At 44.9% G+C, this 53732-nt stretch overlaps 6 protein-coding genes and 1 pseudogene across 6 annotated transcripts; 3 read left to right on the top strand and 4 right to left on the bottom strand.

The window, feature by feature from the left end:
• Positions 1 to 851: 851 nt before the first annotated feature.
• Positions 852 to 1984, bottom strand: LOC121550826 (hemoglobin subunit alpha-4). Its single transcript, XM_041863194.2, has 3 exons — positions 1835 to 1984; positions 1290 to 1497; positions 852 to 1199 (listed from the first exon to the last, which is right to left on the bottom strand). The coding sequence occupies exons 1-3, from the start codon at positions 1927 to 1929 to the stop codon at positions 1071 to 1073; spliced, it is 432 nt and encodes a 143-aa protein (XP_041719128.1). The 5' UTR covers positions 1930 to 1984; the 3' UTR covers positions 852 to 1070.
• A 1217-nt stretch (positions 1985 to 3201) lies between these two features.
• LOC121550824 (hemoglobin subunit beta-4) lies at positions 3202 to 4238 on the top strand. Its single transcript, XM_041863192.2, has 3 exons — positions 3202 to 3366; positions 3629 to 3851; positions 3991 to 4238. The coding sequence occupies exons 1-3, from the start codon at positions 3275 to 3277 to the stop codon at positions 4120 to 4122; spliced, it is 447 nt and encodes a 148-aa protein (XP_041719126.2). The 5' UTR covers positions 3202 to 3274; the 3' UTR covers positions 4123 to 4238.
• A 3575-nt stretch (positions 4239 to 7813) lies between these two features.
• LOC121550827 (hemoglobin subunit alpha) lies at positions 7814 to 8713 on the bottom strand. Its single transcript, XM_041863195.2, has 3 exons — positions 8549 to 8713; positions 8117 to 8324; positions 7814 to 8005 (listed from the first exon to the last, which is right to left on the bottom strand). The coding sequence occupies exons 1-3, from the start codon at positions 8641 to 8643 to the stop codon at positions 7877 to 7879; spliced, it is 432 nt and encodes a 143-aa protein (XP_041719129.1). The 5' UTR covers positions 8644 to 8713; the 3' UTR covers positions 7814 to 7876.
• Positions 8714 to 9958: 1245 nt separating this feature from the next.
• LOC121550825 (hemoglobin subunit beta-1) lies at positions 9959 to 10898 on the top strand. The gene is made up of 3 exons (XM_041863193.2): positions 9959 to 10113; positions 10354 to 10576; positions 10712 to 10898. The coding sequence occupies exons 1-3, from the start codon at positions 10022 to 10024 to the stop codon at positions 10838 to 10840; spliced, it is 444 nt and encodes a 147-aa protein (XP_041719127.1). The 5' UTR covers positions 9959 to 10021; the 3' UTR covers positions 10841 to 10898.
• Positions 10899 to 20877: 9979 nt separating this feature from the next.
• LOC121551754 lies at positions 20878 to 22842 on the bottom strand. The gene is made up of 5 exons (XM_041864487.2): positions 22137 to 22842; positions 21978 to 22037; positions 21608 to 21861; positions 21397 to 21484; positions 20878 to 21086 (listed from the first exon to the last, which is right to left on the bottom strand). The coding sequence occupies exons 1-5, from the start codon at positions 22840 to 22842 to the stop codon at positions 20923 to 20925; spliced, it is 1272 nt and encodes a 423-aa protein (XP_041720421.2). The 3' UTR covers positions 20878 to 20922.
• A 19-nt stretch (positions 22843 to 22861) lies between these two features.
• Positions 22862 to 26591, bottom strand: LOC123482665. Its single transcript, XM_045211139.1, has 4 exons — positions 26497 to 26591; positions 26276 to 26312; positions 24797 to 25104; positions 22862 to 24314 (listed from the first exon to the last, which is right to left on the bottom strand). The coding sequence occupies exons 1-4, from the start codon at positions 26589 to 26591 to the stop codon at positions 22862 to 22864; spliced, it is 1893 nt and encodes a 630-aa protein (XP_045067074.1).
• A 1552-nt stretch (positions 26592 to 28143) lies between these two features.
• Positions 28144 to 30906, top strand: LOC121551317 (annotated as a pseudogene).
• Positions 30907 to 53732: the final 22826 nt, after the last annotated feature.

The raw sequence follows: 53732 nt of genomic DNA, 5'->3' as shown, positions 1-53732 counted from the left end.
TATTATTATTATTATTATTATTATTATTATTATTATGGCTAACTGGCCGAACTAATCACATTTTAGAGCAGATGGAGTGCCAAGAGTGTGGAAAGCTGTCATCAAGGCAAAGGGTGGCTATTTGAAGAATCTCAAATATAACATATATTTTCATTTGTTTAACACTTTTTTGGTTACTACATGATTCCATATGTGTTATTTAATAGTTTTGATGTCTTTACTATTATTCCACAGTGTAGAAAATACATTTCAGAATGGGGGGGCATGTCCCCCCCTGTCCTCAGTGTAAGTTGCGCCCCTGCTCCTGATTATAACGGTTGGATGACTTCGGGAGTTTCACCTAACCACAGCTCTATGAACTAAGTGGCGCATTCAATTGACTACAATTTTTTTTACCCAATTGCAGCAGTGCAAAAGATTCGGGGCTGACCCAAAAACATTCGGGGCTAACGCCCCGAAAGCCAGGTCCTGTTGACATCCATGCTTTGGATTGGAAAATATGTACACAGTTTATTGAGGTAGGCCTATTGAGAAATAACTCTGAATACCTGTTGGAATACCATATGTTGCAGTCAACTGGAGGGAAAGTTCCCAAGATTTCCCCATTTAATTTAGAACGCATCCCGTTAAAGTTACGTAAATGGCCTTGTGTAGTTATTTGGCCAGTTACAGCAGGGAAATCAATCATGCTATCCTGCTATATGACAATGAAGAGTAATGTCTGGCCACAACATATTGGTCTCAGGCACATTCATTTAGGACATTTTAATGTCAAGGTGTATGCAAAGGTGGAGTAAAAATATAATTAATTGTGAAGTGCATAATTTTTATGAAATGCCCTTGAAACAATGTGAAATAGGCTGTTAACTTTATTTTATACTTGACGTGACAAATCCATTATACAAGAGAATCCAAATGTAGCCGACAAAATATATCACAAGACAATGGGAGACAATTAAAATGACAAACAACAAACACCTTTGTATGAGTTTCAATTTGGTTTATTGTCAGTGTGTCAATATTGGATGGACATTATGCCTCGGATGACAGCTTGACAGCTGAACTCCCGTTTAGCGGTACTTCTCCGCCAGGGCCAGAGCCAGTTGCTGCAGGAACTTGTCCACGGACAGATGGATCTCGGGGGTGAATTCCGCAGGGAAGTAGGCGGCAACGACCACAATCAGGTTGTGAGCCAGGATCTGCAAATGAAAAGGGAAATATATTATTTCACATTCACACAGGTAAAATCTCCGATTTTGTGTGTGTCCTTTCCAGTCTTATTCTCTTACCTTGAAGTTGGTGGGGTCCACCCTCAGCTTGGTGGCGTGCAGTTCACTGAGCTTGGACAAGAAATCAACGAGATTGTCCATGTTGCCAACACATTCATCGATCTGATTCATGATGGTGATGCCGTGCTTCTTCACTGGAGCGGAATAGGGGGCCACGGAAGCCCAGTGGGAGAAGTAGGCCTTGGTCTGGGGGTAGACAACCACCATCCTGTCGTGGACATTAGAAATCAGGTGAGCCAAAATGAATCTTCAATAATCATTCACACGGTCGGGGCTCCCGCCCTTTCTTCGCCGGCATACACTCTTAGAAAAAAGGGTTCCAAAAGGGTTCTACCTGGAACCAAAAGGGTTCTCTACCTCGAACCAAAAAGGGTTCTTCAAATTGTTATCCTTTAGGGACAGCTGAACAACCATTTTAGGTTCCAGATATCTCCTTTAGGCTAAGCATTTATAGCTTCCAAATTGACTGAGGAATTCTGTGTTAACAATTTGAACAGCCTACATGTCCCTAGTCTATATTTTATCATACATCGTTATGTAATTACCTGGAAAGAGCCTGTTCTCCAATCTCATCGGATTTAGGGAGGATCTTGCCCCAGATGGCCTTCACGTTGGCTTTGTCCTTGGCTGAGAGACTCATAGCTGCGTCTTGTCCGTTTATCCACCTAAATGAGGATGCTAAGAAAAGAAGCTTGTGAGCGTGGAAAACTCAGAGGCTTTTTTTATTGACGCACAAGAAAAGGCACACCCTGATATAATCTTAGCTCCACCTCTGATTGGGCATTTGTCCAAGACATGATTCATGTTTGTTATACTTTATAATTATGCAACCGAGCCAATTCGTGTAATGCCCAAAATATGACCTTTGCACATAATACTTTGGTTTGTAAAAATGCTGCCATAACAGTGCATGCATTTATTTCATATATATTGAATAACAAAGGGTTTTTGAAACACTTAAAACCTCAATATTTTCTTTAGAATTAAAGTTTAGTCGTAAGTATTAAGACTCGTCTAATATTGCAGCACTCATTTGTGAGCGAGTATAGGCTATGTGATTCTGTAGCCTATGGAAAAATAAATGGAAAGGTTTTGTTCTGGTAGCAAAGCGTTGCCTAGGCCTATCACAAAACATTTAACAATATGTAGGCTACATGCATTTTATTTCAGAGGAATTAAACAAAAAGCTTTACACTTTCATTGAATGAAATAGGCTAATATTCAAATTGTGTCTCCAGATAGAACTTATCATGCAATTCCCCTGATGAAGGCTAGCCTATACAACAACGGCTTTTCCCCAACTGACATTTCGATTCATCATTAAAAAATACCAGAAATATGGAACTATCAAATGGGTGGGGCCATCTGAATATGAAGATAACACACATTTTTTGTCATGCTCTTTCTTCAGTAGTTTACACCCAATCTAGGTTTTTATATTTTTTAAATGAGACCCTAAATAAACACTTACATTAATAATTAGCATTTTACAAAGATAATATTACAATTCAATGTAAATATTACAACGATAAATTAAAAGAGAATTTAGGGCTAAAGGAACCTAAATCCTTTATTGGTCTATACATTTTACTTTTTGAAATTATGTTCGATTGCATCATTAAGTATGCATGTGTTTATGAAGGCTAATCATTACATTTACATTTACATTGTAGTCATTTAGCAGACGCTCTTATCCAGAGCGACTTACAGTTAGTGAGTGCATACATTTTCATACTGACCTGTTTATTCGATCCGTAATATTTTGAATTTGGCAACGCCTAAATGACCAAGCATTATCTTTAAAGGTGGGATGAAGTTGCTGATATGTGCCCCCCCCCCCAGACATTCATCCAATCATTTTCTGTGTTCTTTTCAGGGCGGAGATACTGAACATCAATAAATTGGACATCACAGGAGAGAAAAAGCTCAGGGATCCCTTGTAACATTTTGCAAGTACCAACGGAAATCAACAAACAAACGTCAACATGGTCGACTGGACAGATGCTGAGCGCAGTGCCATCGTAGGCCTGTGGGGAAAGATCAGCGTGGATGAGATCGGACCCCAGGCCCTGGCCAGGTACATTCTTGTAATGTTTATGTAGATATCATTAAATAATAACACGATAATAGGCTACCTAGGCTATTTAGCACTAATTGTGTAGTAGGAAATCGCGGTGTTCACCTTTGGTGCGATACAGTATAAAAAAACTAAACATGTATGCATTCACTAACTGTAAGTCGCTCTGGATAAGAGCGTCTGCTAAATGACCTAAATGCGATACAGACCTTATTGATTGTGAAGTATAATTGTAATTGCAGCCTGTTTTATTTATTTTTAGACTTCTGATCGTGTCTCCATGGACTCAGAGGCACTTCAGCACCTTCGGCAACCTGTCCACACCCGCTGCCATCATGGGTAACCCCGCTGTTGCCAAACACGGAAAGACCGTGATGCACGGACTGGACAGAGCTGTGCAGAACCTGGATGACATCAAAAACACCTATACTGCACTGAGTGTGATGCACTCGGAGAAACTGCACGTGGATCCCGACAACTTCAGGGTGAGTATTAAACTTTAGCAAACTAAAACAAAATACAAAAATACATAGTATTTTGCATTAAATAGCGTTATGAGCCGATGTAAAGCTTATTCCAATATTTCATTCTCCATGTGGTTCTTGTACGGTCCCCTCTCCACAGCTCCTCGCCGACTGCATCACCGTGTGCGTGGCCGCCAAGCTCGGTCCCGCCGGTTTCAGTGCTGATACTCAGGAAGCCTTCCAGAAGTTCCTGGCTGTCGTTGTGTCCGCTCTCGGCAGACAGTACCACTAGAGCGTCACTCGACAGTATCAATATGGAAGAGAGATTACACTCCAACTCCAGTCTGTTAGGCTGGAAGCTGTGCCATAGCTACACATATTGAAAATAATAAAATCAATTTAAAAGCATTTATGTTTTTGAAGTGTTGTTTTTCGATGGAAAATGCTCACCTGCAATTTTACTGATGGCAAATGGTTTCTAGTTAGGCCTTCAGAGGTTTCAAATAAGCGATGCACATGTATAGGCCTAGCCTACACATCATCAAATTTGAAAAATAAATTATTTCCTAAAGCGTGGACAGATGATCAAATGTTTTACATTTAGCAGATGCTCTTATCCAGAGAGACTTACAGGTGCAATTAAAGTTAAGTGCCTTGCTCAAGGGCACATACGACCTTTCGGTTACTGGGCCAACACTCTTAACCGCTAGGCTACCTGCCGACCATCACATAATGTTTGCTAATTGATAACTACAGTATATTTAGATATTTATTTTATTTGCTTTAGATATGTAAATATGTATTTCCTTAGAATGACTGCAATCCACTGTCAACAAATGCTTTAAAAAATGTTGGACCTAAAAACCCATTCAAGTCAATCTTTTTAGCAACATTTTAAATGTCATACCCCATTAATGTAAAATTATTTTAAACACATTGAGTAGCCTAACACAATTCATTTAAAATATGATTTGGGAGTGTTGCCCTCACCGTCACCGGATTTATCCACATCAATGTGACAGATCGCGCCATCTTGCAAAATGAGGGCAACTGATGCATGGCTTTATTCAAACAAATCCGGTGACGGTGAGTAAAATACAAAATAGTGCTGCAAGAATTATTGTGGCTTCCGGAGTGGCGCAGCGGTCTAAGGTACTGCATCGCAGTGCTAGAGGTCACTACAGATCCGGGTTCGATGTTTCGGGGGACGCATGGCTCTCGACCTTCGCCTCTCTCGAGTCAGTACTGAGTTGCAGCGATGGGACAAGACTGTAACTACCAACTGGATATCACGAAATTGGGGAGAATAAAGGGGTAAAAAGTTTTTTAAAGATTTGATCCAGATACCCGACAGGGCCCTCATCCCGTTCATTCACAGTAGAAAGAGACGGAGATATCGCAGAGGAGATCGGGGTGCCTGGTAAGGAGCCGGCGACGAGTGGCTAATCTGCCTTTGCCATCGGTACTATTGGCCAAGCACAATCGCTTGTTAATAAAGTGGACGAACTACAAGCATGTATATCCTACCAACGGGACATTAAAAACGGTCATATCTTATGTTTCACCATGTCATGGCTGAACAACGACCGTAATAACATACAGCTGGCGGGTTATACACTGTATCGGCAGGATAGAACAGCAGCCTCTGGTAAGACAAGGGGTGGTGGTCTGTATATTTGTAAACAACAGCTGGTGCACGATATCTAAGGAAGTCTCGAGGTTTTGCTCGCCTGAAGTAGAGTATCATGATAAGCTGTAGACCACACTATCTACCAAGAGAGTTTTCATCTATATTCTACCACTACATACGGATGCTGGCACTAAGAACGCACTCAATGAGCTGTATATGGCCATAAGCAAACAGGAAAACGCTCATCCAGAGGCGGCACTCCTAGTGGCCGGGGACTTTAATGCTGGGAAACTTACATCCGTTTTACCTCATTTCTACCAGTATGTTAAATGTGCAACCAGAGGGGGAAAAAACTCTAGACCACCTTTACTCCACACACAGAGATGCGTACAAAGCTCTCCCACGCCCCCCATTTGGCAAATCTGACCATTATTCTATCATCCTGATTCCTGCTTACAAGCAAAAACTAAAGTAGGAAGCACCAGTGACTCGGTCAATAAAAAAAGTGGTCAGATGAAGCAGATGCTAAGCTACAGGAGTGTTTTGCTAGCACAGACTGGAATATGTTCCGGGATTCTTCCGATGGCACTGAGGAGTACACCACATCAGTCACTGGCTTCATCAATAAGTGCATGGATTACACGCAACATCTGCACTGAGCTAAAGGGTAGAGCTGCCGCTTTCAAGGAGCGGGACTCTAACCCGGAAGCTTATAAGAAATCCCGCTATGCCCTCCGACGAACCATCAAACAGGCAAAGCATCAATACAGGACTAAGCTGGAATCGTACTACACCGGCTCCGACGCTCGTCGGATGTGGCAGGGCTTGCAAACTATTACAGACTACAAAGGGAAGCACAACTGCGAGCTTCCCAGTGACACAAGCCTACCAGACGAGCTAAATTACTTCTATGCTCGCTTCGAGGCAAGTAAAGAGGGCACGACAAAACCTATTCCCCCTAAGGAGACTGAAAAGATTTGGCATGGGTCCTCAGATCCTCAAAAGGTACTACAGCTGCACCATTGAGAGCATCCTGACTGGTTGCATCACTGCCTGGTATGGCAACTGCTCTGGCTCCGACCGCAAGGCACTACAGAGGGTAGTGCATACGGCCCAGTACATCACTGGGGCCAAGATTCTTGCCATCCAGGACCTCTATACGAGGCGGTGTCAGAGGAAGGCCCTAAAAATTGGCAAAGACTCCAGCCATGCTAGTCATAGACTGTTCTCTCTGCTACTGCACGGCAAGCTGTACCGGAGTGCCAAGTCTAGGTCCAAGAGGCTCCTAAACAGCTTCTACCCCCAAGCCATAACACTCCTGAACATCTAATCAAATAGCTACCCAGACTCCTGGAGGATCCTTTAGGGGTTCTTCAAATTGAAACCCCCCCCGCCCCCCTCCCCTATTATTAATAATAATACGCATTACATTAACAACACTAACACAATATTTTAGTTGTCAGTGTTTATTATGATTTTAGTGGCAAAGCAGAATACAATATTTCAAATATAAGGTAAACTCCCAGCAGAGCCCCAAGTCCAATGGATATATCCTCTGACGTGTTGATGGCATCATCATAAAACAATATGAATTTAGATCATACAAGGGACAACCCTTACCTTGAGGAGATCTTTAAATGTTTCGTTACGTGCCTGCACCTGCGGTCCTTTCCAATCCAAATATTTCAGTTGGGCAGTTAGGTTCCTGCAAGAACCCCCACCTACTAAGGAGGTTCCTCGATTAACTCCACCTCCTATGGGGTTCTTGGAAGAACCTTTTGGGGGCAATTTTCAGTGCCAAGAACCTTAAGGTTCTTCGAAGAACTTTGAGGATCTTAGAAGAACCCTTGTTGAACCCCTATTGTTATTTTACTGCTGCGCTTTAATTATTTTTGTAGGTATTCTTTCTTAAAACTACATTGTTGGTTAAGGGCTTGTAAGTAAGCATTTCACTGTAAGGTCTCCACCTGTTGTAAAAAAATACCCTAAATACCGTGCATCAAAGAGAAACTACAAAATGCCGGTGTCAAAAATACATTTAATTACTCAAATTGTATTTAGTTAATCGAAAAACAGAAATACATTTGCAAACTTAAATTAGCTAGGCTATTAAACAACCAGTTACCCTTAGTTAACACGCTATAAACAGTATCAATAGCCCAGACAATTGGCATAGACAATTGGCTAGCGCATGGTGGGCCTAAAGCCCTATTTTTAAAATAATGTATTCGTTCCTTTGTCATTCAATTTTGTATAATGTGGTAATCTAATGTATTTAGCCTGTTGTAGTGCTAACATTCAAATATGACCTTGATGGTGAAATGTGGTGGAATAAGGACACAAACAGAGGACGTAACTTGATGAATTGCCCGTTTATTTTATTGTGATAACAACAGAGCAGGAACTGAACTCCAATTTATCTGTATTTGTCAGCCAGGGCAGCGGACAAGGCTGCAAGGAATTTATCCACAGCAATGTGCACTTCGGGAGTGAAATCCACAGGGAAGTGAACAGCCAGGGTCACAAGGATGTTGTGGGACAGAATCTGAAAAGTATATATTTAAAGTTAATATTGAATGATTAAGCCATAGCAACAGACTTAGAGTTGATGTCGAAAGTGATCAATATACAGACAATAGGTTATCTGGGAGCGAACCTTGAAGTTTCCAGGGTCAACGCGCATATTGAAAGCGTGCAAATCGCTGAGAGCACTCAGTCCTCCGACGAGATCGTCCATCTTTCCGACAGCATTACCAATTGCACCCATGATGGTGCTTCCATGCTTCTTGACTGGGGCAGAGCCGGGGCTCAGGTCAGCCCAGTGGGAGAAGTAGGTCTTAGTCTGGGGGTAAGCAGTCAGCATCCTGCAAAGGAAGGTACAGAATAGTTTGTACCATAGGCGTTTTTATTCGATTTTCAACTTCTAAGCATTACGCGTATCATATTTCTCCCATCGTCTGTGTCTACAATGTAATCAAAGTAGTTGACTTATTGTATGTTAAAATGTTTCGTCCGGGTAGGCACATAGGCCGCTGTCAACAGGTTAAACACAACCATTCTCATAATTCTTTTTTTGAAGAAGGCTTACCTTCCCAAAGCCTCAGCGCCGACGATATCTGCCTCTCCACTAATCTTGCCCCAGAAGGCCTTGACCAAAGATTTGTCCTTTGCTGTCAGACTCATTTTGCTCCTTTTTGATTTCCCTGTATTAAATGTACAAGAAATGAACCTAACAAGATGACTGCCTATACAACTAAGTCCCTTTATATTATCGTAGAGCAGCAGACACGCCCAGCTACTAGGGTACACTCCCCCTCCACTGCAACCATCTTCGTCAAAATCCAACGTTATCTTAGCTTTTATCAAATTTTAAGTTAGAAGTTCTATATTAGTCTCTTCCATAAGATGTCAGAGGGCTATGTTTGTAATAATATACATCATTAACGTTTTTGTTGAATTTTTAGCCTATGTTTTCTTCTTCTGACTGTACTGTGAAGCAATGTGTGGAAATAAATTGTACAAGAGATGTCAACAATTGTACAATTTGTTTGATTGATAAAGATAATAATAAAACATAATAATAATTATTATTATTATTTATTTCGTTGCATAAAACGAAAGATTTATGTATAATCTATCATATATTTCCAATAGGCTAATTCTAAAGTTGCAGCTGCTTTTGCCAAAATAGGAAAATATTTATTGATTGTTAATTGGCTATTTAAAATTACGATGCACCTTAGTAAATTCAATTGTAGAAGTAATTTCCACCTTCAAAGACCTGCAGTCAATTGGAAAATATTTATTCAAGGTGACATACTTGACATTTGTTCAATTAAAGTTTGATATGATCCCGAATTAAAAGGTTGATTGGACTTCGAATGATGATCGGGAAAAAAGTCAGAGATCATGCGAGGACATGGGTACACACCTATCTGCAAATAATACAGGACATTCCTGCTTATCACATTTAATGTCTTGAAATTAATCACTTAAAATGGGCGGACCGGTCTGAATACCCCGATAAAAAAGGAAGGCATAATATTGTAGTAGATAAGAAACTGTGCCAAATTTTAAACCAAATTCATAAAACAATTAAATAAAGTGACTGCATCCCTTTAAAAACATGTATTTGAATAGCTTTGTACACTGCAATGAAGACATTTTGAATAGTTTTGCCATAATCTTTATTTTATTCTTGCATCAGCTGGATCAAGAAAACTGTTTAGCTAGTGATCATACGAATTTTGAAACGTTGGTTATCTAGATATTTACATATGATTTCTGATTTTAGGATCTAACTTTCATAATTTATTCTGTAACAACTAATAAATTATCCTTTACTGTCGTTTTTAACAGATAAATGATTGATTGGATTTTGTTCAAGAGCTGAAGCGCTCATTAAACACTTGGCCAATACTGATCTTTGCCAGAGCCAATCACATGCGCCGCCTCCAGTGGGCGGAGAGCGCTCATAAATATAAGTTGCATACAAAGTGTCTCCCTACACAAGACATTAATTTGTTTTATCTTGTTGCAAAACCGGAGAACAAACACTAACATGGTTGACTGGACAGACGCCGAGAAGAGCACCATCAGTGCTGTGTGGGGCAAAGTAGATATCAATGAACTCGGACCACTGACTCTGGGAAGGTAGGCCATGGCTTCAGCCTCATTCAAATACATAGTAAAATGTATCTTATAATGATGATGATTATGCGTAATTATAACACTATTATATGTGTTCTATTATCTTATCATTACTATTCATATTGATAATAGTTGATTGGCCTATTTTTAAGTTTGAATTGAGCATGTTAGATTATTAATTAGGTATATATTTGAATAGCATTTGATAATAATGCACATATGTCTGTGTTCTTGCAATGACAGAGTTCTGATCGTCTACCCCTGGACTCAGCGTTATTTCGGCTCTTTCGGAGATGTTTCCACTCCCGCTGCAATCATGGGCAACCCCAAAGTTGCTGCTCACGGCAAGGTCGTGTGTGGAGCTCTGGATAAAGCTGTGAAGAACATGGGCAACATCTTGGCCACATACAAGTCACTGAGCGAGACCCATGCCAACAAACTCTTCGTCGACCCTGACAATTTCAGGGTAGGCCTCTTGTCTTGCGCAATATGTTTTAGGCACCGATATTCACTTATAACATTCAGAATAATACGTCTAATTCCAAATGTAAAACAAAAACGGCAGTCTTATTTAACAGCTTCCTTGTTTTTTTGTCCACAGGTGTTGGCTGACGTCCTCACAATTGTCATTGCCGCCAAGTTCGGAGCCGCTTTCACTCCTGAAATCCAGGCAACCTGGCAGAAGTTCATGAAAGTGGTTGTCGCAGCCATGGGCAGTCGGTACTTCTAAATACAAGTGATTATGTTCTGACATCCCTGCCTGAGTGAAAATAAAGACATCGAAACAAGCTGTTGTATTTGTACAAACAAAATGAGGGTTAGGATTGGGGGGGGGGGGTGAAGTTCCACCACAAAATCCATAACATCAATATTTAGAGCATTGACCGATGGGGAAAGGATAGTTTAGGGTCATGGAATATTGTGTGAATAAAGGGCGGGTGGGTAGCGGGCAGGTTGAATAAAGAGAAAACAATACATTTTAAAAATCCATAAATGTATAATTCTTGAGCAATTTTTAACTATAGGCTACATTAAAGGTTTTTCTTTCATTATTTTAGGTTATTTGGCATTAGTGCGTAAAAGGCTCTGCATGGTCAATTTGTACAGTGGCGGTAAAGCATTTACTGCCTTGCAGCCTCCGCAGACGTCAATGCTTTCATACTTCTTGGCTTAGCGGAGCAGAGCTGCTGTGAAGGAAGTTATCAAGGAAGTGAGTTTGTGTTTATACTGGACCTCACGCCCCCACCTACCGTCAACCAATCATGTCAATGCGGAGCTATAAGGATCCCTCTGCATTGTGAGTCGAGAGAGAAGAAAATGGTTGAGCAGAGGAGCGGTCCCGCGAGAGCACAGGCCAGTCAAAAGCGCAAATTAAACTTGAGAGATCAAAAATAAACATTTATTAAACACTACATATAGAACTGTAAGCAAAGAAACGTGATTCAAACGTGTAAAAAATTTTTTTTGAGGGCATTAAATTGTCCACCAGCAATAGTCCCTTGTCATTCGCTCTCAATTTCTCAAATTGCTCTCTCAAGTTGTGGCACCTTTGGGTTTGGATTTCAGGCTGATTGGAGGGGGGCTTACAGGTGGGTGCTTGTCTAGAAACCTTAAATTTGTCACTTTTACTGCAGTGATGGAGAAACTAACAAATTCCTGCCATTGGCCAGTCTAATGTTGTGATTGGCTATTATGAACCTTCTGTTTGTGATGCACTGCAGACAGTGTTGCTGTGTTTTCAGTTTTCCAGAAAAATTGGTCTACTTTGGGTTTCTGGGCCATGGCATTTATCTTAATTTTAAACAATATATATATTTCACTGTGACCTGCTGCTGCTGACTATCAGGCTGTTACTGAGTGAGTGAGTGAATGGTGGAGGGCATAGGCCCACCAACTTGGCAGCCAGAATGAGTTTCTCCCCACAAAAGGGCTTTAATACAGACAGAAATACTCCTCAGCACCCCCTCCACTCCCCCTCAGATGATCCCACAGCCAATCAGTCTCATCCGATTAGATGTTATCAGCAAGCCAGAGCAATCTGTGGAAAGAGCACAAGTAGAACAAAGATAAGTGCAAACAGAATAAATGTGTCGTTCAACATAAGATTCCACCTAAAAAATGACATGAGCCCTATCCCAATTAATCTCTGCTCAACTCCTTGTCTATTTTTCTTGTCTATTAATGTATTGCATTATGCCATGTTTCATGTTCTGTGTGGACCCCAGGAAAAGTAGCTGCGGCTTTCGCAACAGCTAATAAAATACCAAACTCCTCACTTCCTCTCGCATCCTTCTCAAAACACATTGGAGGAGGTCTTAGGCGAGGAACCTTGGGTCGTCTCCTCCAATGGGGTTTTAGAAGGAGGCGCGATGGTCAGTCCTTGAATTTGAGTGGTTACATTTCTTCAGCCCCGTCCTTCAGCTTTTTACAAAACAGGGGCGAGGAGAACGCTTTGTTATTGTTTCAACTGCTGAATACTGCTTTCAGAAACACATAAATGAGCATACAAGTATGTTTAAGCATACTTGACTGTTGGGAGTGCGGTGCCATATTTTTAGCTCCCAGGTGCAGCAGAGCTGACACACTAAAGATGAAGTTGCGGGAAATATCTCGACCACCCTCTGGCTGTTCTCTAGACAGCAGTAGCACGAGAAGGTGTCCCAGGCACAGTTTGTTGCCACATCACCTCCCTCAGAACCAGTGAAGATCTCCAGATTTTTACAGTCGGGTATCAGCATAATTTATAGAGGGCAGAACAATACAGGAGATCTGATTAGATTTAGTATGGAGTCGAAGTCCCAAATTAAAATTCTTGTACAATCCATAGACATTGGTAAAATGGTAAACAAAAGTATGGCACTGGAGTTTGAGGAAGGTGGAGTGATACATACACTACATGACCAAAAGTATGTGGACACCTGCTCGTCGAACATCTCATTCCAAAATCATGGGCATTAATGGAGTTGGTCCCCCCTTTGCTGCTATAACAGCCTCCACTCTTCTGGGAAGTCTTTCCACTAGATGTTGTAACATCGCTGCGGGACTTGCTTCCATTCAGCTACAAGAGCATTAGTGAGGTCGGGCACTGATGTTGGGCAATTAGGCCTGGCTCGCAGTCGGCGTTCCAATTTATCCCAAAGGTGTTCGATGGGGTCAGGGCTCTGTGCAGGCCAGTCAAGTTCTTCAACACCAATCTCGACAAACCATTTCTGTATGGACCTCGCTTTGTGCACGGGGGCATTGTCATGCTGAAACAGGAAAGGGCGTTCCCCAAACTGTTGCCACAAAGTTGGAAGCACAGAATCATCTAGAATGTCATTGTATGCTGTAGCATTAAGATTTCCCTTCACTGGAACTAAGGGGCCTAGCCCAAACCATGAAAAACAGCCCCAGACCATTATTCCTCCACCACCAAACTTTACATTTGGCACCATGCATTGGGGCAGCTGGCGTTCTCCTGGCGTCCGTAAAACCCAGATTTGTCCAGAAAACGCGTTTCCACTGCTCCAGAGTCCAATGGTGGCGAGCTTTACACCACTCCAGCCGACGCTTGGCATTGCGCATGGTGATCTTAGGCTTGTGTGCGGCTGCTCGGCCATGGAAACCCATTTCATGAAGCTCCTGATGAACAGTTCTTGTGCTGACGTTGCTTCCTGAGGCAGTTTGGAACTCGGTAGTGAGTATAGCAACCGAGGACAGACGATTTTTACGCGCTACACATTTCAGCACTCGGCGGTCCCGTTCTGTGAGCTTGTGTGGCCTACCACTTCACGGCTGAGCCTTTGTTGCTCCTAGACGTTTCCACTTCACAATAACAACACTTACAGTTGACCGGGGCAGCTCTGGTAGGGCAGAAATTTGACGCACTGACTTGTTGGAAAGGTGGCATCCTATGACGGTGCCACGTTGAAAATGTATGAGCTCTTCAGTAAGGCCATTCTATTGCCAATGTTTGTCTATGGAGATTGCATGGATGTGTGTTCGATTCTATACACCTGTCAGCAACAAGTGTGGCTGAAATAGCCACATTCTGTAATTTGAAGGGGTATCCACATACTTTTATATATAGTGTATGTGCCGAGTTGTGTAAGGCATAAGATGAGTTGGTGACTCACTGGTTCAAACTTGAGGTCCTCTGCCTCATTGTTATAGTGGTCCAGGGCGATGAAGTAGAAGCCTGACTCCACCTGATCAAATGTGTTCTCTCTACACACACTGACCTGTCTCCTGAGAACTGGATTGAGAGAGAGAGGAAAATAAGATGCCAGGAAAGTTCAATTGGAGTTTAAATGTTTTAACATCTTAATCAGGTAGCAGTCCATTTTAAGACTGCTGTATCAAACAAACCATACAACTCTATGTACAATGACTACTTTTAACAATTTGTAATAATAATAATAAATAATAATATGCCATTTAGCAGACGCTTTTATCCAAAGCGACTTACAGTAATGCGTGCATAAATATTTTTTGTGTATGGGTGGTCCCGGGGATCGAACCCACTACCTTGGCGTTACAAGCGCCGTGCTCTACCAGCTGAGCTACAGAGGATCATTGGTTTGTTTGACATACATTTTAAAGTTCAGCATCACCCCCTTACCGCAGAATTGCCTTGTACCAATACACGCCACTTGTCAGTAAGCTTGGCTCAGTATTGAACAGTATGCCGCGTTAGGTGATGCCCAACCAACGTCGTGGAGCGCTATCCTCCTATAGGTTAACTTCATCCCTTACCTACAGTACTCATATTGTTTAGCAATGACTATCACATACATTCAGTATAGAACCATCTTTCTAACCAATTGACAGCAGCTTTGGTTAAACCACATTGCTAAACATTAGTTAGCTAGCTAACGTTTGTTAGCTTCCTAGCTAGCTGACGTTCACCTAGCTTGCCTCATCAATAGCCTGTTTTAATATCAGAATACCAAATAACTGCCTACTTAAATTTCAATATTCAAATCATAGTTGATTAGCTAGCTAGTTGATCTCAAGGCAGCTGGGACCATAGTCACCAAGAAAACAATTGGTAACACACTACGCCGTGAAGGACTGAAATCCTGCAGCGCCCGCATGGTCCCCCTGCTCAAGAAAGCACATATACAGGCCCGTCTGAAGTTTGCCAATGAACATCTGAATGATTCAGAGGAGAACTGGGTGAAAGTGTTGTGGTCAGATGAGACCAAAATGGAGCTCTTTGGCATCAACTCAACTCGCCTTGTTTGGAGGAGGAGGAATGCTGCCTATGACCCCAAGAATACCATCCCCACTGTCAAACATGGAGGTGGAAACATTATGCTTTGGGGGTGTTTTTCTGCTAAGGGGACAGGACAACTTCACCACATCAAAGGGACGATGGACGGGGCCATGTACCGTCAAATCTTGGGTGACAACCTCCTTCCCTCAGCCAGGGCATTGAAAATGGGTCGTGGATGGGTATTCCAGCATGACAATAACCCAAAACACACGGCCAAGGCAACAAAGGAGTGGCTCAAGAAGAAGCAATTTAAGGTCCTGGTGTGGCCTAGCCAGTCTCCAGACCTTAATCCCATAGAAAATATGTGGAGGGAGCTGAAGGTTCGAGTTGCCAAACGTTAGCCTCGAAACCTTAATGACTTGGAGAAGATCTGCAAAGAGGAGTGGGACAAAATCCCTGCTGAGATGTGTGCAAACCTGTGCAAACAGAAACGGACTTGATTGCCAACAAGGGTTTTGCCACCAAGTACTAAGTCATGTTTTGCAGAGGGGTCAAATACTTATTTCCCTCATTAAAATGCAAATACATTTATAACATTTTTGACATGCGTTTTTCTGGATTATTTTGTTGTTATTCTGTCTCTCACTGTTCAAATAAACCTACCATTAAAATTATAAACGGATCATTTGTTTGTCAGTGGGCAAACGTACAAAATCAGAAGGGATCAAATACTTTTTTCCCTCACTGTATATATATATATATATATACAGTTGAAGTCGGAAGTTTACATACACTTAGGTTGGAGTCATTAAAACTCATTTTTCAACCATTCCACAAATTTCTTGTTAACAAACTATAGTTTTGGCAAGTCGGTTAGGACATCTGCATTGTGCATGAAACAAGTAATTTTTCCAACAATTGTTTACACACAGATTATTTCACTTATAATTCACTGTATCACAATTCCAGTGGGTCAGAAGTTTACATACACTAAGTTGACTGTGCCTTTAAACAGCTTGGAAAAGTCCAGAAAATGATGTCATGGCTTTAGAAGCTTCTGTTAGGCTAATTGATATCATTTGAGTCAATTGGAGGTGTACCTGTGAATGTATTTCAAGGCCTACCTTCAAACTCAGTGCCTCTTTGCTTGACATCATGGGAAAATGAAAATAAATCAGCCAAGACCTAAGAAAAAAAATTGTAGACCTCCACAAGTCTGGTTCATCATTGGGAGCAATTTCCAAACCCCTGACGGTACCACGTTCATCTGTACAAACAATAGTACGCAAAAATAAACACCACGGGACCACGCATCCGTCATACCGCTCAGGAAGGAGACGCTTTCTGTCTCCTAGAGATGAACTTACTTTGGTGCGAAAAGTGCAAATCAATCCCAGAACAACAGCAAAGGACCTTGTGAAGATGCTGGAGGAAACAGGCACAAAAGTGTCTATATCCACAGTAAAACGAGTCCTATATCGACATAACCTGAAAGGCCACTCAGCGTGGAAGAAGCCACTGCTCCAAAACCGCCATAAAAAAGCCAGACTATGGTTTGCAACTGCACATGGGGACAAAGATCGTACTTTTTGGAGAAATGTCCTCTGGTCTGATGAAACAAAAATAGAACTGTTTGGCCATAATGACCATCGTTATGTTTGGAGGAAAAAGGGGGATGCTTGCAAGCCAAAGAACAGCATCCCATCCGTGAAGCACAGGGGTGGCAGCATCATGCTGTGGGGGTGCTTTGCTGCAGGAGGGACTGGTGCACTTCCTCGCTGCCCTTCTTGACACCAGGCCATCCTCCAAAAGACATCGCCTCACTGTGCGTGCAGATGCATTCACACCTGCCTGCTGCCATTCCTGAGCAAGCTCTGCACTGGTGGTACCCCGATCCCGCAGCTGAATCAACTTTAGGAGACGGTCCTGGCGCTTGCTGGACTTTCTTGGGCGCCCTGAACCCTTCTTCACAACAATTGAACCTCTCTCCTTGAAGTTCTTGATGATCCGATAAATGGTTGATTTAGGTGCAATCTTACTAGCAGCAATCTCCTTGCCTGTGAAGCCCTTTTTGTGCAAAGCAATGATGACGGCACGTGTTTCCTTGCAGGTAACCATGGTTAACAGAGGACAAACACTCGGTCCTCCCGAGTGGCGCAGTGGTCTAAGGCACTGCATCGCAGTGTTAGCTGTGCCACTAGAGATCCTGGTTCGAATCCAGGCTCTGTCGTAGCCGGCCGCTTCCGGGAGACCCATGGGGCGGCGCATAATTGGCCCTGCGTCGTCCAAGGTAGGGGAGGGAATGGCCGGCAGGGATGTAGCTCAGTTGGTAGAGCATGGTGTTTGCAACGCCAGGGTTGTGGGTTCAATTCCCACTAACTGTAAGTGAATGACTAAAATGTAAATGTAAGAATAATGATTTCAAGGACCACCCTCCTTTTAAAGCTTCCAGTCTGTTATTCTAATTCAATCAGCATGACAGAGTGATCTCCAGCCTTGTCCTCGTCAACACTCTCACCTGTGTTAACGAGAGAATCACTGACATGATGTCAGCTGGTCCTTTTGTGGCAGGGCTGAAATGCAGTGGAAATGTTTTTTGGGGATTAAGTTCATTTTCATGGTAAAGAGGGACTTTGCAATTAATTGCAATTCATCTGATCACTCTTCATAACATTCTGGAGTATATGCAAATTGCCATTGTCGTATCGAGTGAGTGGTGGCAATTATTGCTGATGAACAAAAGGAGTCTGATCATACTGAACGTTGATCATAAGGTTTATTCAGACCACAAGCTTCAGCATGAGTGACAGGTGACATGACACCCGGAGAGTGACGCCTCAGAATGGCTGCTCGTTCTGCCCTCTCCTTCGTTTTCCCCCCTATTTATAACAATGATGCTCCCTCTTCTGGCCAATCACCAGTCTCCCCTGGGGCGTCACCCTAAAACATTCCCTTTTGATACTAACATAAACAACATTCATTGTTCCTCCAAAACAGTCATAATGTTAATACACCACACCATCATAAAAACTGAGGCAGCAGACTTTGTGAAAATTAATATTTGTGTCATTCTCTAAACTCTTGACCACGACTGTACTTCCAAAGTTGTGGCAAAATGGCTTAAGGACAACAAAGTCAAGGTATTGGAGTGGCCGTCACAAAGCCCTGACCTCAATCGTATAGAACATTTGTGGGCAGAACAGAAAAAGCGTGTGCGAGCAAGGAGGCCTACAAACCTGACTCAGGAGGAATGGGCCAAAATTCACCCAACGTATTGTGGGAAGCTTGTGGAAGGCTACCCGAAACGTTTGACCCAAGTTAAACAATTTAAAGACAATACTAATTGAGTGTATGTAAACTTCTGACCCACTGGGAATGTGATGAAAGAAATAAAAGCTGAAATAAATCATTCTCTCTACTATTATTCTGACATTTCACATTCTTAAAATAAAGTGGTGATCCTAACTGACCTAAAACAGGGAATTTTTACTAGGATTAAATGTAAGGAATTGTGAAAAACTGAGTTTAAATGTATTTGGCTAAGGTGTATGTAAACTTCCGACTTCAACTGTATATACAGTTGGGAGAACAAATATTTGATACACTGCCGATTTTGCAGGTTTCCCTATTTACAAAGCATGTAGAGGTCTGTAATTTTTATCATAGGTACACTTCAACTGTGAGAGACTGAATCTAAAACAAAAATCCAGGAAATCACATTGTATGATTTTTAAGTAATTAATTTGCATTTTATTGCATGACATAAGTATTTGATCACCTACCAACCAGTAAGAATTCTGGCTCTCACAGACCTGTTAGTTTGTCTTTAAGAAGCCCTCCTGTTCTCCACTCATTAACTGTATTAACTGCACCTGTTTGAACTCGTTACCTGTATAAAAGACACCTGTCCACACACTCAATCAAACAGACTCCAACCTCTCCACAATGGCCAAGACCAGAGAGCTGTGTAAGGACATCAGGGATAAAATTGTAGACCTGCACAAGGCTGGGATGGGCTACAGGACAATAGGCAAGCAGCTTGGTGAGAAGGCAACAACTGTTGGCGCAATTATTAGAAAATGGAAGAAGTTCAAGATGACGGTCAATCACCCTCGGTCTGGGGCTCCATGCAAGATCTCACCTCGTGGGGCATCAATGATCATGAGGAAGGTGAGGGATCAGCCCAGAACTACACGGCAGGACCTGGTCAATGACCTGAAGAGAGCTGGGACCACAGTCTCAAAGATAACCATTAGTAACACACTACGCCGGCATGGATTAAAATCCTGCAGCGCACGCAAGGTCCCCCTGCTCAAGCCAGCGCATGTCCAGGCCCGTCTGAAGTTTGCCAATGACCATCTGGATGATCCAGAGGAGGAATGGGAGAAGGTCATGTGGTCTGATGAGACAAAAATATAGCTTGCCGTGTTTGGAGGAAGAAGAAGGATGAGTACAACCCCAAGAACACCATCCCAACCGTGAAGCATGGAGGTGGAAACATCATTCTTTGGGGATGCTTTTCTGCAAAGAGGACAGGACGACTGCACCGTATTGAGGGGAGGATGGATGGGGCCATGTATCGCGAGATCTTGGCCAACAACCTCCTTCCCTCAGTAAGAGCATTGAAGATGGGTCGTGGCTGGGTCTTCCAGCATGACAACGACCCGAAACACACAGCCAGGGCAACTAAGGAGTGGCTCCGTAAGAAGCATCTCAAGGTCCTGGAGTGGCCTAGCCAGTCTCCAGACCTGAACACAATAGAAAATCTTTGAAGGGAGCTGAAAGTCCGTATTGCCCAGCGACAGCCCCGAAACCTGAAGGATCTGGAGAAGGTCTGTATGGAGGAGTGGGCCAAAATCCCTGCTGCAGTGTGTGCAAACCTGGTCAAGACCTACAGGAAACGTATGATCTCTGTAATTGCAAACAAAGGTTTCTGTACCAAATATTAAGTTCTGCTTTTCTGATGTATCAAATACTTATGTCATGCAATAAATTGCAAATGAATTACATAAAAATCATACAATGTGATTTTCTGGATTTTTGTTTTAGATTCCGTCTCTCACAGTTGAAGTGTACCTATGATAAAAATTACAGACCTCTACATGCTTTGTAAGTAGGAAAACCTGCAAAATCGGCAGTGTATCAAATACTTGTTCTCCCCACTGTATATATATATATATGCAATGTAATTTAAACACATTTTCACCAAGGTCAATACAATCAAAGCTGCTTTGAAATGCCTTCTCAGTTTGCAAGTTTATTGTACGTATATTACAAATATTGAAATGTTCTTAACACAGCAAATGGAACATACAAATCTGGTGTGAAATGTTCAGTTGGGCCAACCCCGTATCACTTCAGTGTTTGCAGATATGAAGGTTTAGAGCGGTGGCCAGTAACCGAAAGGTTGCTGGTTCACATCCACGAGCTGACTAAGTGAAAAATGACACCTCTGCCAATGTGCCCTTGAGCAAGGCATTTACCCCTAGTAGCTCTGGATAAGAGTGTCTGCTAAATGACTAAAATGCCATGTCAAGAGAGTCTATTAAATATGACTGCAGACACACAAATCAATGCTGCTAATATGTTTATTAGATGGTGATGGCTAAATCTTTCTAATTCTTCTTGCAAAAATCACAGCCCTTGAACGGTTTCGAGATGGCTCTGGAAATGGCCCGGAACACCCTGACCAACAGGGGATGTTTACGGGACTCCTGTGCAGGTGCTGGTGGCAGGTCGTCCTCAGGTTGGGGAATGAATGGGACAGCATGATCATCATCTGTGATAAGAGAACATTGCAGGATCAGAATTGAACATATCAAATGTACTTTCCTTCTCTCCAACCACAGCACAAACAAATGGTAATACATCAGAATGACAGAATCTACGATTTTGACCTTGGGAAATGTGAAAGTCGCTACAATGTTTGCCTGACAGCTCGTCAAACTCAGTGGCCTTGATCAGAGAAAGCATTATGGATGGATTAATACATCTCAGCATTAAACTCAGTAAAGCTGCATTCATTCTGACCACAGGCCACATCTTGGCAATGCATCAAAATCAAATGATCATCATTGTGTGTCGCTTACCCAGCGCAACTCGAGAGGTGCTGAAACGCTGCGAAGGCAGCTCCTTTTGAGCGGGGTGGCTCTCTGGTTCCACTCTGCTCTTGAACACCTGTTGCCGAGTAAATTCATCCTTCCATTAGACGCCCCACAATGTCTCACTCTGACCCCATTAGCTTCGAATTCTATTTTAGCCGTAATGACGGGGAAAAACCCCAAACATGGAGCTCCATACCTTGATCTTGACCGTTGGCAACTTTGGGCAGTAACTGAACCTCCGGCCCTGGCTCTTCTTCTTCACTCTGGCAGAGGGGACGTGACGAGTCTCTGTATCAGCAACAGCTGTAGAAGTGCACTTCACAGGCAATGCGGTGTCAGGGCGGTTGGCATGGAGCTCAGCAAGAACGTCACTGGAGGCCTGGCTAGTGCCTGACCTGTGGGTACTTGTGGCCTGGAAGAGACTTCTCTTTGATTTGGGCAGAAGAATATCTGGGGGCAGAAGAGATAAAATAGTTATGTTGTGTATATTTTACAATAATACACAATCTTGAAAATCCAATGAACACAATTGCAATAAAACTATTAAGCTCATGAGTGAATCCTACATGACACGAGAGTTGGCGTGGTCACAGTTGTAAATGAGAACTTGTCCTCATCTGGTTTACCTGGTTAAATAAAGGTGAAAATAAAATAAAAAATAAAAAATAATTCAATTTAGTGCATATTACAAAATAAAATAAATGAAAAGTGGTCATTTTACTTACCACGCACAGAGGTCGCGGCTGACACATCATCGGTCAGCGTGTCCATCGCCTGGCCGGTCACCGCCATACAAACCTGAGAGGTTTTAGATGAGACATCCTGGTAGATGTCATGGACCGACATCACATGAAGATGATCCTCTTCACCCACATCAGGCTCATCATCTTCTAGCCTGTTCAGAATGGAGTCAAACATCTCCATGGCAACCTGCCACTCTTCGGTCATCTGCTCACCCACAGATGAGTGCTCTGAGGCAGCTACTCCGGCCTTGATCACATTCAGAACCTTGCTGAGGATCTTCTTGGCGCTGTGTCTGACTGACTCCTGGCTGACTGCAACTGTTGGGTCTTTGAGGTCATTGTTGGTAGACACTTCCATGTCCTGGATTTTGTCAGCAGTTAAATGGGTATCCTGGTGGTCCCGCTCATTGGTGAGGTGGCAACCAGTGTACAAACTCTTCAGCTCGTTCACAGCTGTGCTGTAAAGTTTCTGGGAGGATAACCGGACCTGTTCCCAGAACTTGATCCTACCTGCCCTACTAACCTCAATTGCCTCGTTTAAGTCCACTAGAAGGGACTCAAGAATGCTAGTTGAGGCCTCAGCAATGTTCCTTGAGGAGACGTGGGCTGACAGGATGTCCATGGTCAAAGAAGCATCTCTTATGACCTGAGTCACTACCCCTTGGGCCTTGGCAGAGTATTCTGCCATTAGGTTGTCGGTCTGAAGGTCAGCAGGATGCTGCTTTTTCCCCCTGTGTGGTCACATCCTGTGCAGTGAGTGGACGGCTTAGAATAATTGTTTCCTGAATCCTCTCTGATGGTGGGAATGGACAATCAATGAGCAGGGAGTGGTAGATGGCAGTGGAGGATATGTCTGGGTGTTCTCTCACAGCCTCCGGCTCCATGATTGCTGAGGGGCCCTGGAGCATCTCACCAATTTCCAGATCGCTGATGCTCTCGACACTCAACACTAGACGTGCTAGAAGGTTTCTAGACATCTGGCATGGAACAAAGGACTCGTCTGAGTTGCTGTCAAGCTCTGTGTTTATCACTTGCAGGGCAGTTCTGACTGACACTGCTGACCGGACACAGAGCATCCTCAGGTCGGAGTGGGAGCGAGACAGAGGTGAGTGGTTCGAGGGACCACTGCTGCCCTGTGAGTATCTGGATCCCCCCTCCAGCTCAAACTCAGACATGGATGCCTTGAGTTTGGCTGCAGCTTTCCGGACCATGTCCCTTGCCACACCATCAATGTCGAGGCCTTCAATCCCTGTCCGGGAGCCAGCGCTCTGGGACCTGGAAAATGCCTGGTTCTCTAGATAACCAAGGGCATCCAGGGTATCATCGACCACCAAATCCACCAAATCATTGGACATGGCAGTGATTCTGTCATGACCTAGCTGGATATTCTGTTCTGTCAGGGACCAATCCCACAGGGATCTACCGTACATTTCAGCCATTTTCAGCTCGACGGCCCTGTTGATCTTTGCCCGAGACAGGTTCAGCAGGTGGTCGCTTCCTGACATCCTGGTCTCCGTTCTCTGGACCACCAGACTCTGCACCTCGGCCGACACCGCTGACAGGAAGTAGGACACCCGCACCTCATGTCCTGTCTGAGCGTCGCTCTTCACCCTCTGGATGCTGCTGATGGTTGCAACAATGACCTGACCTGCCAGTCGTCCTAGCTCTCTCTCAATCTCCTTAGCGGACTTTCCAGACAGCCAAGTGAGCGCCATCTGTCCCATAGTATGGCCATTCATTGTGGTTGTGATTGTCCGCAGCAACTGCTCAGCAAACTGACTGCTTGGTGAGCTGATGCTGGTGGAAGGAGCTTCGGCTCCCTGACTGGCCCCTCCTATCAGCATGAGCTGGGCTAGTCTGGCGTTGATCTGCTTGAAGATGATCTCCACAATGGCCATGATCAGCCTGGTGTCCGCAGACAGAATAATAGGCCTCATCTTCTTTGGTCTCCTCTGGATGGATGGCAGTATGACCTCACTCAGGGACCTGCGGGCGTCTCTGTGAACCTGACTGAAGATAAAGTTGTGAGACAGTCCGAACACAGACCTCAGGGGGTCTGAGTGGGGTCTGTCCCAATCCTCTCTATCTCCGTTCTCAGATGCTGAGGAATATCTTCTTGGGTTGTCATCTTCTTCCTCATTTCCCAAAGACTCCTCTGACCTGAAGAGCACCCCACAACAAAGATATGGTAACAACGACAATAACAAACCTTTCTGGACACAAACACTGCTTTAAAACATTATTTAAAAGAATCAACTAAAGTCATACAGATGCAGGATCTTAATTTGATCACCCTGTTGCAGGAGAACTTTCCTGCAATGTAGGAAATGTAAAACGTATAGTGTATTTGAGGTTTTAAAAGGCTTCTGAAGTCCACTTTGAAATTTCAGACTAGATTTTTTTCCCTTACGAATAATGTATCAATCCCTTCAAAAATGTCCATTAATTATAATCCAGATATTAATTCACATTTCCTAATGCTGCAGGATTATTTTCCTGCTGTAGCAAACGTAAGTTCCTACATCTGTATTCAGTGGAAATAAATCATTTTAGAGAAGTCATTATTTATACACATGTATGAAGTTAAGGAATTAACTGTTCCAACCATTATGGGGAGGAATAAGCTACAGGGGGGTACATACGAAAGGAGGGAGGGGAAGGGAGTTGGGTTCCGTGTCCTGGCACCAGTTCTAGGGCTGGTGACCTCGCTTGGCCCATGACTTGGCCCAAGGTTGAATCTGACGCTGCGGCATACGGAGGCCGCTTCCAGATCTGCTTCATTGATTACGACTGAAGACCAGGAGGAGGAAGTTGATGAAGATGATGATGGTGACCAGGGCAAATGCCTGTACATGATGAGATCAAGGGCAGGGACCACCACTGTTGAAGAGTCCTCCTTCACCCATGACACGATGTTCTTGCACTTAGCATGAGCCTCAACTATGGTGGACTGTAATGTAAAAGAACAGCCGGGAAAGATTGTTCTAAAATTGAACATTCAATTAAATCCACCGTCTGTCTACATTGTGATGTCTTTATTATCTAACCTGAATGCCAAAACTTATTAAATAAAGTTATTCTATTCAACTTCCTCCGACCTTGTTGTTGAGATATAAAGCCTGCTCACCAGGTTCCCATTGTCTAGACTCAAAGTGCTGACTCGCCAGCTCCTGGTACATTTACTGTAGTATTGTAATAGAATATCTATGCCAGGGATCGGCAACTTTTATGGGCGTGGGGGCCAAAAAAATCTGAACTCATCATGAGGGGCCGCAGTGGCTCGCGGGTCTTCATTCCCACATCCATACCCACACATGTAGTCTGAGTCGGCCCTTGCGTTTTGGGGGCCCCAAGCAACATTTTGTTGGGGCCTGCCCCCCACTCTGCCAGCAAATGATTTTAGCCGATCCCCTCTTGACAGTGGAGAGACAAAATTGAAGTTTTAGGGTTAATTTCCTGCAATTCTGCACATTTTGCCATGTGGCGTAGAACATTTTTTGCCGTTTTAAAGCAAGTTTGCTGCAATTCTACACATTTTACCCTGGGGCAGAGAGAACATTTTGAAATTGTAGAACTACTTTCATGTAATTCTACTCATTTGATATCTGAGTGAGCGTGACTAACAAAATCAATGCCCCCTCCCCATTGCCCCCTCCCCATTCGACCATGATTACTACAAATTTAGATAGCTGGCCGCTAGACTAACTTACCCCCCAAAAAATGTTTTAGCTGACATGGGCTAATTGAGTGACTGTCAGTGACTGACATAGCAAGAGAAAAACTGCTGATGCAAAACCAAAATTGAAAACGGCACCTTGTGTATTCTACTATTCTAACTCTCAACAATAAGTTGAGACCCTGACTGAGTTCCATTCATTTTTTTTATTGATCCGCGGGCTTACAAAAGGGGATCCACGGCCACCAGTTGCCCATCCCTGATCTAGACTGCATCCCAAATGGCACCCTATTCCCTATATAGTGCCCTGCTTTTGACCAGGGCCCATAGAGTTCTGATCAAAGGTAGGGCATATATTTGGAAAATGGCACCATTTGGGATGCACCCATAGTCTATTTTACCGTCTCCCTGATGTTAGAAAATTCCAGCGCTAACTCTAACTCACCCTTTCATGCATATTCTCAGTCGAAATAATCCATTGCCTGCAAAAGGGATAAATAGATGAGTACTGTTAATTATTAAAACTATCTAACCCTTGACCTCTACGGGACTAGCCTATATACATGTACACCACAAACACACCCTCTGATTGGTTCTTTGGTCAGTTGCAGAACACACAGTATAGAGAATAGGAGGTAAGTATGGGGAAGACAAAGAGCTACCTACTTCTCATTCATCTCCTCCCCTGAGAATTCGAGTTCTGAGGAGGAGCTTCTCGGGCCAAGGACAGGTTGTAATGAGAAGTCTGCTGTGGCTCCCATGTGTTAGATGGGCCGGCTAAGTCCTGATCAGCCTCCTGCATCTCACTCTCTGCTTCAGTCTCCTGTGACTGAGATGGGCCGGCTGACTCTGGATCAGCCTCCTGCATCTCTCTCTCTGCTTCAGTCTCCTCTGACTGAGATGGTCCGGCTGACTCTGGATCAGCCTCCTGCATCTCTCTCTCTGCTTCAGTCTCCTGTGACTGAGATGGGCCGGCTGACTCTGGATCAGCCTCCTGCATCTCTCTCTCTGCTTCAGTCTCCTCTGACTGAGATGGTCCGGCTGACTCTGGATCAGCCTCCTGCATCTCTCTCTCTGCTTCAGTCTCCTGTGACTGAGATGGGCCGGCTGACTCTGGATCAGCCTCCTGCACTCTCTCTCTGCTTCAGTCTCCTCTGACTGAGATGGTCCGGCTGACTCTGGATCAGCCTCCTGCATCTCTCTCTGAGATTTTACATATCACCTTTCTCAACTCTCATTAATTAGCCTACATTATTTATCACTATATATCACCTTGGCGATCACCTTTACCCAATTACTCACTATTTCTGAATTTGGCAGATGGCAAGACTTATCTTGCCTTTCAAAATGTTTAATATAAAAAATATACATCTCTATTTAAAAAAATCTGAAAAACAAAGCCTACCTCCACTTCTTTCTTCTCCATATTATCTCCAGTTGTATCACATATTAATGCTTTAAAAAAATTATGATACAATTACATTGCAATAAAATGCGGGATAATACATTTTCAACCACCAACGACACCAACTTGATGACTGAATGAAGAGTCAAATGTTATCTGATCTGTTTCGAACGTGATCACGTATGACGTAATAGATATACATCGCAGACGTAATTGTGCGGTAACTGCAACAGTCAGCAGGTAGCGGCAAAATCAACAATGAAAACAACAGATACCAGACTAGACCACTGAGCGTTACACACCATTACAGTCAAATCAATTCTGCCTCATAAAAAAAGTTGCTTCGCCTCGGGCCTCAGAACAGCCTTGTCGTGAGTTGTCACACAATAATTATCGGATTCTCAGGCATTATTGCTTAAATGACAACAACAGATACCAGACTAGACACTATTCCAGTCAAATCAATTCTGCCTCATAAAAAATAAAAAATAAAAATCGGCCACCACAAGCAGACTTCATCCAAAATATGTAAAGGAAAATTGTTTCAAATTGTGTTTGTAAAATGTAAGGCTCTGATATATACTTACACCTACGCCTGTTTCTTTGATAAAAAACAAACAAACAAGCATGTACACCCACTTAAAAAACCCACCCACCCTTTGCAACAGATACCATTTTGGTTAATAATAATAATAATTAGTCTGCTGATATCAACCTTTGGTGTTGCTATGCTATATAATTATGCACTTCCCAATGTCTAGACTCGAATATTTGACAGCACATGTCGATATCACCATTAACTGTTGTGTGGCGCTAGAATGCACAAAAGAACATGGGTGATTAAAAGCAGGCAACATGTCAATCAATTTTTGACCTCATCCAAGCCCCACCCATTCACTGGGCAGCCTTTATAAACTAGCTCTCATCATCATCTCAGCCTTACTGATTTTGTCTCTGTCTTGAACGGTTGTGTCCAGGTTCTTCTGTCAGTCTCAACATCGTAACTTTAAAGGTATGCTGCTTGAATGGTGGTGTTACAACTCCCTTCATTTTGCATTATATCATAGCATTGTGTTTTACGAATCTCACGTTGCGGTTCTATTCATTTCATGTTTTTAGGAAGTTGGTGGATCCGTGTCGGTTGTGTTTTCCCTTTCGCATTGACTAGCTAGCTAACATGCCACGTAACGGCGTGGTGTTTTGCCCGTTTATACCTAACTAACGTTAGCTAGTTAATTGATATACATTGAGTGACTCTTTTAAAGTTAAGTCTCATCCTAATAGTAAACCAATGACTTGGAGTAGTTATAGCATGCTTAACGATAGTTAATTAGTTGAATGTAACGCGGTAACTCCGGTGCTGTGCATTTCAGTTTCACCGGACGTGACTGGCTTACGGGGTGACAACTGCTAATTCACATGGCTAACTAGTTAAGCCTTGCGGGTTACCATAAGCCAATTATTTGTCCCTCTCGTGTTACTATAAGCTCACTTGTAGGTGGCAAGTACTTGACAATTCTACTTTAATCTACTTGGAATTTATTTCGATTAAAGACCGTGGAAAGCCGGGCCATGTGGCATCTGATCTGTACCAAATATGGCCGCTTGCTTTCAACAATGGGATGTACTCAAGTTCATGGCGCTAACGTCCTTAGCTCGCTTTGAAAAGTATATTAATGCCGGTGTAACACTCGGATCTGTATTTAATCGGGACGTAGCCAGTTAACTAGTTACTTTTCGTGGTTTGCTGTCATTCAAACGGTGGGAGAATTTAACAATCAGCCCATCGCGATGTAAAAATGCTAACTAATGTATTGCCAAGCTTGCAAATATGTGCCCAATTCGACTGGTTCCGGCGCAGGGTGTGGTTGTGATTTGATTAGATGACTCGTTTATAGTTTGAATGCTGTTAAGTCGGTGTAGGTTTTGAATATTACTATTTTAAAAAGCTCAATGAAATGACGTTTGAACCAGACAGTTTAACACTGCTGCAGCATCTGGCTGCAGTTCAGTGTAGTGAACTGTACTTTCTATAGATCTAAACATAACTATACTAAAGCCTGAGTTCACTTTGTACAACAGTAACTAAGCTACAGTACCAGTAAAAAATGTCTCGTTTGCCCATGTATGAAACATCAGTTGCGCATTGGCAACGAAAGCAAATTGTTCATACTAAATACCCCATAGGCATGGAATGGGCATGTGGGAATACTTTCCGCAGGATGGGTGATAAGAATAGAATTGTGCTGTCCTTGCCCACTTTCCCACTAGCCACAGTACATCTGTTCACTCCATAGCAGTCTAGGTGACATTGAAGAGCTGTCAACTGGCAGTACATTGGTCAAAGGTTGTGCAGAGTGGCCTGGCTTACTCCAGCTAATTCAACAATTTCAGTTTACGGGGGTTGGGGGATTTGGATTGCCAAGACCACAAATTAGGCAGTTTTTCCATTAATGTGCATTTCACTGATGGCCCACTGCCATTTCAGTCACTCAATATCTATCCTCCTGTGTTGCAGCACCATGTCTAACACCGAACGTACCTTCATTGCCATCAAGCCTGATGGTGTCCAGAGGGGGCTTGTGGGAGATATCATTAAGCGCTTTGAGCAGAGGGGCTTGTGGCCATGAAGATGATCCAGGTATGTGAATAACTGAATCTGTTCAGAGGCGCTTCTAGTAGGGTTCAATGGCATTTAACTGCTTAATATTGAGTTTGAGGCATTGAACTGAGTTTTTTTGTGATTGCAGGCGTCTGAGGACCTTGTCAAGCAGCACTACATTGACCTGAAGGCCATGCCCTTCTATGGCGGCCTTTGCTCATTCATGCACTCCGGTCCAGTTGTTGCCATGGTAACTATCCTCCCCACGCATGCACTACGCACAGCCCGTTTTAAAATGCTGGCTCATTGCTAGATTCATAGTGGCTCACTGCTAATGCCACCCTGGACACTATACTTCAGGTTCTCTTGAGCGGTGCTTGTGATATAATTAATCGTTCCACTCAATTCTCCATTATTTTATGCTCCCTTGCTTTCAGATCTGGGAAGGCCTGAACGTTGTGAAGAACGGCAGATTGATGCTGGGAGAGACCAACCCTGCAGACTCCAAACCCGGAAGCATCCGCGGAGACTTCTGCATCACGCTTGGCAGGTATGTGTCCACTGATGCTTGTTTATACAGACTCTGATATGGAAAGTAGGAAGTGCTCAACCAATGTGAGTAGAGGTGCAACCTGTAAAGGTGTATACAACATTGGACAGGAATCTGACGAAATATTCAAGCTATAATGAATTTTCTACAAGCAAACTGGCATGTATAGAGGAATATGTACCCTGCTGTAGTTCCAATAAATCTAAGCCCATTATCCGCATGATGCAGAGTTTCTGATTTGTAGCCTTTTGCCATTACAGGAACATCATCCACAGCAGTGACTCCCTCGATAGTGCCAACAAGGAGATTGCCCTGTGGTTCAAGCCAGAGGAGATTGTCGAGTACAAGAGCTGCCAACATGGATTCCTGTATGAGTAAATAAAATGGGACTGGAAACTTTTCTCCTCACACCCCATCAAACCCATTCTGAATGCTGTTGATCTGGAATTTGTTCATGTACCTTGTGACTTTCAAGCACTTAAAAAGAATAATGTCAATAAAAATAATCATGAATTAGAATACGCGAGGCTCGCCTAGTTTACTTTTGAAACTGCGGGGGGCTTTGTGTAGGGGACTGGGACATGTGAACATGTTTGATAAAATAATTGGTAGTGTCCTCTGGCTTCTGTTCAGTGCATGTGGGCCTCTATTGAAGGGGCTTCAATATATCCATAACAAATGACAAGTCATGCTGTGGAAAAAGTTATGTACATGCCATTTGTATAAGGCATTACCCTTCAGGGTGCCCTCTACAGTATGCAGAGTAGTCACCGGTGACGTGGGGTGAATTCCTAATTGTCAACAACCCAATTCCACCACCATAGTGTAGGAACCATTCTGACTGACACTGGTGCGTTCCATTGTGGGGCATGCCTGATGGGAGGTTTTGGTAGAAATGTACTTTGGGCCTGTTGGGGCAATGTCACAGATGTAGGCCTTTATTGCGTTGAAAAGGGTAGGTGTTGTCAACTGCAACATTCTTGATTTACTTGACAATACACCAGTCTTCGAAGCAGGCCGTTGCCCTATATGCCTGCTAAATGGTTCCTGTTTGAGTTGGTGCAACTTAGTAGCAGGGGTATTCAACGCTTACCCTGTGAGGTCTGGAGCCTGCTGCTTTTATGTTCTGCCTCATACTTAATTGCACCCACCTGCTGTCCAAGGTCTAAATCAGTGTGATGGGGGGAGCACTGGAACTGGTCTAGGGTTGCGTTTGAGGGCACTATAGCAATGTTTAAATCCAGAGAACATGGTTCAATGGGAACATCTTGACACAATAGGTCAAAATCATTTTGGCAGAGGCCGTTTTATCTACTTTCCCAGTGTCCGAACTCGTGGATAAAATGTTTATTTGTCCAGTATGAAGGAAGTTAGCATTGGCTCAAGAAACGAGTACTACTAGCATGCTGAATATCTGCTAGCAGATACCCATAGACTTCATCATAGCATGCTAGCAGATACCCATAGACTTCGTCATAGCATGCTAGCAGATACCATAGACATCTAGTCATAGCATGCTAGCAGATACCCATAGACTTTGTCATAGCATGCTAGCAGATACCATAGACTTTGTCATAGCATTCTAGCAGATACCCATAGACATCCAGTCATAGCATGCTAGCAGATCCCATAGACTTCCAGTCATAGCATGCTAGCAGATCCCATAGACTTCCAGTCATAGCATGCTAGCAGATACCATAGACTTCCAGTCATAGCGCTAATGCTAGTTAGCATTAACTCACGAAACTACCTCTAACTTCCTTCATACTGGACAGAGACACAAAAATGGTATCCAGGAGTTCATCTGACTCAGGGGAAGTAGATAAAGGACCTCATTGCCAAAATCCCAAAGTATCCCTTTAATGGTGTAGTCAACGAAACAATGGGCACTGGCTTTTCAATACTGTACTTTTATGCAGTGTAAAAAAAGTAAAGTGAATCATTTATTTTACGTTAATACTTTTCCGCAAAATTGCAAGATTCATTACAAATGTTAAATGAAAGTAAACATCTAAATATCTTTCTTCAAACACATTTTTTTTTCTTTTGTATTTGATATACTGTAGCTTAACAAACTTAATGTTCACAGCACATTTACCATGGAAACCAAGGGGGAAAAACGATATACTTGGACGAAGAAAAAACGTACAGAAAACGCAGGAATCCCTATTTATCCCACAAGTGCCATGCAAAGAAAATGTTTTGACAGTTAATTCAATATAAATCTTTCATTATAGTTGTATCCAAAATATGAGAATACGAGAAAAGAACTGAATTTCTCCACCATGGTCACAGTTTTTGAAAATAATTTCATTCTTAATAAAAGGTTATGACTTTATCAAATATATATATATATACATGTATAGCACCAGAATACAAAGACAATATGATGAAGGGGTTTCACATTAGAAACAAGCACACATACTCGTGTTAGTGCAAAGACCAACAGTTATACATAAATTAAGCCCAAGAGGACATGGTGTTCACACTGCTGCATGCACATATTTTGGTTTTAACAAACACACCCTCTAGTCTTGTTTCTTTTATATTGATTATTATATTGATGAAATAAGGCATTTGAAATCAATTAACATCATGATCAGAATAGTGTAGCCCTATATTGAGTCCATTTCTGCGTTTCTTTTTTTCTTGATTCAAATACCATGAATTCTCGTGTCTAACATTTGTGTTACAAGGATGACGGAAACAAGGTTTGTCGCCTCAAAACAGTCATGCCATATAAATTATTAACATAATGTAATGTATATTTCCACCATTCGGTCTTTGATGCACAGTCTGAAGTTTGATTGAAAGTACAGCTAAAAGCTTTTGATCTCACTGCGTCTCCCAAACCTAATGTAGGGTGAAATTGAGGGGTATTTGCAACAGATACGCCTCTTTACCATATATTTAGCTATTGTGTGCATGTCAAACCTTGTTCATTATTATGACATTTAGGGTGAAATGTAACGTTAGGAGAGAACTGTGATAAGACGTTATTGCTTGACAGTGACCTTTGGCAATCTTTGGCATCACCATGGTCACCTGAGCTGGTTTACACCAGCCAACGCGTAAAATGTCAATTTTAATTGAGACTGTAATACTAGTTTGAGTTTCACTCAGGACCAGACATTGAAACATACAGTAACAACAGTAAGACAATCGACAGAGCTAACATTTAACTGAACACTTTTGCAAAAAAGGTTAAAACAAACACCTACACATTATTAAACAGTGACATACAGACGGGTAATCCTACCTCTAGAGCGACAGAATATATGACAAATCCACTTAAAATGGGACCTTGTATAACAATCAGATAGGTCTCTACGTTAGTGAGATGGTTTAACAAGTAACATTTACTTTAAGACTGCTCTTGGACTAACACATTTTGTTAATACTGTTGACCACATCAATATCTGAAGCCTAATTTCAGCATACCAACAGCCAATGACAACACCTTTCTCAATAACCATAACGACGAAGAAGAAGCCTATAATACAATACGCTAAGATTTCCTGAGAGTAAATTGTCAACCTTACTGGTATATAAAGTGAGACAATGGAGTGCAGTCGGTATTTTATATAGTATGTCGATTATAATCCCTATTCCATTTCTCATATGGCACAAAATAAATCACCATATCATGTTTGTAAATTGGCTCTGTTTTATACTGTATGCTTTATTCATAAATACACATTTAATGCGATATATTTTGTTTTATAAATCAATATTGACATTCATTTAATATCTCCCATTGAAAGGATGGCCTATGAATAAATTGTATGATCATGAGTCGGTGAGTGTGACAATTTAGCCCAGGCCTACCAATCACCTACTAGGAAATATGCACACAGCTGTCAAAGTGATTTAAATTGTCATGAAAATCAACTTTACATGTGGTTTGATCAGAATCGGACTACCTTGCAACAGGAGATTACATTAAAGTTCTAAAAGAGGTAGAGAAAACATAACATTATTTTGAAGATGTTCTTTTACAAAGGCAGTAAATTCTCTATTTAGATAAATGGTTCTCATGTTGTTGATGGTAGTGAAGTGATGATAGTGATAATAGTGAACAACAGCCCAACTATTACAGTGGCTTGAATATCTACTCTATTTATAGTATCACTCTGAATTATGACATAATTAAACGTAGAATAATGCTATACATTAGATATAGAACATTTCACATAGATCTCAGTATTATTTGACACAAGAGTCAAGGTTTGCATATCATTGTGTAGTAAACTGTGATAGAACTCAATATTACCACAGTGGATGACCTGTTTTTCATAGAGTATAATTTTTTAGATTTGACAAAACTTTGCCTGCAATCAGCTGGCCAAGAGGAGTAATATTTGTAAACATACTTTAAATAAGGCATGGTAAATATAGTGTGAAAAAAGGGTCAACTAGAGATTTGGGAACTCTACCACATTCTCCTTGGTAATGTCCCAGTGATAGCTGTCGGTCATGATTGGCTATCACACAAATGGAACGCAAGATTCAGAGAATGTGGAAGGCTGCTCAAATCTTAGTTGAACGTGTGGAACTGGTATGAAGCTGATTGGTGGTGTTTCTATTTTATATCTGTGTGATTGTTTTATACCAGTAAGGTTTAGTCCATTCAATACCTACATACATACACCCTGTTTTTTTGTTGAAAATCTGATTATATATACTCACAAACATCACAGTTTATCCATCGAAAGATTACCCTACCTCAAAGTAACGAATACGAGAGATGCACAAAAAGATCTCGGATTTGAAAATCGTACAAAAACGTTTTTGTTGAAGTACAAAAAACTGAAATGAAACGTAAAGTTATTGTCGTTCACACACCTCACTTTTTCTTTTCTATGCTCCTCTCCCCATTTGCGCTGTCTGTTTGGAACTAGTCTTTGAGCCACTCTGTCCCAAGTCTCTCTATGGGCACAGCTTGGTGACCTTCCATGTTAATGTTGTGGGGATGTCACACAGGGCCCATGGTCTCTGGTGCTGTGGAGGGAGAGGGAGTGGACTGGCTCCTTCTTGCCCCCAGGCTGGCCCTCTGTTGGTGGGTGGGTGCAGCAGTGCCCCATGGAGGGTCAGGGCTCCTGCTTGATGTAGTAGCTGCCACTGGAGCCGTTGCTCTCCAGGTCGGAGGCTGTGCCCTGCGGGAATGTGAACTCGTCCGCCTCCTGAACCTCCTCCTTCAGCTGCAGCGTCACCCCTTGGGAAGGGAAAGAGGGACAGTAGAGAAGTAGGAGAGATGGGGAATGAAAATACATTAATTATAAAACTCAGGAGATAAAGGAGAAAATAGGTTGCCTTGTTCAATATGGTAGAGTACTTGGTCTACTACACCATTCTGTTTCAGTAGAGGACATCCCTACCCAACTACCATGCTTAACATGGGTTTCTAATTTGAGTTCAGTTGGCGGGGTGGTTTAGGTTACCTGGCTTTCCATTGGGGCCGAGTTCCTGGGCTGCCGAGGGAGGCTGTTCGGTCCCAGAGGCAGATGCTGGCGTGGGAGGAGATGGGTAGTCTGGCGGGGTCATGTTCTCGTCTCCAGATAGGTTCCTCTGGGGCACTCCACTCAATGCCACCCCCGACAAACTCACTGGCCTCTTACTAATGGGGATCTTCCTCTCTAAAAATCCAGTCAAAGGTAAAATGGTTAATCAGCTCTGCTGTTGCCTTCTCATGTTTATTTTGCCTTTGCTCTTTTTGACGTGTGACTACTTCAAATCAAATCAAATGTTATTTGTCACATGCGCCGAATACAACAGGTGTAGACCTCACAGTGAAATGCTTAGTTACAAGCCCTTAACCAACAATGCAGTTTTAAGAAAAATAAGTGTTAAGGAAACAATAGATAAGTAAAAAATAAAAGCAGTAAAATAACAATGCAAATAGTCCGGGTAGCCATTTGATTAGCTGTTCAGGAGTCTTATGGCTTACGACCTAGACTTGGCGCTCTGGTACCGCTTGCCGTGCGGTAGCAGTGAGAACAGTCTATGACTAGGGTGGCTGGAGTCTTTGACAATTTTTAGGGCCTTCCTCTGACACCGCCTGGTATAGAGGTCCTGGATGGCAGGAAGCTTGGCCCCAGTGATGTACTGGGCCGTACGCACTACCCTCTGTAGTGCCATGCAGTCGGAGGCCGAGCAGTTGCCATACCAGGCAGTGATGCAACCAGTCAGGATGCTCTCGATGGTGCAGCTGTAGAACCTTTTGAGGATCTGAGGACCCATGCCAAATCTTGTCAGTCTCCTGAGGGGGAATAGGCTTTGTCGTGCCCTATTCACGACTGTCTTGGTGTGTTTGGACAATGATAGTTTGTTAGTGATGTGGACACCAAGGAACTTGAAGCTCTCAACCTGCTCCACTACAGCCCAGTCGATGATAATGGAGGCGTACTCAGTCCTTCTTCGGTTACTTATGTGTTATTAAATCATTAATAAGGTACAATTTAAATATTCAAAACTAGGTAAAAATGTCTTAGAAATGTAAGTTATTCAGGAAAAGCTTGATGTAATGTCTGGCATGACTAACAAAGACTGAATGAACACAAAAACCAAGCATACTATAAAAAGATCTGCACTATGTGCCTACATAATCAAATAATTTGTATTTTATTGCAGTCATTGAATATTTTTCTTTAGCCTGAGGTCTCCTCCTCTAATAACAGCTTCACACTGGTATGAAAATCCATCCATTGTAGGAGGGTTTTGACTTGGTTTCAATGCTCTGTTTTGGTGTGAATAGAGATGCCCGCAGAGCAAGAACCGTGAAGAGCTGTGGCAAGTGCAGCTTTGCCCTTAAATAGAGAGAAAAAGAGGGAAAGGGGAGGGTGCAGTGGAGGAGGCGGAGGCACAGGGGCAGAAACGAGAGGGGGAGGGGTCTGAGGCACAGGGGCAGAAATGAGAGGGGGAGGGTGCAGGGGGAGGGGTCTGAGGCACAGGGGCAGAAATGAGAGAGGATGCAGGGGGAGGGGTCTGAGGCACAGGGGCAGAAACGAGAGGGGGAGGGTGCAGGGGGCGGGGTCTGAGGCACAGGGGCAGAAATGAGAGGGGAGAGGCAGAGGATGCAGGGGGAGGGGGCTGAGGCACGGGCGAAACGAGGGGACAGATGACCCACTTTTCTTTTGGCCTTTGTACTGCTGGGATTTCTTCTTCTGTTTTGTCACACTCGGAGGGAGCTCTCTAGAGGCTGAAAAAAAGCACAAACCAGAGAACAACTCATTCATTCATATATTCGTGCAGCACAGCTCGTCTCACCTCATTCAAAAAATGTTTCCTACATTACTAGAATTAGTTTCAGGTTAAAGGTTTGCGTTAAAGTCGCAGTGTTTTGGTTATCGATTAGTTACCGGAGTGTAACTCCAGTTCTATGAGTGGAGCGGAGCCCCATAGGGGAGCTCTGCTCCTAGTGGTTTACCCTCTGCCCTAAGGCAGCAGCAGCCTGAGACAAAATTATGCACACACCTACAGCCAATAGGAGTACAGGTGTCCCTATAAGAGGGGATGCCTCCCCTCAATCAGCCTCCCGAGATATTTTTCTTCAGCGAGACTAGAGAGGGTCGGCAGGGCCTTAAGTCCTATGGGGCTCCGCTCCACTCATAGAACTGGAGTTACACTCCGGTAACTAATCGTTCTATATCGTGGAGCTCCGCCTCATAGGGGAGCTCTGCTCCTAGTGGTTTAAGGCGGAGCGTAGCGCTCCCAAAATGTACTCCCTGCCGAGCCTAACACTTCCCATCGAAACGAGAAAGTCAGGCCTAGCAATGGCTGCAACCGAGTCCCGCAGTACTGCAACTAAAAACCCCTACGGGCGTCACAATATACCGCGTCATCGGTTAAAAGACCCGCCCAACCTAGTCCAATGGCAATGCCAATGACTAGTGGGCAGATCACCAGAATAGAAGCCATACTAACCTGTACTAGCAGATAGATGTGCCTCAATATCCTGTGAAAACACTACCGACCACTAATGGAATGACATCAAGTGTCACTCTACATTGTGAACGCGGTAGACCGCCCTCACTCACTCAATGGAATCCCAGAGATTAGTGGGCAGGAACAAAAACATGAGTCATACTAACTGAACAAGCAGATAGATGACCTCACATTCTGTAATCAACGCATGCCTCTACTGTACTGACCCTGTCAGTCAGGATTCATGCCACAAAATATGTTTTCTTATCCAAAGCGGACCTGATGGAAACCCTGTCCATAGTCCTGCTTTTCCCTCTCTTCCTAGCTCAAGATCTCCCTTCAGCTATGCTGAGTACAGACCGAGCCAAAGAGTTAGAAAACACATCTGTCAAAAACACGTCTTCCTAACCAAAGCGGACCTGATGGAAACCTGTGTCCACAGTCCTGCTTCTCCTCTCTTTCTTGCTCAAGATCTCCCTTCAGCCACGCTGAGTACAGATCGAGCCAGAGAATTAGAAGACATATCTAAGAGATAGAAACGGATAAATGGAGACGGGCGTCGACCAGGATGCTGCTCTACAGATATCCTCTACTCCTGTTCCTCTGAAAAGGGCAGTAGAAGCCGCTACTCCACGAGTGGAGTGAGCTCTGATACCCTGAGGCAATTGCCGCCCTGCTACCTCATAAGCTGTCTCAATGCCTTCACAAAGCCAGTGAGACAACCTCTGTTTTGAAAGTGGTCTACCTAGTGCAGCCGCACCGTGACACACAAACAACTGAGGCGATGACCTAATCGCTGCTGTGCGCTCGACGTAACACGCCAAAGCGCGTACCGGGCACAGGCGATGGAGCTTTTCCTCACTCCTCTCTATGAGGAGGAGGAGAAAAAAGCCCACAGCTCCACAGTCTGTGACCTATATGAACTCTTAATAACCTTCGGCACAAATGCCGGGTTAGGACGTAACACTGCTCTGCTCATGTCACCATTGATGGCCAAGCAGTCAGGTCTCGTCGAAAGAGCACACAAATCACTGACCCGCTTAGCTGTAGTCAAAGCGAGCAACAGTACTGTCTTTATAGACTGCATCTTGAGAGGTATTTGATTCAATGGCTCGAACGGCGACTTACATAGCGCTTCGACTACCAAAGCCAAATCCCACTGAGGAAGCGTGACTCTAGGTGTTGGCCTAAGTCGCCGCGTTCCTAATAGGAAGCGTTTCACTAGAGGGTGGCTAAAGACATTGTCTCTTCAAAACCCTCATGACAAGCTGAAATCGCTGCTGCAAACACTCTAATCGTGGCAGGCGATTTTTGCTTATCAAACATGAGCTGTAGAAAAGAGAGAATACTCTCCACCTGACAGCTCATGGGGTCTACACCTTGTGTGACACACCATCGTGAAAACACGTTCCATCTACTGGCATACATCTTAGAAGTGGAACTGGCACGTGAACCCTGTATGGTCCTGATCACTGCATCAGATAACCCACGGCGCTCTAGCCTGTCCCTCTCAGCAGCCAGGCCTTCAGTGGTTGGCCGATTATGGGCAATTTCCCTATCGTGCCAGCCGCTTGAGACAACGCGTCCCGTCGATGTGGAATTGGCCAAGGTGGCGCAATCAACATCTGACTCATCTCCGCAAACCACGGAGCCCCCGGGCGATCGGGCGCTATCAGTATCACTGACAGCCCCCCTGACCTCACCCTGGCTAGCAGTGGGAGAATGCAGGACAGCGGAGGGAATGCATACAGGAGAACTCTCGGCCACGGTTGGTGCGCAAAGTCGTCCCTTCCCAGTGGCGGTTCGTCCTGTTCCCTCAGAGAGAACCACAGAGGACATTGCGCGTTCACGCGTGACGCGAATAGGTCCACCTCGGCTCTCCCGAATTGTTCCCAAATCTGGAGAACAATGTCTGGATGCAGACACCACTCGTCGTCTCGAGGACCCCCTCTTGACATGAGGTCTGCTCCTCCGTTCAAGTAGCCCGGAATGTGTGCTGCTCTCAATGAGCGAAGGTGCTCGTGAGCCCACAGCCACAATTCCTCTGCCGCCCGATGGAGAGCAGGAGACCTGACTCCTCCCTGGCGATTTATGTGGGCTACTGTGGTCCGGTTGTCTGACCAGACCAGCACATCGCGACCCGAAGGGTAGACGCGAAGTGGGTCAGAACCAGTCAAACCGTTTCCAACTCCAGGAGGTTGATGTGACGACCTGATTGAGGCCACACACCTCCTATCGCTTGTGTCTGACATGTCCCTCCCCATCCCGTCAGGGACGCATCCGTGAATACTGGGATGTGAGAGGACACCTTTCCTATCGGGACTCCGTGCGTGAGAACGCGCAAGTTTCTCCAATAGTTTAGGTCTGCACTGAGCGAGAGGGGAACCACCACCAACCGATGACGTTGACGCAATGGGTCTAGTCTTAGTTGGGTGAACCATCGCTGCGTCCTGCGCATATGCAGGAGTCCCAGCGGAACCACAGAGTGCGCTGACGACATGAGACCCAAAAGTGACATGATCGACAGTGCCGTCACCGTGTGATTCGGACGGCACTTCCTTAGGGCTAGCAACAAGGCTACCCTTCGGGGGTCCGAAATTCGAGCCCTCATCCTCACAGTGTCTAGCTGTATCCCCAGGTAGACAATCTGATGAGTGGGCCAGGGCGCGCTCTTTTTCCAATTCACAGCAAACCCCAGACTTGTGAGATGCATCACTGTCTGTGTTGTGTGAGTGATCGCCAGCTCTGCTGACGGGGCGAGAACCAGTAGGTCGTCCAGGTAGGCTAGTAGCCATATTCCCTGACGACGCAACGGTTCCAATGCCGCCTCCACACACTTGGAAAATGTGCGACGTGCCAGGGCGTACCCAAATGGCATCCTCGTGTATTCGTACGCCACCCCTTGAAAGGCGAACCGCAGAAACTTCCTGTGACGCGGCTGAACCGGCACATGAAAGTACGCGTCCTTTAGGTCTATGCTCGTACAAAAGTCTTCTCTCTGGACACATTCCAGCAGACGTTTTGTCGTTAGCATTCGGAAGGGCCGTTTGGTTATGCTCTCGTTGAGAATGCGTAAATCCAAAATCGGCCTCACTCCCACCGTCTTTTTGGGCACTAGGAATTAAGGCGAATATAGCCCTTTGTTCCTTTGCTCCCGGGGAACTACTGTCACCGCCTCCTTCGCCAAAAGTTCCGTAATCTCTGTCATCAGAGCGGCCACTTTGTCTGGCGTTTTCATCACCGTCTCCACCACTCCCCTGAACGGGGGTGGGGTCCGGTGGAATTGGAGAGCATAACCCTTCTGCAACGTCTGTTCTAGCCAGCGTGAGAGGGTGTAGATTCTTCGCCACTGCCAACAATGCAGAGAAAGTGGCTGGGCGCGAAGCTGTGGTGCATCCAGTAGGAAGGACCTGTATTCCTCTATGGCCCTTACCGCCACTGTTCCCCAACATTGAAGTGGTGGAACAGCCCAAGGTGGGCCTCCCGTGAAAGGGAGAGGAAATGCGTTCTGAGAAAGAAAGAGGAGTAGGGACGTCGGTTAAACCCGTAACCGTCGTATTCCTGCCCTCCTTGAACGCATCGCGGGTCTGAATTGCGCTGACCGAGGCCACAGCCTGCGGCAGGGCACCATCTCCCAGCAAGCGATTGCGTCATCTTAGGTGACTGCAATTCGCTATCAGAGCCCTTCACTACAGTACTCCTAGAAGTCTGTAGTATGAGGTCTCTATGAGGTAAAACAAGGCGGCGCCTTGATACCTTCTTAACTTTCACCTTCTGTGTGTGTTCAACTCTGCCCCCCTGGTGGGTTGATTCACGCTCAGTGTGGTGAGTACTGGCTCGTTCTGTCAGGGGAGCTGATACTTTGGTTATACCCATAACGCTAGTAATCCTGCCCTCCGTGAACGTAGCATGGGTCTGAATCGCATTAACTGAGACCTTGGTCTGCGATAATGCGCCGTCCCCAGATAGCTGCTGTGTTACAATGCCTGGGGGCGCCGATACTCTGGGCACCTTGGTGACCGCGGTAATCGGGCCCTCCGTGAACGCAGCATGGGTCTGGCTCGTACTAGTGGAGACCTTAGTCTGTGCTAGTGCGCCATCCCCAAATAGCGGCTGCGTCCTCATGTCAGAATCTGACCGGGACTGCTGCCTTCTATGTAAAGCACTTCTTATACGTGAAGTGGGATGTGACGACCTGATTGAGGTCTTCTGGATACCTACCCTTAGTGCCTGTTCAGCAACGCACCCTCGGTGGGCTGAACGGCTCTTAGAGTGGTAAGGAAGAGAGGGTGAGATTTGAACGCTCTCGGACGTATTATGGAAAAGAGGCTCTTTCTTGACAAAGTCAGGTGGAGCCAACTCTTTATTAAACACATCAACAAAGGCATTTACATCAACACCCGTCCCTTCAACCGAAGGGTGGGGGGGAACAGTGGGCACGTTCGACACCATCAATGCGTCCTCCATCCTTTCCCCCGCGTCCCGTCACGTACGCCTCCTCTTGCCTCCCTTGGAGGGCCAGGTCGGCGTTCTCGTCACCTCCCTCGCCAGCTGTAGTGGGGCTACCGTAGCTGCTGGGAGGGCCGAGCCCGCTCCCTTGCTGCTCGTGGCCGCCGGATGACGCCGATTACGCCGCCTCGCCGTAGACCCCGGTCTACTTAGAGGGGCGGAGGTAGATGGCCTTTGGGGAGGAGGGGGGCCGAGTCGTCCTGCCAACGGCAGGTGCTTGGCCAACTGCTTCTTCTCCTCCTCTAACTTCGAAAAACGCTCCGTCGCCTCTTTGACTGCGACCCCAAAGAGGCCGTCGTCAGAGAGGGGGGCGTTCAAGAGAGACGTCCTGTCTGCCTCTTTCATGGATGTCAATGACAACCAGAGGTGTCGTTCCCCGACCACCGAAGTGGCCATGGACCTCCCCGCGCAGACTGCGGACGCCTGTGTAAGGTGGAGTATGGCGCCAGAAATTCTGGACGCCTCCTCCACCTCCTCCGGTGCCATCTCTGTCTTACCCGTGGTTAAACGGGACAGAGAGGCCGCCAAGAGGGCAATGTTGTTAGCTGCTGCTACAGCTTGGGCTCCCAACCCAAAAGACTTCTCTAACCCGACGCTGTGAGTCGGTCCTTCTGGGATGGCAACGTGGCCTTCTTGGAAGAGGGCCAAGGGCTCGAACCCGGTACGAGATACGCCGCCATGGCGCTCTCTAACCTGGGGATTCCCTGACCCTGAAACCTTCCTTCCACTCTCGTGAATGGGAGATACGCTTTCACAGGCGAACGCGCCGCTAAAGGTGCCTCCCACGAGCCCTCAACGTACCTAGCCAAAGAAGGCATGGCAGGAGCCACTGGCTCTGCCGCCTTCCTTGGCCTGGAATAAGGACCGCCCTCCATCATATCAACCTCCGGTGCGGAGGGAAGAGGGGGCAGCCTTATTGCCAGCCGTTGAGCAGCTCTCTCAATGAGACCCGGAAAATCCGCTCTCAGAGAGGCTGCAGCGAAAGAGAGAGCTTCTGATCTCTCAGAGCTCCTATCCCCTTCGCTATAGGGACTACAAGCCCTCTCGCTCTCCAAAGGAAAGGGGGGCTTGAAAGTATGAGGGACGGGGTCCGACTGTTCCATTGGAATGCCAGACCCTTCCTCAAAATCCCTATCTTCCCCCGAGTCTGCGCCGTCGGACGACGCCTCTGAAGCAGAGGCTAGTATCGACAGCACATCCTCAAGGGGGATGTCCTCCCTTAAAAACGCCCAACGCTGCTTCCTCTCCTTTAAAGAAAGGAGGGCGCAGGAGGCGCAATTCGGGGGACTGCAGACGCCTTCCTTGGCATGCTGGGATCCCAAACACACGAAACATAGGTTGTGGTGGTCACCGGCCGCCATGGAAGTGCATCTGCACTGAGCTCTGAAAAGAGCTTTTGGGGGTGGAAAATCTCCCGGTGTGCTCATTTAGACGACGTTGATGACTGGAATATCAACTGCGTTTTTTCGTCCTGAGTCTTCGTGCTTCGTCTCTTCTTGGCTCTTCAGTCTAGTCATCCAGTCGCTGAAGAAAAAGGGAGGCTGATTGAGGGGAGGCATCCCCTCTTATAGGGACACCTGTACTCCTATTGTCTGTAGGTGTGTGCATAATTTTGTCTCAGGCTGCTGCTGCCTGAGGGCAGAGGGTAAACCACTAGGAGCAGAGCTCCCCTATGGGGCGGAGCTCCACGATATAGAACTGCTACAGGCTATGTTTCATTGGCTATAACTTCCCCGTTATAAACTTATAGTGAACAGTTGCGAGAGCAACATTTATTTTGGAGAGCGAACTGGAGAATTGGTGTGGGCAGGAGAAAATACACCCGTGTAGGGAAGCTGTGTATTTGTGAGAGTGCAGTAATTTCTGAGTCTTGACATGTAGTAAGTATTTCTTCAGCCGAACAAAAATCTCTGCTCTCTAATTAATTTACTGCGTGCGGAAATGCAGTTCTGCTAGCTCAAAGTGACACTAATAAACTCTCAAGTGAAATTTGCGCGCACCATGCTTGCCTGTGCTCGCGGAACACGTCTTCTCTCTCGACTCAAGCGTTTACTCGCGCAATTATGTTTAATCTTTCTCGCGCGCCATTTAGTGCTCGTTCGACTTTTGGATCGGATTTGTTAACATATGAGTTATGATAATACATCTATAATGCGCACTATTTCTTCTTATTTTGGGTAGTTGGAGGACCATTTGGGTCACGGAAGGGTGGGCAATGTCTTGTTTGGGTCTCGAAGTGATAACGTTTAAGAACCCCTGCTCTATGCTTTCCAGTTTTATTAGCCTCACGAGATCATGCTGGCTCTACAGTTGCTTTGCTATTGAATGTGAAAAAGAACAGTGATGATATTAATTGGTAAAATGCGAGTTTTACAACAGGGTATTTGGTTCAGAATCGACCGATAATCTCAGATTGTCACGGTAATCTTCCACCCCACTAGCGGAACTGTTTTTACTGTCTACATCACAAATCAGTGTAACATACAACATTGGCAGGAAGCCACTGATGAGGTAGCAGGCAGCGCTGAGCTGGAGTAGAGAGACAACAACAAATCTAGCAGATAACTGAATTATATAAGTATTAAAATATAATGTTACCGAGTGTTGTTAAGTAGCTAATCAATATACTTACCTAATGGTGCTGCGATAGCTAACGTTAACCCTCAACATTTCTAACGTTAGCTAACTAGCTCGGAGCTAGCTTGCAAGCTATATTTAACAATTGTTGGAAAGTTTGGCAAGTGGTAGTGTTGATGATCACAAGTTTACTGGAGAACGGAGACCAAGTAGAGACTTTCGGACAAGGTGGATAATTGTATAATATGAGGCAGTTTATTCAGAGGTAAAGATATCTGTAAATAGCGTGCACGGACCCGTTCGTCAACCTCGTAGGGAGATATCTGAGAGCGCGCCTCTAAACATTGTGTGCTGACATTTTATACAATAAAATAAAGTAGGTTGATTCTAGTAGTTCTGATCTTCTGATTGGTCCTGATGAGTTGGTCGAGGTCACTTCCATTGCATTGGCTCTGAGTCGGGTTGTCTGTCTTCAGATGTTCAGCCTAAAAGAAGGGGGGTTTTGGTGTGTGTGTGCTTAACAATGATATGTGTGTGTATGTGTGTGTATGTGTGTGTATGTGTGTGTGTGTGTATGTGTGTGTGTATGTGTGTGTGTGTGTATGTGTGTGTATGTGTGTGTGTGTGTATGTGTGTATGTGTGTGTGTGTGTATGTGTGTATGTTTAACAATGATGATGTGTGTGTGTGTGTGTGTGTGTGTGTGTGGGGGGGTGTGTGTGTGTATGTCCTCAGAGCAATAACTCGTGAGTTTGGGTGAACTGAGAGACCTATGGCGTGGGTGTTGTCCATAGCCACCTGCTGATAAGGCCGACAAGATAGAAGTCTTTGTGCATTGTATTAAATACGAAGCCCCAACACAAGATGGGTCATGCACATGATTTTAGTCAGACCAAGCTATAACATAATATATTTACTACGACAAATCCCTCTCTTCACGTCTCCCCAGAGACGTGACCAAGTAACAGTAAAGAAGGAAAACTTAAGACGTGACACAAGCTAACAGTGTAATTGGCAAAATAGGGAAAACTTTATCAGAAGATAAAGTTTTGATTCCCCCTCTTCACGTCTCACAAGAGACGTGACATAAAGCTTAAATGCTGCAATTTGGCAAAATAGGGAAAACTTTATCAGAAGATAAAGTTTTACATTCCCCCTCTTCACGTCTCACAAGAGACGTGACAAAAAGCTTAAATGCTATTCATCATCCAGATATCCTTGGTCAGCATCGTCAATAGCAAGCAAAGGAAACATCTGACCGTTATCTGCAGGATGTGGATCAATAGCGGTGGTTATAATCCTGGTTGTCAGCGTCCGTATGCATGGAATGCAACAGCATCCACAAAGCACTAGAATTGCCGCAAAAACAGAGATGGATACAAGTATAGAAGAAACAAGCGTTTTATATTTACCAAACGCATCCATCCAAGAGTCCCACATTGAAGTATCCACCCCTGAGTGACTCTTCATTTTGCCATTAAGAGTTCGTAACCCTTCCAGGGCGACAGTCAAGCTGCCATCTGTGGCTGTATTGTTGGGAATAAAGGTACAACATTGTTCACCAAACATAGCACATACTCCTCCTTTTTCAGCCAGGAGCATGTCGACAGCAATACGATTTTGGAAAGCCATGAGAGAGGTCGCAGCCAACTGGCCATGCACCGCCTCAAAACCTTGTTGTGTCCAATTGCCTAATTTTTGAACATTAAAATGGACATAATTGATTCTGTCAACATTTTTATTAATTGTGCACCACCAGCAAAATGAAGATTCAAAACCTGCGGCTACTTGGTCAATCAATTTATACTCATCTGGTACCCCCTAGGGACCCCAATTGCATCAATGTAGGTTGGGTCCCCATGAGTAGGGCCCACAGCGCGCCTGGTCCTGGTAGGATTTAAGTCAGACACATGGGTCACCAGCTCCTGAACACCTGTTGGATACACAGAAATTGGTAGCAAAAGAGAGACTAGTGCACAGGTGCCTGTGGCATTTCCAGGCAGTCCATCAAACAGATGAACGCCTCCACACCACCACCAGACATCAGCCCTGGAAACAGGTTTAAACTCAGCATTAGGCGTATAGATAAACCGACACCATCCAACAGGTACCATACCCAACAATGGTAGACCTTTCGTGAGATTAACACAGGTAAAGTTAGCTCTAGCCACCTGATAGGAAAAAATTGGTTTCTTAGTTGCTTTAGTAACCAAGGGATGAACTACGTCCCATAGTGTACAATTGGCGGAAGGGTTGTCATGTTTCATGACAGACAGGAAGCATTCTGGCGTAATGGCGGCAGGGATAATGCGAAGCAATGGCCGTGCCCCCATACAAACCACACAACTCTGATGAGTCGCCTTTGCCGCTTCCTCAGTCAACAAGAGCCAGTTGTTAGAAAGGCCGGAGACACCTGTAGCGGTCAGGATTGCATCATCCAAAGTAGGTGGAGTGGTAAGTAAAATAATAGAATTATTCTTATTACCATTTTCATTAATAGCCTGTGCTTTTGTGTTATTAATATGACAAATTCGAACCTTCCAATAGACTGGTGCAGTGGTACAGCTTACATAAGGAGCAAGTCTAAAGTCCTGGCAGCCTAATGCAATACCAGGATAGATAGTAAATTTGAGTCCTTTAGAGTTTTTTGTCAAAGTCAAGAGTTTCCTCCATTGTTTTCCTAATGTAGTGGAGGTGCAACTGGACCAGTCATAATTAGTCTCACATACCAAGTTTGTCCAAGTCCAATCGCTATGGGTGACCCCACTGTCATATACCAGTCCCAGTCACGGTAGTAGGTCAGTTTTCTGAAGTCTACCCACGGCACTGTCGCAGTAGTGGTAACATTAAAGGGTATACATAATGTGGTGCTTCTATACAATTGTCTGGGCCTACAGGAAAGGGTGTTAGAGACAACTTGTCGTTTATTTACGTGGTGGCTGTGGCTTACATTCTGATCTGGGCTCAATGTGTCGGAGTGCAGGTTGGTCGGACGTATGGTTGTGGCATTGAATGTGTCGTTAGGTTTACTAGTGGGTGTAATGGGTGTCTGTGTCATGTGCTGTACTGACCAGAGTATGATTCCTAGAGTAACCCCAATAGTTACAATCAACAAAACAAGGAGTGGAGCAGAGCACCCCAGTCTCTCCCATGGTGGTCTGTCCCTCCTCTGTCTTTCCCCTCCAGTATCTGAAGATGGGAGTCTCCTCCACATATTCAGATAGTGTTGGTGTCAAGAATTTGATCCGAATTTAATGTGATTAAATCACTTCTGACTTCAGTCAGGGTTCTGGAAGGAGTTGGTGCTGGTGTACAATGTGTCAAGTGGTGCCAAGGTGCGCCTGATTTACCTTTGACCTGGACTGAGTGTGAAGTAACCTCCTTCACTTCGTACGGTCCAGTCCACCTGGGATCTCGCCACTTTCTCTTGTGAACCTTGATCCTTACCCAGTCGCCAACTTTTACCTTCAGCAGCGCCGGATCTCCCGTCAGCTCCCCTCTTGGACCTTGTGAATCTGTTTGGAGAGAGCTGCAGAGAGTTCCGTTAGTTTTCTCACATATTCAGACATTACAATTTGTTGTACATCAAGGGCGGGCATATGACCTCCCTCCCTTGGTGGACCAGGCATGACTCTACCAGTCATAATCTCATGTGGAGAGAGATGGGTGCCTGCTCCTGGAGAGGCTCTCATGGCCATCAACGCCAGGGGCAGAGCTTCAACCCACGTCAACTTTGAACCTGCACATACCTTGGCTATCTTAGCCTTCAAAGTTTGATTGGCGCGTTCCACGAGGCCCTGAGATTGCGGCCGGTACACAGACCCAAACTTGTGCACAATGCCGAACCTCTCCTCCACCTGTCTCAGGTGTTGGTTACTGAAATGGGACCCGTTGTCGGATCGAATTTGTCTTGGAACCCCATACCTTGGTATGAGTTCAGTCTGCAGCCACTTAATAACTGACCTAGCATCCTCACGTGCTGTTGGTATTGCCTCAACCCATTTGGAGAATCGATCTACCATTACCAATAAGTACCTTTTCCCATTAGTTACATTATCAGCCCCCATGTCAGTGTAATCTATGCTAATGTCCTGAAAACATGCATTAGGTACTGGGTATGAACCCATGGGTGTTTGGAAAGGTTTCTTTGGGTTGTGGCTGCCACAAATGCTGCACTCATCACAAAACAAGTCTGTCATGTCCTTAATGTGTGGGTGCCACCAAATATGGGAAACCTTCTGTAAAGTTTTGAGTTTCCCTTCATGGGTGGGCCCATGAGCCTCACGTATCAGCTCCGGGGCAGAGATTAGCTGGGGCCACCAACCTGCCGTCATGGCATCTCCAAAGTTCATCAGGTCCTTTGGTGGCTCCCATCTGTCCCCATACCGAGTGCTCATACGGGCCCGCTGTGAATTGTAGTTCCTTTATGTGTTGGTCTGTGAGTTCTGTTCTAGCTGGTTGAGTCTGCAGCACCATCTGTCTTGGAGTGTAGCCCCCAGCTTTCTTGGCTGCTTTGTCAGCTGCGTCATTTCCCTCGCTGACTTTGTTCTTGAGTTGCTGATGTCCTTTGCACTTCATGATGGCCACCTGCTCAGGTAGTGAGACTGCTTTTATCAGTCTCTCCATTTGTGCCTTGTGTTTGATCGGAAGGTTTCCTGTTGTAGTGAAGTTACGTCTGACCCATTGTGGTCCATCTGTATGGACTGCTCCATGAGCATATGCTGAGTCAGTGTAGATGTTCACAGTCTTTCCTTCAGCCTTTTCCAGGGCTCTGAGTCAAACCAATGATCTCAGCTAGTTGGGCTGAGGCAGGTTGTGGGATGATGTCTGATTCCAGGGTCACGTGTGACCCGTTCTGGAAGCTGCTGTACCACTGCATATGCTGCTATGTTCCCTTCTTCTCCTCTATAGCAGCATCCATCGGTGTACAACCATAGATCAGGATTGGTAAGGGGTTCGTTTCCCCAAGTCTGGTCGCAGTTTCAGTTCCTGTGCCGCTCTCTCTTCGCAGGAGTGTGCCAACCCTTCTTCTGCATTGAGTGCGTCTGCCATGTTTTTGTCGGTGTTGACAAAAGTAATGTGTGATTGGGTGCATTTATTCTGGATTTTGTTCTTTCTTTCAGCGCTGAACGTGAATTCCTTGCTCATCAGATATGCTGCAACCCCATGATGCGTATGGATTTCCAATTTGTGGCACATTACCAGGTGGGCGGTTTTTTCAATAGCTTTTGCCACTGCAGCCACGTACCTGGAACATGTTGTCTGACCTGCTTCAATATGGTCCAACTTAGAGGAATGATACATCAGTACTCTTCTCTCCCCCTCTTGTTTCTGAAAAAGGATGGAAGAAGTGAACCCCTCCTTTTCAGAAACATCAAGATGAAATTTGTTTTTGTAGTCGGGTGCTGTCAGAGCTGCTGCCACCGAGAGATCGTTTTAGGAGAGCAAATGCTGTTGATGCTTCAGGTGTCCAGGTAAGTGAGGAGTGTAAGTTTCTTGGTCCTGCTTCTCTCACTATTTCTCTCAGTGGTTCAGTCCTGGATGTGTAGTCAGGGATGTGGGTACGGCTGTACCCTGTCAACCCCAGGAAGGACAACATGCCTGACACTGTGATGGGACGTGGATGATGGAGTATGGAATCTCGGTGGGATTTCGAGAGACCAGCACCTTCTCCTGAGATTTCTCTGCCAAGGAAAAGGACAGTTCTGCGACAGGACTGGACTTTGCTCATTTTGACCTTGTAGCCTTTGACAGCCAAGAAGTCAAGTAGGGTTTTTGTCATTTGTAGACAGAGATCAGATGTGGGAGCCCCCCAGCAAAAGGTCATCTACATATTGGATGAGTATCACTCCTTCAGGGATTTTCAATTCAGCCAGGTGTGTCTTTAGGATATGATTGAAGATTCCGGGAGAACACCTGTAACCCTGTGGAAGAACCGAATACGTATACTGTTGATGTTCATATGTGAAGGCAAAGAGAGGCTGTGAAGCCTCATCCAGTGGAATGCTGAAGAAGGCATTAGCCAGATCCACAACGGTGAAGTATTGGTGTTTTGGTGAGAGATTACTCAGTGTAATGTGAGGGTCAGGGACAGGTAGGTCAATGGGTGCAGTGACGTCTGTTCACTGCTCGGAAGTCTTGTACCATCCGGTATGTTTCACCTCCTGTTTTCAAGACTGGTAAGATTGGTGTGTTCCATGGAGACACAGTGCGATATATGACACGAGCTCCCAACAACCCATCTATGGTTGGTTTGATCCCCATGGTCTGTTCAGGTTTCAGACGGTACTGTGTTCGGTAGATAGGAATTTGATCAGGGTTGAGTAAGGTGATGGTGACTGGTGCCACCTGTAGTTGTCCAACATCAAATGGGGTGTGTGTCCATATGCCTTCATCAATGGTGGAAAGCAGTGCTTGTGATGAGGGGTGGTCTGTGTAAGGTTTACCATGGTGTCTTGGGAGAGTCAAACGTTCAGGAAGGCAATGTTCCTCTGTGTCAACTGTCATAAACCTCCACATGTTCTCAGTGGTGGCTTTGGTTATTCCTGGAGTTTGGGTGGTTTCCCACTGGAGTTTGGATGCTCTTCTGATCATAGGCCCAAGGCTCCTTGCTTCAAAACCGTTTCCAACTGCCAGTGTAACATGGGGAGCAGATTCTTCGCCCAGTAGGTACCAGGATTTCAAATGGGAAGGTAGGATAACCGGAGCAGCCACTCCTTCCTGTCCACACACTATGGTACAACATCTGATTGTTGGTGTCAGGTGCATCATGTTTTCATCCCAGTCATCGGTATATGGGTTGACATCATTATCAGTCACATTAAGTGTACAGTGGATTTCAGCTTGAGGAGTCTTGTATGGGTGAAATGTATAAATGAGTTGTCTCAGCTGGTTGAACTTGAATTGAACCTCAGGGGTTCCTTGGCCGGATTCGATGCACTTCAACCAGTATATTTCTTGGGTCAGGGAGAGCACTGGAGTTGGGATGATGGGTAGCATCAGCACCCTAACTGGATGAACTGGTGTGGAGGTAATGGGATCAATGGAAACCTCCACACCCTTTTCGGTAAGGTAGATTGAACATTTCAGTTTGCACAATAGGTCCCTTCCTAATAGGTTGATTGGACAGTTGGGACAATATAGGAATTGATGCTTCAAATTGGAAGGGCCCCATTGGAAGAGCAATGGTATGGTCTTGTTTTGTGCTTCGGGTGTTCCTGATACCCCCCACCACCTGTATTGATTCCGAAGAGAGTGGTTGACGAGATCTTATGGCAGAGTACGTACATCCTGTATCTACCAAAATTGGTGGGTAACTCCCTCCACTTCACACATGACAGTTGGTTCAGTGTGGAGTGGAAAATGCTGACCCCCATTCCCGTTCTGTGGTGGTGGGCAGCTTCAGGGCCAGGGAGGATATTCGTCTGACATGCCCTGGAAGGTAGGAGCTGGCTGCTGGTTAGGCTGTTGGTTTGGGTCTTGTTGTGGGTGGTTATATGCTGGTAGGGCAGCATGTGGCTGGTACATCGGTCTTGGGCCTCCTCTTGATCTGAAGGCATAACCTCTACCCCTGTTTGCCAGCCAGTGTAGTTGTTGCGGACTAGGTGGTAATGGACACCATCTGACAGAGTGTCCATATTGATGACAATTGTAACAGGCCCCCCCATTACCTTGTGTCCTTTGCTGTCCCCATTGAGTCTGGTATGGTGCCACCGGTGGCTGATATGGTGGAGTTGGTGCTTGATAGTATGGCTGAGGCACCATTGCGATCGTTGGGAGTGTTGTTGGAGGCGGCTGTTGTGTTTGTATCATTTGTGAGACAGTTTTTTCAATTATTTGAGAAATGTCAGGTTGGTCTTCAGCCACCATCTGTTTCTTTGGCTTATCTCCCTTCTGTGCCTCTTTCAGTTGTAGTTTGAGCAGCTGCACCTGCAGGGATTGGACATGTGTTTCCGCCCCTCCCTTGTCTTTGTTGTATTGGGTGATGTGATGATGAACATGGGAGCTAAACTGCGCCCTAGGGAGTGCCATTAATCCCACAGTTCCCCTTAGTTTGGTTCGAACGTCACTTGGGGTCCCGCTCACCACCATCTCTTTCCACATGCTGCACGTGGTGTCGGAGTGATCATATGGTTCGTCATGGACCGTTCTCCAGGTGGTTTTGGCCCTGTCCAGGTAGGCAGCTGGCTGTTCCCCAGGGCCGATGGTAAAGAGGTCAGTGTTGCATGGTTTCGTTCGGTAGGATATGCCCTCCTCAGAACTTCCCACAACACAGTTCTATAGACTTCCGGTGGCGTCACACCTCCGCTCTTTTCCAGACCTGCCTCTCTTGTCAGT

Source organism: Coregonus clupeaformis, chromosome 35 (genome assembly GCF_020615455.1).
Source record: "Coregonus clupeaformis isolate EN_2021a chromosome 35, ASM2061545v1, whole genome shotgun sequence".
NCBI classification, from domain to species: Eukaryota; Metazoa; Chordata; class Actinopteri; order Salmoniformes; family Salmonidae; genus Coregonus; species Coregonus clupeaformis.
This window is presented reverse-complemented; position numbering and strand designations above follow the sequence as displayed.

Bases quoted from the DNA above. Each gene is read 5' to 3' on its own strand.
- LOC121550826 (XM_041863194.2), bottom strand. From the start codon at position 1,929: ATGAGTCTCTCAGCCAAGGACAAAGCCAACGTGAAGGCCATCTGGGGC. The intron at 1,498-1,834 runs GTAATTACATAA...TGTCCACGACAG, and splicing joins GGAGAACAGGCTCTTTCCAG to GATGGTGGTTGTCTACCCCC. The intron at 1,200-1,289 runs GTAAGAGAATAA...TTTCATTTGCAG, and splicing joins TGGACCCCACCAACTTCAAG to ATCCTGGCTCACAACCTGAT.
- LOC121550824 (XM_041863192.2), top strand. From the start codon at position 3,275: ATGGTCGACTGGACAGATGCTGAGCGCAGTGCCATCGTAGGCCTGTGG. The intron at 3,367-3,628 runs GTACATTCTTGT...ATTTATTTTTAG, and splicing joins GGACCCCAGGCCCTGGCCAG to ACTTCTGATCGTGTCTCCAT. The intron at 3,852-3,990 runs GTGAGTATTAAA...CCCTCTCCACAG, and splicing joins TGGATCCCGACAACTTCAGG to CTCCTCGCCGACTGCATCAC.
- LOC121550827 (XM_041863195.2), bottom strand. From the start codon at position 8,643: ATGAGTCTGACAGCAAAGGACAAATCTTTGGTCAAGGCCTTCTGGGGC. The intron at 8,325-8,548 runs GTAAGCCTTCTT...CTTCCTTTGCAG, and splicing joins GGCGCTGAGGCTTTGGGAAG to GATGCTGACTGCTTACCCCC. The intron at 8,006-8,116 runs GTTCGCTCCCAG...TATACTTTTCAG, and splicing joins TTGACCCTGGAAACTTCAAG to ATTCTGTCCCACAACATCCT.
- LOC121550825 (XM_041863193.2), top strand. From the start codon at position 10,022: ATGGTTGACTGGACAGACGCCGAGAAGAGCACCATCAGTGCTGTGTGG. The intron at 10,114-10,353 runs GTAGGCCATGGC...TTGCAATGACAG, and splicing joins GGACCACTGACTCTGGGAAG to AGTTCTGATCGTCTACCCCT. The intron at 10,577-10,711 runs GTAGGCCTCTTG...TTTTGTCCACAG, and splicing joins TCGACCCTGACAATTTCAGG to GTGTTGGCTGACGTCCTCAC.
- LOC121551754 (XM_041864487.2), bottom strand. From the start codon at position 22,842: ATGGCAGAATACTCTGCCAAGGCCCAAGGGGTAGTGACTCAGGTCATA. The intron at 21,485-21,607 runs GTATGGAGCTCC...ACTCGGCAACAG, and splicing joins TGCCAACGGTCAAGATCAAG to GTGTTCAAGAGCAGAGTGGA. The intron at 21,087-21,396 runs GTAAGCGACACA...CTCTTATCACAG, and splicing joins CACCTCTCGAGTTGCGCTGG to ATGATGATCATGCTGTCCCA.
- LOC123482665 (XM_045211139.1), bottom strand. From the start codon at position 26,591: ATGGGAGCCACAGCAGACTTCTCATTACAACCTGTCCTTGGCCCGAGA. The intron at 26,313-26,496 runs GTAGGTAGCTCT...TCCCTTTTGCAG, and splicing joins GGGGAGGAGATGAATGAGAA to GCAATGGATTATTTCGACTG. The intron at 25,105-26,275 runs GTGAGTTAGAGT...TTTACATTACAG, and splicing joins CTGAGAATATGCATGAAAGG to TCCACCATAGTTGAGGCTCA.